Source organism: Gossypium raimondii, chromosome 1 (genome assembly GCF_025698545.1).
Source record: "Gossypium raimondii isolate GPD5lz chromosome 1, ASM2569854v1, whole genome shotgun sequence".
Taxonomy (NCBI): domain Eukaryota; kingdom Viridiplantae; phylum Streptophyta; class Magnoliopsida; order Malvales; family Malvaceae; genus Gossypium; species Gossypium raimondii.
In genome coordinates this window covers 8,328,524-8,397,104 of record NC_068565.1, presented here as the reverse complement: position 1 = coordinate 8,397,104, position 68,581 = coordinate 8,328,524, and the positions used below count along the sequence as shown (strand labels likewise).

Genomic DNA, 68,581 nt, shown 5'->3' with positions numbered 1-68,581 from the left:
ATTTCTTGTCATGACCTGTGAGGAGAAACAGAGACCTTTACCTTATTCTCTGCCTCCCTTAAAAGTTGGACTATTGCTACCTTAGCTTAGTGTTCATGTTTCCGGTCTAAGCTGAATGATGAGCTCTTTAGATTTTATTCTGTTATGATTTTGAAAGCTGATGATTAGGTAGTTTGATGTATGACAGATGAGCTTAAAAGGGCAGTCATAATGTATACATTTTAAGATCTTTGAACTCAATGTTAAATCACAATACTTGAGAACTGTCTGTAAGTCGTTTTGATGGAAAACATTTGCAGATAGTACAAAGTGTTAGTGATTTTAGGTTTCTTCCAGACCCCGGATTTGGCCGATAATCTGACCATCTATTACTAGTGTCTGTCCTTAGGAACCTTTTGCGCAGTTAGCATTAGAATTTATTGTTATTCCTCAGAGTTAAATGCAACTAGATGGAAAAAAGAAGACTAAAATTAATATTGCAAAGCCAAGTATTGTCTATAGTAACTGTTAAGTGCCTTCTCCTTTTCTCTTGTAGACCATGATGGATGCTGAAGAAAATTTTGCTTAATATTCTATAGTAATAATTTAATTTCAGCATATAGGAAGCTTTGACTGAGGTCATATCTAAGTAAGAAAATGTTGGTTCAAGTGAAATAATATATGCAATCGGGTATATATTTCTTCCTTGGATAACTGTATAGGGAGAAGGAATAGAGGCTTGTTTGCACAAGATGCTTGTCAACCAAGTTTGATTGGCCACCTGGAGTCGAGAAAATGATATTTATATCTAGTCAAAATGCATCCTACTTTTGTTGCTATTTTTAATTTTCTATACACAAATTATCATAGATTAATACGTTTTTTTTAAAATTGATTTGTTCCATTAAATTTATACAAAACATATCTTAATTAGTAGTGATTACTTAAAATATATTGCTTTTAACTTTCTCACATTTCATTTGACTTGTAAAATAAGCAAGCATCTGAAACTAACTCATATTGAATCAAATTAATACCTTTTTTTTTCTCTTTTTGAGAATTCGTCTAAGTTGATTGTCAACAGCAGTCAAATGAAGTCATCATTGTCCAAATCTATGTTGTTCTGACTAATGAAGTTGTAATTGTCCAAACCTTTGTTAGTAGCATTATAATGTAGGGAACTTGTGAAATCATGCAGCTAGTGAACATGCTTTAATAAACTTTTAATGCCTTCATTTCATACTAATCAATGTTCAAACTTTGAACATGCTTTAATAAACTAATCAATATTAGCCTAGATACTTTAACCGATTAAAATGCTAACGTTAATTTTAAACTTGATAATAATATTAAATTTTTTTTGTTTAATTGAATTCATTGTAATTTTATTTTATATAATTATTTGTAGATGTAGATGTAAATGAGATTAAATTTACAAAAAACAGTTATATATCATTTTATATAATTATTGTTTGGGTGATTGATAAAGAAACGAAATTAAAGTTGCAACGATATCATTTAATAGATACTTTTTTGCTTCGTGTGTTCTAAAGTTGTATTGTTTATTTTTATTTGATAATGTGTAATTTCAACTTTAATTCTTTGATATTGTGTTCTAATTTTAATATGTTGCAGTAATGGCTCGTCTGCCTTTAATTGCACAAAGTGTGAGGCGTAAAAGAATTGGTATTGCATTGACAATATGGTTGGAAATCTATAGAATTGTGATTTGGTTCTTATTTAGAATGGGTGCCAGCCTTAGCCTACATACTTATAGACCAAGGATTAGGTCATATACCTTAGATTTTTATGCAAAACGGGATTATGTGAAAAGGCTTGTATATGCTAGTGACGAGACCTGTGTTAAACAAGTTAGGATGAATAGAACTACCTTTTTTAAACTATGTGAGATGTTAGAATCGATAGGGGGATTGAAGTCATCAAGAAACATGCTTGTTGATGAGCAAGTAGTAATGTTTTTACATATCATCTCCCATCACCTGAAAAATCGAGTTATCAAGCATCACTTTAGAAGGTCCGGGGAAACTGTTAGCAGAGCATTTCATAGTGTTTTAAATGCTGTCATACACTTACAAGGTGTGTTATTTAAAAAGCCGGAGGCAATTACAGCCGATTCTTCTGACACAATGTGGAAATGGTTTAAGGAATTGGACTGAGTTTTATATATAGCTTGTACAACATTAGTTGATTTAGATTTAAATTAGTATTCTAATTCAAGGTTTTATATCATGTGATATAGAATTGCTTAGGTGCTCTTGATGGAACCCACATCAAGATTAGGGTCCCAACAGTTGATAAACCTAGATATCGAATGCGAAAAGGTGACATAGCAACAAATATGCTAGGTGTTTGTACACCTGATATGCAATTTGTTTATGTTCTTCCTGGTTGGGAAGGTTCAGTTGCTGATGGACGGGTTCTTCGAGATGCCATTAGTAGAAGACATGGACTAAAAGTTCCTCATGGTAAAGTGGATAGTTAGAGGACTTTGAATTATTCATTAAGATCAAACTTTTTTGTGCTGAATTAATCATTTTAAAAAAAATTATTTCATAGGTTGTTATTATCTAGTTGATGCTAGGTACACAAATTGTGAGGGATTTCTTGCACCTTTTAGAGGACAACAATATCATTTGAATGAGTGGCGTCAGGGTTATCAGCCAAGTTCTCCGCAAGAGTTTTTTAATATGAAACATGCCTCAGCACGTAATGTTATTGAAAGATGCTTTGGGTTATTAAAACTTAGATGGGGAATACTTAGGAGTCCATCATTCTATCCTGTAAAGGTGCACAATAGAATTATTATTGCATGTTGTTTGCTCCATAATTTTATTCGAACCCATATGAGTATTGATCCTATTGAAGCGGAAGTGGGAGAAGGATTGCCTAGTAATGTGGTGGATGACGATGAACCGAATATCGCAAATATTCATCCATCGGATGCTTTGGCTACTTGGAGGATGGAACTAGTCAACCAAATGTTCAATGAATGGCAAGCATCTAGAAATTAGTTAGGTTTAGGGACAAAATGAGTTTGAATATATTTTCTTATGTTATTTTATGTATCTAGTTTGTGAAACTTTTGTGGTGTTTGAATTGATTTTTGTATTGTACTAAACTTATTCAATTATAATTTAACTTCTTTTCATTCAGCATGTGTTATAATTTTAGAATTGAGCTTTTGATTCATGATATTGAACTTAATTATAATTTTATAAAGTGTTCACCTTTTGATTCATGATATTAATAGTAATTAATATAATGTGTTTTTTTTCTTAAGATAATTATGTCAGGTGTTCCGGAATCAAATGCTTCTTCTCAAGCTTCTCGAGGAACCAAAAGAAAATGGGTTCCAAAAGAAGATGCAGCATTGGTTTCCTGCATGGTGGACTTGCACAATGTTGGAACATTTAATGCTGATACCGGGTTCAAAGTCAGTTTTTTAAACGAGTTAAAAAAAATGCTACAAAAGGCTTTACCAAATGCAATGTTGAAGGCGAAACCTAATATTGAATCGAGGATTAGGTTACTAAAAAGGGAGTGGTCAATCATCTATGACATGCTTAATGGCCAAAACAATAGCGATTTTGGTTGGGACGAGCATAGGCAGCTCGTTGTTGCTAAAGATGCGGTTTGAGACTCCTATTTAAAGGTAAGAATTATTTCAAGTCTTTACTATCTTATTTTTACCAAACTTATAACTAATATGATTTCCTCATTTTTTTAGAGTCACAAAGAAGCCGCTCAATTCAAACATCGTACTTTCCTTTACTACAACCAGCTTACTGCCATATACGCAAGAGATCAAGCGACTGGGAAAGATGCTCAAACAGCTGCTGGTGTTCTTGAAGAACTAAATGTTGAGGTTGTACTACTACAGTTATGGATGAAGAGAGAAACTCATTCTATGACTGCGAAGCTGACGTCTCTTTGGATGACGTGGATGTTTCTGCTGCGGAGCCGCGACGAGATAGAGACCAAGGGGGTTTCTCATCTTCAAACAAGAGAAAGAAGAAATCTGATGCTCGTGATAATATGTCTTCTTCATTTAATGAGGCTGCCACTTTATTGGCCGAAAACATGCGGGCCATTGGCGATTAAATCAGTAGGAGTATTACCTCCGATGTGGTCGTTCAATGAAGTCCAAGAATTCGGATCATTCAAGAGAAAGCTAAAAATTTATATTCAACCTTATGGGAAACTGAAGGTTTAACCGACGATGAGCGGTATCGAGCTTTGAGTAAAATTCCAGATCATCTAACTCAAATGCTCGTTTTCTTTATTTTACCTTTTGCTGCGCGATTGGAATGGGTCAGAAGATTTCTTTCTGACCATTAAAAATCAATGTTCAAACTTTTTGATGTTGTAGAACTATATAACATATGGATTATGATGTAGAATTTCATTGTCATCTAATCTTTTCTTAATATAAGTTAATTATGTTTATACAGAATATAATTCTCAAGTTATATTATGATTTTAGTAAATTCATATAAGAACATTTATTATTAAGAATTATATGAAATTATATATCATTATTAAATTATATTTAATATTAATTATTTTAAATTATATAAATTCATATAAGAAAATTTGTTATCAATAATTTTATGAAACTATATATCATTATTAAATTATATTTAATATTAATTATTTTAAATTATATAAATTCATGTAAGAAAATTTATTATCAAGAATTTTATGAAATTATATATTATTATTAAATTATATTTAATAATAATTATTTTAAATTATACAAATTCATATAAGAAAATTTATTAGTTATAATTATTTTAAATTTTATTAAATCATATATTTTAATTAAAATATATTTAATAATAATTATGTTCAAATATGATTAAATTATTTATTATTGATATTAATAATCTTATTAAAATTTAAATAACAATAACAATAATCATTTACCCAAACAAATTTATGCTAAGGGTATTCTAGTCATTTTAGTTTTTTTCATTATGCTATTACACCTCTATTCCATTACATTCAACCAAACAATTGATTTGCTATTACGCCTCTATTCCAATACAGCGAACCAAACGTACTCTTAGTATTAACAAGTGCAATATGTATTTTGTTCTATGGATCAACTTTGTCTCATCCTGTTTTATTTTTCAGCAATTACGTTTTATATTAATTTGATTTTATATGATTGTTTAAATGCAAACTTTCGCTCAAAATCCACGACCACCATTGATGACTAACCATACATCTCAAAATAATTGAATTAGCCTAAAACATTTAATATCCCAAAATTTATAGATATTAAATGGAATTTGCTTTATTTTATTCTTTGATTACAAGTTAATGATACCTTGACCATATAGCAAGTGGTATTGGGGTGTAAAGTTTAGCTAATGATGTGATTGATTTTTGTATTTGCCAATTGCCATCACTTTGTTGACACTAATAGCCTAAATATGAGGCACAACATAAAAAGGAAGGGGAGTTTTTGTCAAAGGATAAATGTGATTATGAGAATGTTACAATTATTTCTTTTCTTGTCCCCACACCCTAATAAATTTATTGTTTAATGTTTCACTCTACATTGAAAATAATATCCCTAATAAATTTTAATATCATCAATTATAATATTTTAAATAGTAGTTTAACATGAAAACAGCACTAAATTACTAATGTGATAAAAAATTTACATGAATTTTCTAATTTCTAGTTATTTGACTACTTCCTACGTTTCAACTTAGATACACGACCAAGTCTTATGAAGCTTAATAATACTATTAATTTAAGTATAATACAAATATATCAAATTTTAATACTATTAACGATGACCTTAAAAATAATGAACAACTCATTAATCCAGTGCCTAATGACTTGTTAAGTTTTTAAAGTATAGGCACCAAATTCAAGCATTAAAAAAAAAAAAGGGAAAAAGTGTTTTCTTTAATAATAAACGAAATTTTAAAATACAACATTTTATTTTCAGTGGCGTTTATTTTAAGTTAAAAGTAAGGTTAATATTACTGATTAAGTTTTAGTTCGATTAGTATGAGCGTTATTGTCAATGCAGAATGACTTGAGTTTGAGTGTATTAAAGCGTATTATCCTCCTATCTATAGATTGAGAAGAAGCTATAGGTAGTTCTAGATATTGCAAGTAGTTTTAACTTTACAAATAGGGCACAATTATGATTTTGGGCTATTTGTTGTATTTTTTGTATTTGATTTGTATATACATGAAAGATTTGCAAGTGTCAAATTTTTTTTTTTATAAATGTCGTGATAAAACCTTTTCACTTTACATACTATTGTTAATGAAGCAACCTTTTGATCTACAAAACATTTTCTCTTACGATTTTGCTTCCTAAGATGATTTTTGTTAAGTATAATTTTATTATTAAAGATTATTATATTATGAAAAATGTAATAATAAATTTTATTTTTATACTTTTATTAATTATTTTTATTTTGGTAGATGTTATTGGTATGACGATTAATTCCAAACTAACTTTTTAATTAAAATAAGAAAAAATGAAAGTATGACATGAAAAAGAAATTATCATTTTCGAGTAATTAATTATTTTATATAGTTAATTTTAAAATTACTTTAATTTTATAAATTAATTTTATATTTATTTTATTCAATCACTAATCAATTTTTTTATTTCATTAGCTTTTAAAGAGTTATTTTATTTTTTAATTGTTTTCAAAATTGATTGATTTGTACTATAAATTAGATTAATCATCATTTAATTTATAAAATATATTCTTTTGAGATTATAAAATATATTATTTAATAAATTATAAATAAATATATAAAATTACATGTAACACGTACGATATTAAAAATTAATTTTCTTAAAAGTAAGTGAGTCAAATAAAAGTTTTCTTCCTTAATTACCTTTATTACTTTTATAAAATCTTCATGAGTGTTTTTTTTTTCAAACTTTTAATTATTTAAGTGAAAAGTGTTTTTTATAGAGCATACCTTCTAATTTGTACAAATTAGCAATGTGTATAATAAACTACTAATTTATTGAATTTTAAAGGGCATCATACAATATAACCTCTTTGCACCGGTTCTTATTACAAGAAATATTGTGCATATTGTCTCAAGATAACGATTTGGTTAGCGCCTTAATCTTTATCACCTATTCTATTTATCAAAGTCGTAATAGTTCGACAACAACAAAATAAACCTATAGGCCCATTGGGAAGATTTTATTATGCAGCATTCTCCAACGATTTGAGACAATATTTCCTTATGGTGAATGTAGTTGAAAGCTAGCTCAAAGCTATTTAAACTCGTTATCTAAATAAACTTCAAGAACACTAAAAGTTAGAAGAGAGCAATATCTAAATATCAAAATCAAGAGAATACATTTTAGTTCTTTTTTTTTTCCATTCTCTTATACATAGTCATTTAATGATTATCACTATATCTTTACATAAGTCTTCTTCATTCTTTTACAGGCTTAAATTTGTAAACGCAGACTTACTCGTTTCACTAATTGTAAATTTGAGGGTTTCTAGTTGAGCTACGAAAATTAAAGAGGGTTTAGTTGAGCATCGAAAGCTAGGAGAAAAGTTCTATTTTAGCCTTTACAAAATATAAGGATTGTAAAGGTTATAGCTTATCCTTGAAAGATAACATTTCATATTAGTGAATTGGGAAAATTCTTGGCAAGTGAGGTTAAGGTAATGGAGGTAGGCATTAGAGTCAAATCACTATAAATCGATTGTGCAAAACTTTTCTACCTTTTTTATTTTTTTGAAAAAAAATTTGAAATCTCAATTTATCCCCTCTTGGTATTTTTTTTAGTCTTACTATTGAATTAATTAATTAAATTTTTAAAAAAATATACTTGTTTCGAAGAATACTTAATTATTAAGTTAATTAAATATGTGACTTGATTTTTTATTTAAATCAAGAGAGGTAAGCTCATATAATTGAGGCTAATGTGCCACGACTTGTGTTATTTTCCCCATAAGAGCCACCGGCCATGGGACTAGGAAGTCTTATTTAGACTTAAATTGTTCCAAATTAATTATTTATTTTAAGTTAAAAGTAAGGTTAATATTGTCAATTGAGTTTTAGCTCGATTGGCATGGACATTGTTGTCAATATAATAGAACGTGAGTTTGAGTGCGCTAAAGCGCATTATCCTCCTATTTATGGGTTGGGGAAGGGCTTTGTGTAGTTCTAGGAAGTCTTGATTTTTGTCCTACGTTTGGTTTTTGAGCTAAAGTTCACTCTTGAAGTATATAAGAGTTCAAGGTATCTCCTAAAGCCCTCTTGCAATCTAAGCATCTCTTCTAGCCTCAGAATACATGTAGTTTATTTGATCAAATTTACTACCTTAGCTATCATGATAAAGATCCATTTTAGAAAAAAAAATTTACTGCGCTAACTCTAACATGTTTTGCAATACCCCTAACCCAAACTGGCGATAACCCCGGCCAAGTGGTGTTACAGTCAATCCCCGAAGGCATTTCCAATATACAATTGGTGGTTGGTGATAGTCTATGAGTTTACTAACCTTTGACTCTAAACGATTAACTTATAATGATACTTGATAACTTTGGGCCCACTATTCGAAATATCTACACTTGTTGAAACTATAAAGTATCAATACCTCTAAGAGAGGGTATTGAGACTTGGCAATATAGGTACTGAGACTTAGATGGCAAGTCTCGATACCAAGATCTCTTGTTTTTATACTGCCTTTCTTAGTCTTGATACTATTTTCTTAGGTTTGGAGACTCGGCCTATAAGTCTTGATACTTAAAACGTAGGTATTAGGACTTGGCAAGTATCAAGACCTGGGTCCCTTATTTTCCAAATTTTGGCTACTGACTTCTAAAGTCTCCATGCCATGGCCCTAAGTCTTGATACTTGGGTGCAAAAATATACAAGTTGGGTCAAATTTTGGTTTCTTTACTTTCAGGAAAACCCTATTATTGCTTGAAAAACACTGTAACTTATTTGACCATAGTTCCAAGGCCTAGATGCCAAAGAGCTCTACCAAAACAATTTTTGAATTCTACAAAGCTACTTATCAACCTACAATCTAAGCATGAAAAACTCATTACCTACCTCAACTTACATTCATTGAGCATAAGCCCATTTATCAAAACCTAACATATATAGAATGAAGACAACTATCCACTCCTACTTAAGATAGAAATATAAGACATATCGATATATATACAAGCCTCAAAATGCAAAAGAACTTAAATCTTAGGTCACTTATGTACATACCACTAAAATATAGATGGACCAAATGAACAAAAGTTTACATATGGTGGTTGTGACTTGTAGGAGGTGATGCAACTCTTCCTATAATCTTATCTTATCTTGACTAACTTGCGCACATATAACAACAGTATGTTGAGCTTTATAATGCTTAATGTGATTCCATGAATCGTAAGTAAGACATAAGAAGACTTTGCACCCTTGAAACATTTTAGTTATCTATAATTCAATATACACATGTAACTAAACAAGTTGCGCCCATCCTATCAAATGTATTTCTTTTCTTTGGTTATAAGTTAATTACTAAATAAGATTAATTCATAGCCTTAATCCCTTGTTTGACACTCACTTTTTTCATTTATAATTGACTCCATTCATTTAGCAAACTCATTAAACTCCTTAGTCCTTATACTACTATTAGCTTAATTAAACTTTAGACTTTTATTCATCAATGATTTATCAATTATTCAACTAAGCACATTAAGGTTGTTACATTAATACGATTCAACGATTTATTTGATAAGCATAACAAAGCACTTATATGCTTTACAATGCTACAATCATTTCACGATTCATAAGTGATATTCAACTCAATAATTATGATTGATAGCCCAATTTGGTTTTATGTATGAATCAATAATCACATTAATCATAATTCACAACTCATTATAAAAATATCCTTAACATTTGATTCATTAACAATTATCATTAATTATGTTTTAATACAATATTGTCCATATGTAAACACTAGAGAAGATCAAGGTCACATACACAGATTCAACTCACACATTATATATGTGCAAAATGTTAACAATGACCGATAATTATACTATGAGAGTGTAGAGTACTAAACGATATACCAACCGAACTCCAACATGCAAAGCACTAACGGTACTCCCATGCACTTTAAGCACCTCACAAACACAATTATAAATAAAGATGCAATACTACTATCCTATGACATGCCAATTACACCTAATGAGACTCACACTATAATTTACAAGAATATCTACAAAGCTAACTAAAATAACTAACCTACGTACAATTTAAACAAATTTTGCTTAATGTTCATTTCTGAAAATCGACCCAATTCAGCACACCACTATTTCGTTGTAGCACACAACTTAGTAAGAAAGGCTCCGATGGATTGATGCGTATTTGAATGGCAGACTACTAAGAGTGTTGGTATTTATTTAGCAAATGTGCTAATATTCTCCCTGCTTATTCCTTTCTTCTACTTCCCTAAATTTCATTACTTGGAATACATAGAGCATAATAGAATAAAAAAGATGACGACTGAACATACAATTTGGATGCCAATGCGTAATCATTAACACCGAACCCTAGCAAAAGGACATGTTTCTAGTGTTACAAAAATGAATTATATAACAATAATTGTTAAATTATCCCATCACAGTTGCACACTACACCAAAACAGGCTTTTAGCGGCGCCTTTAGCGGCGTTTGGACAAAAAACGCCACTAAAAATCAAGCAATAGCGACGCTTTTGGAAAAACGCCGCTAAAGGTCGATCATTAGCAGCGATTTTTAAAAAACGCCGCTAAAAATAAGCATTAGTGGCGTTTTTTGGAAAGCGCCGCAAAAAGCCTAAGCCCAATCTGAGTTTTTGGGGTCTTTAGCGGCATTTTCTGAAAAGCGCCGCTAATGCTCAGGTCTTTAGCGGCGTTTTTGAATAAGCGCCGCTAATGCTCAGGTCTTTAGCGACGTTTTTTAATAAGCGCCGCTAATTCTCAGGTCTTTAGCGGCGTTTTTAGTAAGCGCCGCTAATGCTCAGGTCTTTAGCGGCATTTTTCAATAAGCGCCGCTAATGCTTAGGTCTTTAGCGGCGTTTTTTAATAAGCGCCGCTAATTCTCAGGTCTTTAGCGGCGTTTTTTAGTAAGCGCCGCGAATGCTCAGGTCTTTAGCGGCGTTTTTTAATAAGCGCCGCTAATGCTCGTACCTTTAGCGGCGTTTTTGAGGAAGCGCCAAAAAACATTTTATCTATCTATTTGCTATGTAATTTGTTTATTTATATTAATTAAAATCTAATTTATTTTTAATTGAATATTTGTTAAAAATGGATAAATTTAAAATAATGACACGTCGAAATAATTTGAAATAAAAAACATAGAAAAATATTTGTTAAAATGAAGAAATTAAAATACTATTATTTAAAATAATTTTAAAATTTTTGGGTACATAATTGATTGATTTTTAATTTATATATTAAATAATTTCAAATATTATTGTAAAAGATACGATAGTATTAATTTTAAAATATTTAATTTAATTATCATTATAGTTTAGGGTATATATATATGGTTAATTTAGGATTTAGGGCCGGTTTAAGAGTTACAATTTTAAGGTTTATAGATTATGGAATTAGGGATTTTGATTTAAGGGTTGTGATTTAAGGTTTATTGGTTAGGGGTTAAGGGTTAGAGTTAGAGGTTAAAGGTTAGAAGTTTAGGGTTTATAGATTCGATGTTGGGTTAGAGTTTAGGGTTTAGACTAATTAATATATTTTAAATTATATAATATTAAATAATGTTTAGGGGTTAGGGATTTAGGGTTAGGGTTTAGGATTTAGATTAATTAGTGTTTTTTAATTTATATATTAAATAATGTTTAGGGGTTAGGGGTTAGTGATTCAGGGTCGAGTTAGGGTTTAAGATTTAGATTAATTAGTGTTTTTTAATTTATATAATAAATAATGTTTAGGGGTTAGGGGTTAGTGATTCAGGGTCGAGTTAGGATTTAGGATTTAGATTAATTAGTGTTTTTTTAATTTATATATTAAATAATGTTTAGGGTTTAGGGGTAGGGGTTTGGGGTTAAGGGTTAAGGGTTAAGAGTTAGTGATTTAAGGTTTAGAGATTAAGGTTTAAGCTCAGATTAATTAGTTTTATTAATTTATATATTAAATATGTTCTTAATAATAAAATAAATATATTTAAATTATGAGTATATATTACGCTTTATCGCCTTGAGTATGTGCTATACCAACCGGGTAAGTATTGACCGTCCGGCCGCGCGGTTTTGTTTCCCCAATTTTTCGTCAGTACCATACAAAATCTGGTTCAGCTTTCTTTATAGTAGAAAGGATCGTTCTAAAAATATTTATTGATGAACGACGGGATTTGGATTGTTGGAAGCTACAAGCCCCTTTCGGTTTTTTGGCAATGTTCCTAGGGCACCGATAGCACATGTCAAGAATCCTACAATTGGTGGAGGTTCAGTGATCATTTAAGATATTTCAAAGATGTATAGTTTATATTATTTAAGATATATATATATATATATATATATATATAGATCACTTTATGCATGTATATATATTGATTAATGGTTAAATTAGGGTATTAAGGTTTATTTGAGACTTGTTAAATGATACAATTAATTAATACTAAATTGTCTCGAAAAATATTTAACCTTAACAATTTGATATTTTTATATGAATATATATATAGGTAATTAATTATTTAATTTGGACAGGACCAAAATATAAGAAAAATATAAAAAAATATAAAAGGAAATAAAAAAACTAAAATTTATAATTTTATCAAAAACTTTTAAATATTACTTAAAACTTTAATAATTATTTACTAAAAATTTTAATGAAAATACAATAAATAAATAAAAAATAATGTGAAATTTAACGGCGTTTTTAGAAAAATTCCTTAGTGTCGTTTTTGCCAAAAACGCCGCTAAAGGTAGACATTACCGGCGTTTTTATAAAAAACGCCACAAAAATTTTCCAAGCTGTTTTGATACGACGTCGTTTCAGTTTATGGATAAAATTTAAAATTTGGAAAAACGGCGCCGTTTCAGTGGAAGAATAGAATCTGTTACTGGCGTTTTATTGAAAACGCCGCAAGGATATATAAGTGTTTGTAAAAACGGCGTCGGTTTAATTCAGGTAATTAATTTTGTATGTTTTTCAAAAACGCTACAACAGGCACTATAATTTATTAAAATGGCGCCGTTTCTTTACGTGCTTTAAAATATTAGTGGCGTTTTTGTCTAAAACGCCGCAAATGTGAATACAATAGAGGCGTTTGTTTTAAAAACGCCGCAAACGAGACTTAAAATTACCTTAAACGGTGCCGTTTCCTAAGAGGACATATTTACTTAATCCCTCCCCTCTGTCTCCTTTACCAAAATTTGAAGAAACTTAAGCAGAGTAACAGCAGCGATTCGACAGGGAAGAAAATAAAAAAAATAGCAAGAAAAAAAAAGGAGCCGACATCTCAGGAATCAACAGAAGTTTGGAATCGATCTTTACACCATTGTTGGGCAAAGCTGCGAGGTTTGTATCCTAGGTAAGCCATTTCTGTCGATGACCGATTAAAATTTTAGGGTTTTATTTATTTGGGATTCAGGGTTTCGATTAAACCGATTCTGTAAAATTTTAGGGTTTTGTTTATTTGGGATTCATGGTTTTGTTTATTTGGAATGAATCGATTGGGAATGGGCAATTTGAATGAAATTATTTTCAGCAGAAGGAATAAATTATTGATGGGTTCTAATATTTATTCATTTGAAATTTTTTGCGCATGTTAATTACAAATTTGTTGAATATTTTTTGAGTTGAAATCATTACAGATTTCATCTATTTAAGTTTAAAGCTGAAGCTTTTGAACTTAGATAATCCTGTCATTTATCCGGTTTGTTTGAATAATTTCAACTTCCAGTCATTTATCCGGTTTGTTTGAATAATTTCCAGTCATTTATCCGGTTTGTTTGAATAATTTCAACTTCCTGTCATGTATCATTACAAATTTGTTGAATATTTTTTGCGCATGGGAATTACTTTTTTTTACTCCCGATAAGTATTAGGTTTAATCCATTTCAGTTGAAATGAATTGAAGTTATGCTTAAATGTATTTGAGTTGTCAACTTATCAAGTCAGATTGGCTCGGCTTTAAATTTGGGTTAATATAGGTGAGGTAAATTTGGAATATTCCTAGTAACCAAGATGCAGAAGTCCTCCATTGGGAAATATCGGTTCCAACATCTGTATGTGCAATATACAAACGTGATGATGGGTCAGCCAACCCAGAAAGGCTAATTGATTGAAAGGCAAAATTAAAAAAGAACAAAACAGATTGCTAGCTGGATCTTTAAGTTGGTTATATTTTTTTGTATAGTTTAATTTTTTTGGTTATATTTTAGTTGTATAGTTTAATTATTATTTTTCATGTTTAGAAGGGAGTTTTATTTACCATTTTAGCTAAATTTGCACTTGACTTTGCAGCTTATTACATTATTTGATGTTTAAATTTAAGAATTGCTATTCCGCAAACGCAATTGTTTTAAACTATTAAAATTCGGAATATAATTCTTAAATAACTTTATATATTTGAGTAATTGAATAAATTATGGGCGAATCATTTAATCGGTTTAGCATTTATAAATTGAATTAAATATATCAAACTTTAGATTTAAAATTTTCATGCCAAATGACCTAACCTCCCTCAGATTTGATAGATTCTTCTCCAAAATTTTTTAACTATAAATTGATTCCTATAGTATGAAGTAGTTAATTAATTGAAATTAATGTTAGTGCCTATCATTTATGATGTTGTTAAATTTGACTTGAGAGACGTAGAAGCCACGTTTTCAGTCAAGTCTTGACCGAAATTATTGGAAATTTGGTTTCGTGTTTTGATCACCAAAAATATAGCATAATTAAAATATGTATATAGCTTAAATGAAATAAAATAAAAAAAATCTGGTCCTGCTCCTCCTTCAGCTCTCCCTCACTAAAACAACGTTGAATATATAGTTAGATGACAAAATTCATTGGTCATATGCAGTCAAATAATATAGAAATGCTTAATCCAGTGCATTTCATGGATGAAACATCTTATTTGTTTATATGACAAAATTCATTGGTCATATGCAGTCAATTTCTTCCTGCAAGCTTGCTGCCTCTTTCGCTGCATAAGTCGTCTATTCTTTGGCGTGGAAGGTAAATTTTCATTCTTCTGTTGTAATGTATCAGCGTCAGTTAATCATGTAGAAATAAGTTTGAAGATAAATAAGTTTGAAAATGATGAAAATACCTTAGTGGTAAACTTGTAGAAATAAGTTTGAAGATAAATAAGTTTGAAGATATAATTGAGTTACTTGAGTTTGAACTTAATTAAACTCGTTTACCACTTTTTGTATTAAAATAGTTAACTTACATAACTTAATTATTTAATATTATATATAACTTACATAACTTACAACTTACATAACTTACATTAATATTAAACATAAATTACATAACTTACATTAATATTATACATAAATTACATAACTTAATTAATTAAAATACCGAATTACATAACTTACATTAATATTATACATAAATTACATAACTTAATTAATTAATATTATACATAAATTACATAACTTGCATTAATATTATACATAAGTTACGTAACTTACATTAATGCAATACATAAATTACATAACTTAATTAATTAATATTATACATAACTTACATAACTTACTTTTTTTAATTATTCATAAATTACATAACTTACATTAATGCAATACATAAATTACATAACTTAATTAATTAATATTATACATAACTTACATAACTTACAACTTACATAACTTACTTTTTAAATTATTCATAAATTACTTAACTTACTTAATTTTCATAATAAATAACTTACATAACTTACATAATACATAAATTACATAGCTTAATTATACTTATTCCTAAATCCTAAACCCGTGCAATTTATTGTCAAGATTAGGCTTCAAGAAATAAGAAATGGACCGGTCTTGGATGAATTTGTCAAGGGTGTTTACGGTTATCGAAATGGAGTACAAACTTTTCTAAATTTTGCATTTCAATATGCAAGCCAAGAGAACATGATTCTTTGCCCGTAAGAAGTGTGTCAACATAAACCGGCATTATCGTGAAGTTGTATACGAGCATCTAATTGTTGATGGGTTTGTTCGTGGTTATAAACAATGGTTTTTCATGGAGAATGCCCGCCTAGTACTTCCTCTTCAAGGATGGATGTATCTTATGATAGTACTTGCTTACCATCACCGTTAGAGGGATGACATGGAAGGGATGTTGCGGAAGCATTTAATATTCACAATCATGGTTTACAATCGTTCCCACCGACTTTGTGCCATCCGATGATTGTAATCTCGGTGGAAATGCTTTTACCGAACCCTAAGAAGTGTACATCATGAAGATCCGAATGGAGAAGCGGAAAAGTTCTACGCTACTTAATGAGATGAACGAAGAACTATATGAGGGATCGAAATTTTCAAAAATGTCTTTCGCATTCGTCTTTTCCAGTTAAAATGTTTGGGAGGGTGGACCGAACTCATTGACAATGTTGTTAGAGTTTTGAGAGAAATGTTTCCGCTTGCAAAAATCCTCACCATGCAAAGATATGAAGAAAATGATAAAAGACTTAGGTCTTGGGTACAACAAAATCCATAGTTGCCCGAATGATTGCATGTTGTATTAGGGCGATCGGAGAAACCAACAGTGCTGTCATGTATGCGGCGAATCCCGTTGGATAAATAGAAACACAGAAGATGGGAACGACGATGAAAATGATGCACAGCCAAGAAAGAAGCCGGTCAAGATTTTCCGGTATTTTCCGCTGATACCAAGGCTTCAAAGGCTTTTCATGTCGTCGAAGACAGCGGAGTCAATGGCGTGGCACCATGAAGGACGAACCGATGATGGATTATTAAGGCATCCGACAGATTCTTTAGCTTGGAAATCATTTGACAATAAATTTCCAAGCTTTGCAAGTGATCCCAGGAGTGTGAGGCTTGGCCTAGCATCCGATGGATTTAATCCTTACAAGATCATGAGTACGCATCGATGCTTGGCCATGAGTGCTTGTTCCTTACAATCGCCTCGTGGATTTGCATGAAGCAATCTTCCTTATCTTATCTATGATTATCCCGGAGAGAAAGGGCCCGGAATGATATCGACATTTATTTACGACCACTTATTAAAGAGTTAAAACAATTATAAGTCGGTGTCGAGACATACGATGTCTTTGAGAAATGAGAACTTTAATTTACGTGCGCTTTGATGTGGACCATTAATGACTTCCCGCTTATGCCAATTTATCCGGTTGGAGTACCAAGGGTCGTTATCGTGCCCTTGTTGTCTTTACAAACATGTTCGCAATGGTTATACAATGGGAAGAAGTTCTCTTACATGGGGCATCGTCGGTGGTTACCGAAAAATCATAGATTTAGATTTCAGAGTTCGACATTTGACGGTACTGAAGAGTTCAGAGAAGCTCATTCGCAGACAAGTGGATCTGAAATCTTGTTAATGTTGGAAGATATGAATTTCAGTTATGGGAAGATGAATCAACCGCCAAACACACAAAGAAATAGAAGATCAAATGATGAAGCTGATGATAACTCCAATGAAGAGGATGATCCTAATGAGGCGGACTTGTGGAAAAAAAGAAGTATTTTTTTTGAGTTGCCTTATTAGGAGCACCACCTTTTACGACACAATCTTGATGTTATACATATTGAGAAAAATGTCTGCGAGAACATTGTCTGTACAATTTTGATTGTAGACGGAAAATCAAAAGACAATCTTCAGAGTCGACTTGATTTAGTTCAGATGGGAATTCGACCTGATCTTCATCCGAATCCACTTTCGAATGGTAAATATCGGTTGCCGCCTTCTATTTTCTCAATGTCGAAGACAGAGAAAGAAGTGTTCTACATGGTGTTGAAGGATATAAAGGTTCCAGATGCGTATGCATCAAATATATCTCGATGTGTTAGTGTTAAAGATCGAAGACTATATTCGCTAAAATCACATGACTATCACATCTTGATGCAAGATTTATCGCCATTGTTTCTACGATGTTGTATTTCGAAGAAGGTGACGTCTTGTATAATTGAACTATCCAATATAATGAAAGCCATTTGTGGCAAAATTTTGGATGTTCAAGAACTTCAGAAGGTACAGGATCGAGCCGCTTTAACTTTATGCAACATGGAGAAAATCTTCTCACATTCCTTCTTCACTATTATGGTTCACTTGATAATCCATCTCCCGCATGAAGCAATTCTTGGCGGACCCGTTTTCTATCAATAGATGTATCCCATAGAAAGGTGTTAATTACAATTTTTAAAATTTTCCTTCATTCACCTATATGCCTTTAGTTACAACTTTTGATAATGTTGTATATCGTGTTTAGGTTCCTATCCAAATTAAAGTCTTATTGGCGCAACAAACGTTATCCAGAAGGATCGATTGCTGAAGGCTACTTGGCAGAGGAATGTATGACCTTCTGTTCAAGATATTTGGAAGATGTTGAAACAAGGTTGAACAGACCAAATAGAAATGTTGGACTCACGGATCATAACTTTGCTGATAATTATTTGTTCCAAAGTTTTGGAGAACCAATCGGTAAAGTTGAAATTGCAGAATTAGATGATTTATCGTGGGTACAAGCACATCGATATGTTCTGTTTCACCACGAATCAATGGAACCTTTACGCAAGTAAGTTCTAGAAATTTGATAAATATTCATCATTTAAAAATTGTTTATAGTCTAACAAACTGAACATATTTTTAACATAGTGAGTACAAACAAATATTGAGATCTCGTTCGCGCTCCCGAAGAACACAACATCTAGATATCAACAAGTTGTTTACAGAATCTTTTCATGAATGGTTAAGCCAAACGGTATGTAATTGGAGCTTTCACCGACAAATAATAATATTTACTCAAAACATTTTTAATTACTCAGTTTACTTTCTATTCAATAGGTTTGGAGTGGGAAGAACGTCACCGACGAAGTTAAATGGCTTTCCCAAGGTCCAAATCGGGTGGTTAAAAGATGTAGTGTGTTCCTCATAAACAGATTCAGATTTCATACAAAATATCACGAGAGATTGAGGAGAACGCAAAATTGTGGAATAGTTGTTAATTCCTCAATTACAAGTTATGCTAGTGCTAGGGACAATAATCCTGTAGAGGGAAATGTGAAATATTTTGGACTTTTTACTGACATAATTGAGTTGGATTACTACGGCAAATGGAAAGTTGTCTTATTTCGAGGTGATTGGGCCGATGTTAATACTGCACATGGAATCAAGCAAGATCAATTTGGTTTCACAATGGTAAACTTCGCTTGATTGATTCACACAGGACAACAATTGATTGATGAGCTGTATGCATTTTCTTCTCAAGTCAAACAAGTTTTTTACTCAAAAGATCAAACTAATGAGGGTTGGTACGTTGTACTCCGTAACATCCCCAGAGACTTGTTTGACATGGGCAGTGGAAGTAGAGATGACATTGACGACAGAACACAAACTTTGCCATTTCGAGCGTAACTTAAACGAAAACATCCCTAGTACTAGTACACAATTTCAATGGGTCCGCCAGATACGGATGAAGATATTTACGAATTATAATGTAGTAACCTTTTACGATTATCTAATTATATTTACGAATGATGATATTTCAACTATTTTATATGTGATATTATTGTTGTAATTGTATATTATGTTTTCAACTAGTTTATTAGTATTGCAGATAAAATGCCTAGAAAAAAGTGCGATCGCACCGTATTGTTCAAGGTACTCCAAACTCGGCGGAAACAAACAGCACTGAACAACAGACTGCTATTGGATCTTCGAATGTTCCGGTTACACCTGAGGAACCTATAGAAGTTCAAAGTAATTTAACATTTAATTTACATGTGTGTTGAGTTCTTGTTTATTTTTTTTAAATTTCGTATATTACAATACTTTTATTTTTCAGATAAAACTGGTGGGACGCGGAGAGTTCGCGAACGTACGGTACTGAGCGATTTATACGAGCTAGATCCAGTCGAGCGTGTCCAAGTATCCAGTAATAGCTTTGGTCAGCTTGTTGGATCAGAAGCTTGCCTTTTAGCAGGATACATGGGCATTCTAGCACGGAATGCAAATATGTTGCCAATTAACTTCGAGTCATGGCATAAAGTGCCCGAGAGTAACAAGAACCAAGCTCTCGATAACATTAAGGTAACAAAACGTGTATGTCATTTATAATACTTGAGTTTAAGTTTCGTTTACATTTACTTTCTTAAGTTGTGTTTTTTGTAGGCGAGATTTGCTCTAGATGTCTCCGATGCTTATGTAAAGAAGGCATTGGGAAAAAGATGGAGAGACCATAAGAGCACTTTAAAGAAAGACTTTTTAAGACAAAAACAACACTCGACGAGAGATTACAAAATGTCCCGCCGGGAATGCTGAGGTACTAGTGGGAAGAGGTCATTAGATTTTGGACTTCGAAGAAAGGAGAGGTATGTGTAACTTATAAAATTTTGTAATTATTTTAGTGTATAGTATTTCCTAATTAACGTACTAATAATTTCATAATGTAGGATCGTGAACGAGTTGGAAAAAATAGTAGGCAGCAACAAAAATTCACTCACACAGCTGGGTTGAAAAGTTTTGCGTGTGTAGCTCATGCAGAGGTATTTTGAATTTTTTAATATTGGCAGATATTTATTACTTTCTATCAATTAATATTTTACTATTGTATTGTAGGAATCGTCGTCCGATCAAAAGTTGGACGCCTTCAACTTTTGACATTACACATAGGAAGAAAGATGGAAACCCTATGACTCTGAAGTGCGAGAAATTATGGTACGTTTGCTTAATACAATTTCACTTGTTTTAATTATTTATAGTGTTTATTTTCTAATGATTTATTTCATTTATTGTAATGCAAATATTTTTAAGTTATGTTGCATTGGGTTTTTAATATATATTATGCTCCTAACTATGTGATTTATTTTTAGGAAAATTAAAGGATAAAAAGGCGAGTATCTAAACGATTGCTTCCAAGTGATAGTTCTGTTCATATTGACGACATTGATAACCGAATTATCACTGAAGTTTTGGGTCCTGAAAGGTATGGTCGGGTTCGATTTCAAGGATCTTTTGTTAACCCATCCCAATATTTTGGATCTAGCTCGCAACAATATATGCCTTGAGTCGAGCCAAGTCAAGTTCGAGAGGTTAAGAGACCAGATGGCTTAGATGCAAGCGACAACAACTGAGCAAATTACACAACTTAAAGCGGAGGCAACATCGAGAGAAGCTGAGGTTCAAAAAAGATATGAAGAACTCCAGCTACAACTTAAAGCAGATGCAGCATCGAGAGAAGCTGAGGTTCAACGAAAGTATGAAGAAGTCCAAAGAAGACTTAAAACAGATCTGGCAGAAGAGAAGCAGAGAAGAAGCGAGAGAAGTATAGGGTGCGGAGGGAAGCAGAGGCTAAAGCGAGGGAAGCAGAGGGTCAGCGAGGAAGCAGCGGCGTCAAAAGTTCGATGAACTCCAGAGTAGCTTCAGAGTATGATGAAGATGTTTCAAGATCATAATTACCGCCTTAGACTATCGTGTAAATATACTTGATTTTGAATTTTAATTATAATTTTAACTTTTAACATTTTGTAAGAATAATACTAATTTTATTTTATTTATTGATATTTATTATATTATTTGTTTAAAATATAGATTTATTACTTTTAATTGGTTTAGATATGATTTCTTGATTTGTTTTTACTGGAGGGTGAAAATATAAAAATTTATTTTACAAATCGCCAAATTTAGTGGCGTTTTAGTAAAAGCGCCGCTAAAGATAAGGGTCTTCATGGCGTATGGAAAAAGCGCCCTTAAAGATCATGGTCTTTCGCGGCGTTTGTGGGGAAAGCGCCGCTAAAGATTAGGTTCTTTAGTGGCGTTTGTGGTCGAAGCACCGCTATAGATCAGGGTCTTTTACGGCGTTTTAGGGAAAAGCGCCGCTAAAGACCCTAATTTTTAGCGGCGCTTGTTGCAAAAAACGCCGCTAAAGACCCTGATCTTTAGCGGCGCTTCAGAGCAACACCTTTAGCGGCACAGTCATTAGCGGCTTCTGTTGCGGCGCTTTTCAAAGCGCCGCTAAAAGTATTTACGGCGCTAAAAAGCGCCGCTAAAGGCCTAAAAAAGCGCCACTAAAAGCCTGTTTTGGTGTAGTGGCATCTCCTCGCAATCTCTACACTTTATAAGAGATTGTAATAATCTAATTACATTTGATTTTCTTTTTGCATTTTTTTATGCTTAAAAAGGGCTAACTAAAAGAACCCCAAAATTATATATATATATATCTCTACGTGAGAATCAAGAAAGCGTGGGATAAAAGAAAGATAAAACCTCAAAAAAAAAATCTAACACATTTCAATTCAACAATTTCTCATCAAAACTTCTTTGATTAGGAAATTAATTTCAACCGTGTAAGAAACTTTTTTCATCTACTCGCGCTTCTACCTAATTCCTACACTCGCCTCTCATCAATAAGTAGACAGTTATAAAAGCAAGTCAAATCCTTTATATACTCACAACCATATATACCTGACCATGATCCGGTCCGGCCTAAAGATCCATCTAAAAAATAAGAGAGTTTGAATAAAAATATAAGTTCAAAAAATGAGCTTAAAAAAAGAGAGACCCATTTTTTAAATAGGTTGAGCCTTGGATAAGTTTTTTTTGTCTGAGCCCAACCTGACTCAAATTTACAAAAAAAAAATTGTTGTTGTGTTTTGCTATTGTTTCTACTGTTTTGCTTCTGTGTTTTGTTGTTGTTATGCTGTTATTTTGGTATTATATTGTTACTATTTTGTTGTTGTTTGAATATTATATAATTATTATTTTATTGTTAATTTTGCTATTATTTTAGAAGCATTTTCTTATTAGTTACACCTATTTTAGTGCTATTTAAGTATAAATACTTTTTTCAATTTATTTTCAATTTATTAGAAAATATTTATTTTAATGTTTTGAGTGTATTTGATGTATTATATTTTTTATATTTGTTTTTATATAAAAATAATATTATAAAAAAGTAATACGGGTGAGTCAGATTAGACCTGTCCATGGGCCGGGCGGCTCGGCCCTGCCCGACGGCCCACCGAAATATGGGAGGGTTCGAGTAAAAATATAGGCCCGAAATATGGGCTTGGGCAAAAAAAACGAGGCCCGTTTAAAAAATGGGCCGGGCTCGGGCTCAACTTTTTTGGCCCGAGCCCGGCCCGGCCCTGCCCGAATATACTTTAATTTTTATTTTTATTTTTATTTTTTAATTTTAAAATACTTTAAAAATATTTTTATTTTTATTTTTTTAATTTTAAAATATTTTTTTGTGTTTATTAAAAATTGGGCCGGGCCGAGCGGGCTTATTATTTTTTCCCGAGCTAGGCCTGGGCAAAATTTAGGCTCATATTTTGGGCCGAGCCTGGGCCTAAAAGTCGGGCCGAAATTTTTTTCTGGGCCCAGCCAATGGACAGGTCTAAGTCAGATCAAGCTCGAGTTTTAGTAGTTTTATTCGGGTCGGGCCAAACCTAGACCTGAAAAACAGGCCTAAAATTCTGTTGAGGCTAAGCTAGAACCCAAAATGATCACCTCTACTTGCAGATGCTCTTGAACTTGGAGGGAATTTTTCTTTTTCTAATTTTCTTAAATTTTCAATTAAGAAAATTAAAAAAAATTAAACAAAGAAAATTTGATTTATTTTCATTAAAGAAATAAAAAGAAGAGAAAGATCATGTTTATCCTTAATGGTGTTTTTTTTTTTTGGTTGAATTGAAGATATAATGCAGCCTTTTAGAATATATTAAAATTCTTTAAAAAATTAAAACTATATAACTTTAATCGTTTTATTAAACGGTTTTGATAAACGGTTTTATGCATTAAATTATACAAAAATTTCCCAAAAATATTTCCAAAGAAAATAAAATAAAATTAGAAACTAAAGATTTTAAATAAATAATAAAAAGAATAAATATTTTTTTATGTATTTTGAAATGTTACAGTTTATTAATTGCATAAAAAGTAAAAATAAAAATAAAAGCATCGTTTCTCTTTTTTTAAATAATTAACTATTTCATATTTTTATTTAAAAATAATATGATATTTATTAACAACACGTTTATTAAATAAAATAAAATTTTATTTTCAAAACAAAATACAAAAACACTTTTGATACTTTTTTGAATAAAATAAAAATTCTTATATTTATACTAAGATTAGAGATTTGATATATTTTAAAGCTGATTTTGCAGATGTAAACCAGCGTTAAATTTTCAATTAAAATTAATTTATTTTTAATAGTTTTTAATTTTATAAAGCATTTTTAATAGAGATAATTAGCCATTTTTTATTTTTATATATTCTTATTTTATTTTAAAAATAAGTTTTAATATTTTATATAAAAACTAAAAATAATTTTAATATATTTTTTAATTTTCCAAGATAATGAAAATGAAAACTCCATTGTTTTCCAAATCAAATACACCAAAAGGATATATTAAAAAATAGGTAAACTATCAAAATAATCACTTTTGTTTTTCTCAGATTATATTTTAGTCATTTATATTTGAAATGTTACGTTTTAGTCATTTATGTTAACGTGTTGTAACATTTTAGTCACTGAGCAGTTAACGGTGTAACGGTAAGCTGATCTGACACGTTAAATCATCATTCAAACAAAAAGTTTAAGTTAGATTATACAATTGATCCCTATATTTTTTCGTTTTAAGTAATTTTTTTCTTTTATGTTCTTTTAATTTTATTTATTTATTTATTTTCCATTTTCTTCTACTTCTCTATCTATTTTTCTCCTTTCTCCATCTCTTTTAAAAAATTAAATTACTCAAAATGAAAAAAATATAAGGACTAATTATATAATTTAACCTAAAATTTTTTTGTTAAAATGATAATTTAACATGCCACGTCAGTTTACTGTTACACCGTTAACGACAATTAACGCTCAGTGACTAAAATGTTACAAAACAATAACGTAACTGACTGAAATATAACATTTTGAACATAAATAACTAAAATACAACCTGAGATAAATAAAAATAACTATTTTAATAGTTTTGAAATCCTGATAGCGAAAGAAAAAGAAAAAGAAAAAAACCCTTTGAATTGAATTTTAAGAGTTAAAAAAGAAACAAAGGGAAAAAAAATGGCAACTTCATCTCTTCAGTATCCAACCTTCTTCCTTTCTCTCTCAAAACTCTGTCATATTTCAATCTTTCATTGGATCGTTTCCTAAATTTTCGTTCAAAATCCCCTCAAAACCACTCTCTTCTGATCAATTTTTTTTTCTATGTTCTTAATTTCCCATTTCTATTTGTTAAAAAATTAATTCGATTTCCAAACCCAAAAAAAAGTTATTTCTTTTATTTTTGTGAATTTAAAAAGAAAAAATTCTTTTCGTTTTACGCCAGTTAATACCTTTTCGAAAATTTTAATTTGTACAATTCTTTTAGAATATAAAAGTTTTGAGTTTTCAGAGAAACAACAGAGAATCAAAATCAAAGCCGGGTCTTTTTGTCTTGTTTAGTTTCAGACTTTGTTTTATCTTGTTTTGTTTGTCCCTTGTTTTTCATAAAGAAGATTGCTTTTATTTGCTTCAAATGGAGATATTTGTACCCTGAAAATTTATTCAATTAAAAGTCTGTTTCTTTCTTTCTGGGTTTTCATCCATTCTTCATAATTTCTCATTTTTCCCCAAAAACCCAGCTATTTAAAAGAAAGTAATAAGGAACAACCTTTGGGGTTAGTAAAAAGGAGAAGTTGGTGTATTGTTTTGATTTTCGGGTTTGTTTAATTAGGTGTTGGGGATTATGAGGAACAGTGGAGATGGACAAGGGCAGTCTAGAACACAAAGCGGAGGTGTCGTTTCCAGGTCTGCTCGGAGTTCGTTCCGTGCCATTTCCAGCTACTTAAGGATCGTTTCTTCCGGTGCTTCCACCGTCGCACGGTCGGCGGTTTCTGTGGCATCCTCGATTGTGGATAGGGAAGATGATTCTGGCTATGATCAGGTAAGAAATAAAAGAAGGGTCTTTTGTTTTTCGTTCTAATTTTAATCTCTAAATATATATTCTCTTTAATTTCCTTGTTATAGAGTTGGAAAAATTGTTTACTTCAAAAATTGTTTACTTCAATTTATTCTAAATGTGTATGCTGACTGTTGTTTTATGTAAATTAAATGCGACAAGCTATACTTCCTTTGCGCAGTTAAATGCATGTAGAAGATATACTTATAGGTTTGTCTTTCTTAATTGTAATTTGAAGTTAAGAGCATAAAATATGACTAGTAATACATTCCTCTGTCAAATGTGTTTATGATGTAAAGGTTCATTGGGCTGGCTTTGACAAGTTAGAAGGAGAGGGAGATGTCATTCGACAAGTTCTTCTTCTTGGTTATCTGTCTGGTTTCCAGGTTTGGGATGTTGAAGAAGCAGATAATGTCCGTGACCTGGTTTCCAAATGTGATGGCCCTGTTTCATTTATGCAAATGCTACCAAAACCGGCTCCAGCAATGAGACCGGATGACAAGTTTGCAGACAGCCGTCCCCTTTTGGTAGTTTCTGCTGATGGGTCGCTCTCCAGGGATGCTCACATACAAGATGGTGCTTATAATGGAAGCATACCAAACAACCATGATTCTGGGAATGGTAGTGTTGTGCCTACCATTGTCCGGTTTTATTCCTTGAGATCTCAATCTTATGTACATTTGCTAAAGTTTAGATCAGCTGTTTATTCTGTAAGGTGCAGTTCTCGAATTGTTGCTGTAGGTCAAGCAGCTCAGGTATGTTACCTTATGCATGTTTTTGAGCACATTATGTTTAGTCAGAGTTTGAGAACATATTTTTATGGCTTGCAGATACATTGTTTTGGTGCCGCAAAATTAGAGAGGGAATATACCATTCTTACAAATCCTATAGTCTCAGGCTTCCCTGGTTCTGGAGGTATAGGCTATGGACCTCTGGCTGTTGGTCCTAGGTGGCTGGCTTACAGTGGAAGTCCAGTTCCAGGTTCGGATTGTGGACGTGTCAGTCCACAACATCTTACACCTTCCGCAAGTTTTCCTGGTTTTTCTTCAAATGGGAGCCTTGTTGCACACTATGCAAAAGAATCAAGCAAGCAACTTGCTTCTGGCATTGTAACCTTAGGAGACATGGGATATAAGAAACTGTCAAGATACCTGCCTGATTCATACAATTATCTACAATCTGGAGGTCCTGGCTGGAAAGGCAATGGAGCTGTTAATGGTCATTTAGTGGATGTTGATAATGTTGGAATGGTACGTATAATTCACCCCAAGTTTGATTCGAAACTAGTATTTTTCAGCCCCTCCCCTTTTTTTAGTTGTCTTTTGCACATTTGGTCCCATTTGTAGTCTTTATTTTTAATCTGCAAGTTGCTAATACTCTGTGAAGTTAGACTTGTAGAAAATATTTTGTTCAATATCTTATGTATTAGTATATATGTTTTAGTCTAAGGCTTGCATTTCCTCTAATTAAGCTCAAATGACTTTTCCATGGTGCTCTCTTATGTGCTAATTATATCTGCAAAAAGGCTACAAGCAAAACCAGTTTTTACACTTCACTTTATATTTTTCCCTGGGCTTATCAGGTAATTGTTAGAGATATTGCCAGTAAAGTTGTAATCGCTCAGTTTAGGGCACACAAGCATCCTATTTCAGCATTATGCTTTGATCCCAGTGGGACCCTTCTTGTGACAGCTTCAGTTCAGGGTCACAGTATCAATGTGTTCAAGATTATGCCTGGGCTTCAAGGAAGCTCTTCTGCATGTAATGCACCAGCATCTTACGCACATCTATACCGGCTGCAGCGTGGTATTACAAATGCTGTAAGACTAGCATTAATGTTGAGTATAAGTCGTATCTGTTGTTGGCAATTGGAGTTTTTCTTAATTTTTTTTACTTTCTTTTGAGATTTCAGGTAATACAGGATATTAGTTTCAGTGATGATAGCAACTGGATTATGATTAGTTCTTCGAGAGGGACAAGCCATCTCTTTGCTATCAATCCAATGGGAGGATCTGTAAGTTCCCAGTCTGGCGATGCTGATTTTGCCCATAAGAATAGCAGTTTGGGTGTTATGACTAAGCCACAAGTTCCATGGCTGCCTAATTTAGGAGTACAAACACCTACTCAAACAAGTCTTTGTGCATCTGGACCCCCTGTGACACTTTCTGTTGTTAGCAGAATAAAGAATGGGAACAATGGCTGGAGAGGCACTGTAAGTGGTGCTGCAGCAGCTGCAACTGGCAGGACGAGTCCCCTTTCAGGGGCCATTGCTTCCTCTTTTCATAACTGCAAGAGCAATAAATTTTTGTTTTCTGAAAGCAGCTCTTCAAAGGCAAAATACCACCTTCTGGTTTTCTCTCCTTCTGGATGTTTGATACAGTATGCTTTACGGCTAGCAGCTGAACATGATTCAACAGCTGTTGTTACTGGATTAAACACAACACATGAGTCAACTGCAGATTCTGATGGAAGGTTGGTAGTCGATGCAATTCAGAAATGGAATATATGTCAGAAACACACGCGAAGGGAGCGAGAAGATAATGTAGACATATATGGTGAGAACGGGACTACAGATAACGGTAAAGTATATCCTGAAGAAGTGAAAGAGGGAAGTACATACCTTGACCCCTCCTATACTGTAAAGAAAGCAAATGCAAACGCCGAGGAAAAACATAATTTGTATATTTCAGAAGCTGAACTGCAGATGCATGAAGCTCGGATGCCACTGTGGGCAAAACCAGAGGTATTAAAGCTGATTAGGAATTTCTTTGATGTTTGTTTGTGGAGATATGCCCATGTGTAAAGGTGCCAGGTAACTTACTTGGTATAGTTCTTTGGTGGCTATCTCAAGGACTTGTTATTGCTTCTCACCTTCACTACTAATGCCGTTTATATCTGTGCATACTTGGGTGTTGAAGAGGTTATTGTGAGAAATAGAAAGGGAGGGGGATTTTCCTGTTCTGTAACTCCAGCTAATGCATATTAAATACTGCATTTTTGTAAACATATTTAACTTTCTTCTTGTTCTTTTTCTTTCCAGATATACTTTCAGTCAATGGTGATGGATGGCATCAAAATGGCTGAAGGAAATGCTTTTGGTGGGGAAATAGAAATTGAAAACTTCTCAGCCCAAACGATTGAAGCACGGTCTAAAAACTTGGTTCCGGTTTTTGACTATGTTCAAACTCCTAAGTTCCAGCAGACAAGGTGTGCTGAATGCAATTTATGTCTATGTACTGATTCCCATGATGCTTGTCAAATCTTTTGTTTCCTGCACTGCTCTCATGTCCAGATGTTTGAGCTTTTTGGTTCATAGCATCATTTTCTGATAATGCATTTATTTAACATCTACGTGAGGAATATTTAATTAATTCCTTAATGTGTATCATGCTTTTGGTTTCTTTAGCCCTTGTTTTTCTATGCTTTATTACCAAATGACATTTCTTACAACTGTTCAATTTGCTTTTGTTGACATTTATGTATAAGTCATCAAGTCTCATCCTCTGACTACAGTATTCCAACTGTATATAGCAATAACAATGGATGCCTGTTGCATCAGAGGTCTGAGCTGCCTGAAGATGGCCGGCTTTCATGTAGAAGCACCTCTGGTTCTCTTGACTTCATGACTGAAAATGGTGCTGCGGTTGCTGAACTTCACACTGGCATCAAAGAAACTGGTTTGAATGGTACTAATATGCCTCTATAGGAGCCAGGGGCTTTGTAAATAACAGTTGTAGCCTTGACACCGAAACACAGCTTGAGATTGTAATATAGAGAGAGCTTAAGAATGGAAGCTCAAATCAAGTTTGTAAATAGTATCAGTGAACTGAAGGCCCCAAAATGGACAATCATTTTGGAGATGAAGGCAATGAACTTGTTTAAAGGTAATCTCTTTATTTCCAGCTTAAATCATCTGTTGTATGTTAGTAATTATGTTTAGGGAGTTCCTTAGGCTTTAACATTGTGTAAACTGAGATGGAGCAGTTCTTAGGGGTTCCTTAGGCTAAATGTTGATTAGTTATACCTATCCTTTCCTAGTTTCTTGTTATGCTTCTAGTGTTGACTTGATAAGAAGCTCTGTCTCTATTATGATTATGAACTGAATTTGACATTTCTGTCTAATTTCAGGTATGCATATATCCTTTTGATTCTACACAGAGGCTGGTAATTACTCTGGGTTGTAAAGAGAACAAGGGGTAAAGCTGAATTGTGGATACTATGTTGTTAGGTTTCTTATATGTTAAATTTGTAAATAACAGAATGAAATCCCCAATATTTAGTGGTGATATGTAATGTAAGTGATAGCATTACTTTATAGCCCCAAACCCATTTCTGTTCTATTAATTTAAAATGTTTATTTGTTACCATTCGGAGTTGTATTTATATGAAGAACGAGATTATAGCAACATCATAAATACAAGTTTCTTTCACTTTGTTTCCCTATTTTCTTCTTTTTCCAGCAGTAAATAGTAATTGTTGTACATTTTATTGTTTCAGCAACTTGTTTTCGCTGTATAGCTTAGCAAAAGAGAGAATACTACTTTGTTTGATAGAGTGGAAAGAAAATTAGAATGATGGAAAATTGAAGGGGTGAGAAAATAAAATGATGGAAAATATATATATATATATTCATAGATGTGCTTGATAGGAAAGATGAAAAAAAAACTTTTTCCTTTTATTATTTGGTAGAGTTGTAAAAAAATTGAAAAATGCATAATTTGTATTAAGAAGTATTTCTCTCAATTTTTCTCTTATCATTTCAATTTAAAAGAATTGATTTTTATGATTTTTATGAAATAAGATAGAAAATGGTCAACCTTTCTTAATTTCTTTCCTCTCACCATTGTTTTCTATAAAACATACTCGAAACTAATTTTCTTTTTACTTTTCTACTCTCTCCTCACATTCCTTTATTTTTTACCTACGCAAGTACACCTGAATCATTTTTAAGTAGAGCCATGTTTGGCCATCCACCTGAAATGTTGCACCAAAATGATGTAAATGTTGCACCAAAATGATGTTCTTACATATTAACCAATGGCTGCAGAAACAAGGAATTGAGTGCCTTTGAATCTGATATATTGGTTTGGTTTTTTACTTTTAACTAGCATCGATTTTGATTCATGCTTCGCGTTGCTAATATTTTTGGGCTAAAATATAGAGTTAAAAAACAATTATTTTAAAGATTTAATATTCTCTGTATATTTGGAATTTAATTTTATATTTTTATTGTTAAAATTATTTTATTAAAATTATTGGTATCACATACTAAATTAAAAAAAAACTTAGTAGCCACACACAAAATTTTAAAGGGTTAAGAATTCTTAAAATTAACGTCAACATTTTAATTAGGAAGAAATATTTAGACTAATTAATGACAAAATAAGTGTTGAGGCATCAAAGTAGGTAAAAGAATTAAAGTATAAAGATTAAATTTAAGTGTAGTATAGAGACCAAAATTAAAGTTTGATAATTTTTATATAATCTAAAAAGGTAACATAGGGACCAAAACTGAAAATTGATCATTTTATATAATCTAAAAATATGAAAGGATCCAAATTGAAATTTAACTATATGTTAATAACGCCAGAAAAGAAAAGTAAAGAAAAAGAAGAAAAAGCCGCTTAGTAGTGTAGATGGCTCCATGGATATTGAAGCTCTCGACCTCAAATGCTGGAGTTCAAGTTTTGACAATGACATTTTTTACCTTAAAATTGTAATGTAATGTATCAAAAACAAAAGAAACTCAAATCTTGTCTAGTTTTTAAACATAGTAATGATATCTAGTAATGTGTAAGCATTGCACTATAACATTCCATTTCATAGTATGAGATTATGAGGCAATCTTAAACCCTGAACATGATATTGAGAACTACACCATCAATTTTTGTCTTGGAAAACAAATTATTCTAACATCCAACATTTATGTCCATTGATTCTATTTTCCCAAATCAAACCTCCATGAATATTAGTATTTGATAAAAGCTACCTCCAAAACAAGCCTACAACTTTCAATGCATCTCTTTGTTTGAGTTACATTTAAGTTGGACCAAACAACTTTCTTTTTTTTTTTTTTTCGCTTGGCCTGATAGAGTCAACTATGGTAACTAATAAGCTATTAGAAGTCTATTGGAAGTTAATTTGTCAATTTTAATTAGTTAATTTACGATTGTTATTTGTAATTAGTTACCAACATTTATTTATTTTACTCCATTTATAAACTCATGTATTTTCGATATAAACAAAGAATAACAAGAATCAAAGTTTTTCCTCTCTTCAACACTTCCTTTTCCTTCATTTCTTTTCAACCAAATGATTTCTTCAATGTTAAATAAGACTTTCTAATATGGTATCGAGCACGCATATCAAATGATATAGATGATCGTGTTATGTAAACAAAACGTTTTTCAAAATTGCAAATAACAATTGCAGGACAATAATGTTATTAGATTATGTTATAACTTTACAAATAAACAAATCAATATTTAATTGGATCAAACAAACTTTCCTTTGTAAAAAAAAGGTATATCTTATTGTAAAAAGTTGTAGATTAAAGTTTTATATCTTGAAGGGACTTAGTCAGTTCTTGCTAAGTTTGTAATCAATGAGTCTTGTCAAAGAACCAAAAATCTTGAGAGAATTGCATATGATAATGAAGATAATTCATCGACATCCTAGTTGTTATTTGTTGTTAGTTCAGACATATTACCTAATTTGGTGATATGTGATATTGCCTGAGCAATTTGGGATGCAATTCATAATCTCTATTCTTACAAATCAACCACTAAGATTATTTGCACAAAAAAACCCACGAAGATTATGAATATTAGGTGTAAGCATAGCTAGTTAGTATATGAATCAACCTACTTGGAGGTGGGTGCATTGAAGAGAACATATAGGTATTTGAAGGGTACTTGTAACTATGGCATCTTATTTCGACTAGTAAAGAGTATGAGCCTAGTTGCTTACTCATATGCTGTAACACCCCGAAATTGGGGTTAGAAGTTTTTAAGTTTGTAGGGTGAGTCATGTGGATTTCGTTAGACATTTATGTTTTTTTTTTTTTTTGTGTTTGAGAGATAAGAATGAGTTTGTTGGTCTAGTGGTAAAGAGGCAATTTACCTTGGGTCTTGTGTTTGAACCCTCATGTCTGTAAAATGAGATTTTTTGTTTTAATTTTTAGATCCATTTTAAAAAAAATATGAATGAGTCAAAGTTGTTAATTTTATTTTAATTAGATTTTATTTGCTTTAATGTTGAATTTTGAAAAAAAACAAAAAGGGAAAATAATGCCAAAATTGTTTCAACATTTTTCCCCTACTCACTTTCTTTCTTTCATGTTTCTATCTCTCTGACGTCTATCCTCTTCTTCAAATTTTTCATTTTGATTTTTTTAAGTGGTTTTCCTTCTTTCTTCGTTCTCATTTGGATCGTCAAGTTCTTTTCTTGAGACTTTTATATTTTGGTTGATTGCTATCTGTTAGGAGGTTCGGTTGCCTTTCGTTTTTCGTTCAATTAAGTGTTGAATTGAGTAAGTTTGGTTGTTTGAGTTTTGATCATTTGCTTTCGAAGATTTCCATGCTATTGTGATCGAAAACTTTCTTAGTTTTTGATGTTTTTGTGTAACTGAGATTCAGATCAACGTAACGATGGGTATTGATCATTTGTGGGTGCTTGGAATCGCGTAATCAGGTGTGTTTCTGAAACTAACGTAGTTAGGGATCAAATCGTTGATGAATTTTACGAATTTCAGTTGATTTTGGTGTGTTTTTGGGGCCACACGAGTGGTCCACATAGTCATGTGCCATTGTAGAAATAAGTTTATTTTCGAGTCACACGGTCTGGGGTGAGCCACACGGGCTGACAATATTGTCGTGTGACCTTTGTTTGGGGATTTTGTCAATCGTGCATGGGCATGTGTTTCAGCCACACGACCGTGTATCTCAGCCACACGGGCATGTGTTTTAGTCACACGATCGTGTCTTCCTTACTTCCTAAATGTGTTAATTTTGTCACACGGCACAGTGAGTTACACGGTCTAGCCACACGGTATAGTAAGTTACACGTCTAGCCACACGGCAATGCAACTCAGTCACACAGGTGTGTGTTACAGTCACACGGCCATGTATCCCTGTCACATGGTCTGGATCCTTTCACACAGTTGTGTGACCCTGTTTTTCAATTTTTATTACTGCTTTGGGCCATTTTGGTGGCCAATGTGACCTCCGAAATCTGGTCGAAACTTCTGGGCCAGATTTTAAGGTGTTATAAATGCTATCTGGGGAAGTAGTTAAGAGGACAAGCAACGAACATAAGGTATGTTGTTTTCTTAGGAGGTAATCCTCCTTGAGCTCCAAGATGCAACTTGGAGTTGCCTTATCCAAAGCATAATACAATAGTGTTGCTAGCATAGTTTCAAAATTGATATGGCTTAAGTCCTTATTTGATGAACTTGTTGAATTGTCATGTATACCAATAATATGACGTGATAATAAAAGTGTCATTGCTATGTCTGGTATTACTATTGTAATAGGGCCCAATTGACCCAAGTTCAAACAAATTAACAGCCCAACAAATACAGGCCCGCATAGGCCCAATAGACCAAAAACAAAAACAAAAAGAAAAGAACCCTAGTCCAGCAACTAAAACCCTAAGCAGCCTTGCATATGCGCCGCTCCCACAGCCCCCAACTGCCGCAAGTCTCGGCCTCCACGAGCACGTTTCGGCCTCCCCACATCGCTCCACGCATGACACCTGCAACCAAAACAAACTCAAAGAGTCCAACAACGAGAAACAAGCAAAATATTTTATTTTCCTTTCGGCCTATAAAAGGCCATTTAATTTGTAAATAAGGGGGATCGAAAAAATACACAAACAGAAATAGGAAGAAATACTGAGTTTGCAAAGAATATTTCTTTTTTCTTGAAGGTGAATCGTTTTTATTTTTTATTTTTTTCATCTATTCTTTTGATTTTTTTTTGTTTTGTAAAATAATAATACAAAAAGAACGAAGGAAACTTACCCGAGAGCGTCGCGCCGTCGCCATCTCCGTCGCGATCGGAGCTTTGGCGAGGAGGCCGACGAACGGCGGTGCAATGATGCTAGGGACGAAACCCTAGCAGAGCAAAGGGAGTTTTTTTTATTTTTTTTCTTTCTCTTTACAATCTGATGAAAGTGTTTTTTTTAAAAGAAAAAAAATCTGTTTTAAGTAATGAAGTAAAACGGCGCCGTTTCGTCTAAGCCTTGACCCGCGCGGTGACCCGACCCGAAGGGGAGGATCCGCGCGTTTGGCTTCAAAGGGAAAATTGCACAGTTGGCCCCTCCCTCTTGCAACACGTTTCAATTAAGTCCTGTCTTTTTTTAAAAAATTGGGACGCAGATTTTAGTTTTGCTACAATTAGATACTTCATGTGTGGCATTTGGGAGGAAGGAATAATTTCCTTTTAGTCCTCATTGTTGCTCGCACATTCAATTGATACCTTTTATTATTTTGAATTACCCTGTTTTTCGTCATTTGATCGATTTAATCCGTTTTTTAAGATTGTTTTTTATTTTGTGTAATTATTTGTTTTTATTGTCATTATATTACATTGTTTGCTATCATTAATACTACTGTACTTATTATGCATACACGCATATTTTCATATATATATAATATATGTACACATTTTCAATATGTATATTTTAAGTTTTTATAAAGTTGCATATTTTACGCACACATACTTATTTTATATTTTTTTATTTTACTGTCCTTTTCTATATATACTATATACTTTATATATATACATAGGCGTTTTATAACATGTGCATGTTTAACATATTCGCGCATCCGTTTCCAAAAATCATTATAAATATTTTTATTATATATGTTATACATATATGTGTATTTAAATATATGTGAATATAAATTTGCATGATTCACTTACGTCTTTATTTTTGTAAATATCTACACAAATATACCTTTTTCTTTTGTACATTTTTATTTTCACATATATATATGCATGTGTTTTATTAGTTTTGATTGATACACTCCATTCCATTTTTTTATCCTTGTATAGGCATATTAAATATATGTGTACACATATTTGCAAGTTACTTGAATAGTGTATTTGTATGTATATATTTGCAAATATTTATTTATGCCGTAAATTAGAGGATTCGTATCATATTACATATTAACCTTTTAACATACTCTTTTGAAAATATACTTTGGTTTTAATCATTCATCAAAGTTATTATTTTATTTAAAGGTTTTTGAATAAAAGCATTATTGGAAGTTTGGGATTCTCGAGGGAAATTGAGCCCTAACGTATTGGGTTCTGATTTTCTTTGTCAATCCTAAATGACCGATAATATTTTTATTTTATTTTATTCAAAATGCATAAAAATCATTTTCGGGAACTTAACTTGTTGTGCCCTAACGTATTGGGTGTGGCATGTTACTTTCTCGAAATGAAGATTTTTCGTATAAAATAAAAGTGATATTCAAGTTTGGAGATTATGAGGAATTGTACCCTAACGTATTGGGACTCGATTTCTTTACATGACTTGAACAATTGATTATCCTTTTGCAAATTTCATCATTCAAGCTTATTTTAAAATCTTTTTTTAACTTTCGACACTAAGATATTAAATAGTCAATTTGGTACCAATTTTTGGGCGTTACGAGGGTGCTAACCCTTCCTCGTGCGTAACTGACTCCCGAACCTATTTTCAAAATTCGCAGACCAAAATAATTTTGAGGTGGGCCGGTCACACCTTAATAAAGAATCGGTGGCGACTCCAGTTTTATTTTTAAAAGTCGACAACTAAATTTTTGTTTTCAAAAAAACGGTTTCGACAACTATGTTGCAGACCAAATGAAAATATGTAGAGCTCCAAATGCACTTTGTTAGAGAACATGTTGCTGATAATAAACTGGAAGTCAATCATAATCCTACAATTGAGCAAGTAGTAGGCATCTTAACAAAACCTTTAACAGTTGGATTGTTTACTTATTTTAGGAAGAAGCTTAGGGTGTATTCTGTCACTGATTTAGCTAAAGCAAAATGAGTAGTATCTTAAGGACCAAAAGGATAGTGGTGGAGCCAGAGATTTTTTTTGGAGGGGCGGGAATTAAATTGCATATTTTTACGATAGTAAAAATACAATTTCATCATTTTAATAGCATATATTTTTATAATTTTTAAAGGGTTAATTCAAATTTTTATCATTTGGGGGGTTAAAATGTAATTTTACTATTACTAATTTAACATTTTATAAATTATAAAAGGCCTAATTTAAAAATTTACCATTTTAGGAGGAGGCACGACCCCCTTGGGTCTCTACTACACTCCGGCAGTGCAAAAGGAAATAATAGAGCTTAATAGCTATTAAAGGTTTGTTGACAATTAATTTATGAATTGAGTACAATTAGTCTTAATAAATTACTTTACAATTGTTATTGGCAATTAGTTAACAACAATTAATATTTTTACTGGGTCTATAAAATCATGTATCATGGATACAAACAAGAATTAGAGTTCCTCTTTGCAACATTTTCTTTCTTGATTCAACATCTTTTTTTTTATCTTATTCCATTACAGAAATAGCAATAGAAAATTATTCTCCATCTAAATATTTATATAAAATTTTTCATGTTACATATTGAAATATGTATATGTTGTTAATGTATTAAATTGTAGTAATTATTCCATGTTTATAAACATTATAACTAGATAAATGTTGGTGTTATTAGATTTAAATTATTAAGTTATAATAAATTTAAAAATGAAAAAATATAAGTAAAATATTTAGTAATTCTATTATGGTATAATTTAAATTTGTTTGAATGTGATTAATTAGAACCCATCATAATGAGAAAAATAATCAAAATATTAAATTACATGAAAATAATATAAAAAGATATTAAAATCCATCCAAAAACTTATTATCGTGTGATAGTTTTCATAAAATAATATAACATTGACAAACACACAGAGTTATATGATTCAAAAGTAGCAGTGTACATTTTACCATTTCATAAATTCATAAGAAAGGATAATGATAAAAGGAAGGAAAAGAAGGATGATATATTTGTATTATCTTTTAACATAAGTGTAACTCTTTTATATTTTGTTTTACAGAGTGATCCAAATTAGAGAATGATTTGTGCTTAAATTTATTTCGTGAGTTGATTTAAATAAAAAAAATCATATATTCTTAAATTCTTTATATATTTATAAGTAAATAAAATAAGTTTGATATTTATAATAACTCTAAATTCATATTTATAATTAAATAATTAACTTTCTTTCCTTCCTCATGAAATTCTGCCTACACAAGTTGAATAAAAGTTGAAAGTGTGGTGAAATCCTATGAATGTTTTACAAGATAAATAGGTGGTGTTTGACCAGCTGATGTAAATTTATAGCATTCTTCTTATGATATTAGGTGATGTTATAGTTTTCATGCATCATAATAACAAAGTTTTGTTACAAGGAAACAACGTTTTCCTATCATCACCTCATTATCTTAAGTTAATACCATACTAATTAGTAAACTTCACTTAATTAATTCTCACATTTCCATAATTAATAATATACACACCTTCAAGCCAATTCATTTTGAAAATCTTACTATTTTTATCTCCTAAAATACATTAAATACCAAACTATTAAAACATTGAAATCCTGACTAAACTAAAACTCAGTCAAGATTTTGGCCAGTGAATGTTTTAATCTACAAAAAAATAAAAAAAAAATGAAGTAGATGTTGCTGAGTTTTCATTCCAACAACCAAACTCCCTTTGATTCATACCCCCAGGTGTTAGAGAATGTCATTTTCCTTTCAGAAATTCTGTACTGTCAAAAAAAAGAAAGCTTAAATATGTTGTCAATCCTTGTACGTTTGGTCAAATTTGAAATTTAATCATTGCATCTTAAATTTTAAATTTAAGTTGATTAATTTTATTTTAATTATTAACATTAACAGTATTTTCCGTCAAGGTTCGCATTTTGATTAAATTATTTTGACAAAATGAACAAACTAAATCAGAAAATAAAATAATTTTAATTTTAAGTTTTAAAATATAAAATTAATCTAAAATTTTATCAAAATATCATAACTCTTTATTGAATATTAACAATCATATCAAACATTAATAAATTATCTCTTCTTAAATTTATATTAGCCTGATAATGAGCAACTCTATTTCCCAATTGGCGTAGAAAGAGCAATGATGCCATGCCCTGCACATTATTCACCTAAAATAGAATAATCTAATGTATTTTGATTTATTTAGGTCAAATTTTATTATTATCCGCTGTGAATTTAGTTTTATACTTAATTTCATTATTTTTAGTTATTACACTTTTTCAAAATTTGAAAATTTAATATTGACCCAAACAGTAGCAATTAATTCATTAAGTTAAATTATGCTATTTTTAGAATCTTTATATCGAAAACATATGATCACATATGTAATGCCATGTGAAGTTGTTATTTCCACAAAATACCCAAAAAGTCACACTATTTTAGTTAATTAATTCAATGACCACCGTTTGAGAAATGAATGAAATTTCAAAATTCAAAAAGTGTAAAAATTAAAATGGTCAAAATGGAGAATACAAACTAAATCCATAACTTACACATAGTAGGGGACTAATAGGATAATTTGGCATAACGAATTTAACCGTGTTATTACTAAAATTTTAAAATTCGAAAAGTGTAAGAATTAAAATCATCAAATTATAATACAAGAACTAAATTCATATCTTACTAATAAAACAGGGACTAATAGTAGAAATTGACCATTTATTTATGGATGTAACCAGTAATAACGTAAACCTTCATGTGCAGGCAAAGCTAAGTAACACCAAACAAAAGAAATTTTTTTTTTCTTTTAATTTTTTTTCTTTGAAGTTTCTATTTTTGATGATCTCTCAACTCCCCTGCTTGAAAACCAAGCCAAACCTCCAAACTTCAACAAGAACAAAGTCCCATGTCTTTTTCTCTTTTAACAACCCCCCCTTCTTCTTAAACTTACTACTCCCATGGCTTTGTGTATATTATATATTTAGCCTCTATGTTAAGCAAGGTTAGGTAACTGACAGCTACAATTTAAAACACACCCCTTTCAAATGCTTCCTTTTTTTACACCATTTCCTTACTTGCCTCTTTTCATCCCTCCTCCTTCTTCACCTCCGTCTCCATACCATTTCCCTAATCAACTGTTAGAGGATCATCCCACAGGCTTCTTTTTGTTTGGTGTTTTGGTTCTTTGGGTTTTTTTTTTTTAACACAAGATATTAAACCATGCAGCTTCATATCTCGCCAAGTTTGAGACATGTAACAGTACTTCCAGGGAAAGGTGTTAGAGAATTCATCAAAGTGAAGGTTGGTTCCAGAAAGGTTTCTTATCGGATGCTTTTCTACTCACTTCTCTTCTTCACATTCCTTCTCCGCTTTGTCTTTGTTTTGTCAACTATTGATAGCATTGATGGAGATCATCCCAAGTGTTCCACCATTGGTAAGCTTTCCCTTGTCTTCCATTAAAATTCAAGTTCCAATGTTGCAGATATCAGATAAATAAACAAAAAAAACCTGGAAAAATTTTCATATAGGATAATGTTATTAGTAACATGAATTTTTTACTTAAATATATATATATATATGTACAATATATCACTAAACTTGAAAACAATATTCTTTTAAAGCAACTCCTATGTATGAGTTTTTTAACATAAAATTTGTTATCTGATGTGCTTCGAAAATGCGGAAGCCGGCATTGTGATTTCTATGATTATCCATAGCCAGAGAGAGAGAGAAAGAAAAAAAAATTGAGAGATGTAGATGGAGAATCTTAGTTGACAATATACAAAGTGATATAGCTGCATTTAAAAAATTAGTGCCCTTGATTTGCCATCATATTTATTTAGGATATCTTTGTGTATGATATATATATATATATATTATATATCAATGTATGTATGCATGCCTATGCTCACTTCCTATAGATCACCATTAAGCATGTGAAAGTACTTTAGATATTATTTCTTCCTGTAGATGGTCGGTTAATTAACAGTTTTGTTTTCGCCACCTAATCCTAATTAGCAAGAAAAAACAAATACATAAATACTTCATACAAGTATAGTAAAGCAATAATAATGACAAGATATTTGGTTTTTTTTTAATTAATTACTGATTTTTTATTTGTTTATGGTAGGTTGCTTGGGAAAAAGAATAGGACCAAGGATCTTGGGAAGAAGGATAGAATCAAATGTAAATTCCTACTCTCATTCTAGTTATTAACAACTTATTTTCATTAAAATATTTGCTTTTCTTTTCGAATAATTGTTATTCTTATTGTCGTTCTTTGCTTAAGTAATGAGGTTGAGGTTTATTGCAATAGGTCCCAGAGGTGATATACCGAATCCTAGAAGAACCAGTAAGCAAAGATGAAGTACTAGGAAAAACTGATGTTCCTCAGACATTACAAGAGTTTATGTCTGAAATGAAACAAAGCAGATCAGATGCAAAAGCCTTTGCTCTAAGGCTTAGAGAAATGGTATTATTCACTTGAATGCATATGTTGTAGTTAATTAACGAAGATATCATTGGAGCTAATGTACAAATTTGGCATTTGTTTTTCAGATAGTTCTACTTGAACAAAGAACCAGAACAGCCAAAATCCAAGAATATTTGTATCGCCATGTAGCATCGAGCAGCATACCGAAACAGCTTCATTGCTTAGCACTAAAGCTAGCCAATGAACACTCCAACAATGCAGCCGCTCGCCTCCAACTCCCTTCAGCCGAACTCGTCCCGGCCCTTGTCGATAACTCTTACTTCCACTTTGTCCTTGCCTCAGATAATGTGCTTGCAGCCTCGGTCGTCGCGGCATCCCTTGTTAAAAACGCGTTACGCCCCGAAAAATTCGTGCTCCACATTATAACAGATAGGAAAACTTACTCCCCTATGCAGGCCTGGTTCTCATTGCATCCTTTAGACCCTGCTATAATTGAGGTCAAGGCTTTGCATCAATTCGATTGGCTTTCAAAAGGGAAGGTTCCTGTTTTGGAAGCAATGGAAAAAGATCAAAGAGTAAGGTCACAGTTCAGAGGGGGATCATCTGCAATCGTAGCGAATAACACTGAGAAGCCTCAAGTTATCGCCGCGAAACTACAAGCACTCAGTCCTAAGTACAACTCCTTGATGAATCACATTCGGATACATTTACCAGAGGTAATAAATGAACTACTTTTGTTAGTTTAAGTAGATGGAAAGGGAAGATATAGTGACAAGTAGTAAATGGCCGTTACTCAGCTCCGTTTTCTTTGCAGTTGTTTCCGAGCCTTAACAAGGTAGTCTTCCTAGACGATGACATCGTGATTCAAACCGATCTTTCACCTCTGTGGGACATCGATATGAATGGAAAAGTTAATGGAGCAGTGGAGACATGTAGGGGTGAAGACTCGTTCGTCATGTCGAAGCGGTTCAAAAGCTATCTCAACTTCACCCATCCTTTGATCGCAAAGAATTTTGACCCTAACGAATGTGCATGGGCATATGGCATGAACATTTTCGATCTCGAGGCCTGGAGGAAGACAAATATTAGCCTCACATACTATCACTGGCTTGAAGAGGTAATATACATACATATATACACTTTGATTTTAGTATATATCAGATAAATATGGGGATTAATTTCAATGGTACCTGCAGAATTTCAAATCAGACCTCAGTTTGTGGCAACTAGGAACGTTACCCCCTGGTTTAATAGCATTCTATGGGCATGTTCATGTGATTGATCCATTTTGGCACATGTTGGGATTGGGGTACCAAGATAATACAACATTAGCTGATGCTGAGACAGCTGGGGTCATCCATTTTAATGGCAGAGCAAAGCCTTGGCTCGACATAGCCTTCCCTCAACTCCGACCTTTGTGGGCTAAGTACATCGATTTCTCGGATAAGTTCATAAAGGGATGTCATATTAGAGCTTCTTAACAAAGACATTTTGAGAGTATATAGTGAGTGACGATAATGATGATAAAAATATACATGTTTGTATATGAGAAAGAAGATAAGTGGGAGAGAGTTCTTTGCAAATTCAAGGCCTTACAATACAGATTCTGAAAATCATAACACCAACAGGCTTCTGCTCTTTTTATATTTTTTTTCTCAAACTGTTCTTCCCTTATGATGATCTCTCTTTTTCTCTAATTTCATACTGTATTAAGATAAAATATTAAAGCTTGCAAATATACCTGGTATTAACCAACTAAACATGAAATTAGATAATGAAAACTGTGATATTTATTAATAAAAGAAAAATCATAATAAGAAAGGCTGAGGTTTGTGATTTTACATGGGAACCACAAAACCTGTAATGTAAGTCAATACTGAATTATTAATTATCAATTGAATAAGCAAAGCTGCATTTTGGATATTCATAAGTGGGTGGTGAGCTATAACATCAAGTTGAAGGATTCAACCATCGAACACCAACTAGTATAACAGGTTGCTGCCTTTTTGAGCTACAAGGCAAGTTTACCTGCTTGATATGTCCATTTCACTATATATATGTATGTCAGCATTGGAGATCTGCAATTTTTAATTGATATTTAGCAACGACTTTATTGTCAATATTCCAAATCCTTTTTTATTCACCAAAAAACTGAAATAAATTTGTTAATCAAATTGAAAAAATATTCTCATTGTCCACTTTGCCAATGACACCATTCTTTTCATATTTCTACTCCCTATGTCCATTTCTGACAGCAAACCTCCATATCCAGGGAATTGAAGGGATAGGAAAATTCTTATACCAAAATACACACAAAAGAAATAATTAATCTCAATGAATGTAGAAAAAGTATATGAGAAAATCAAAATCAGAGAAGCACATATTCAATAAAACTAGTAGTAGTAAGTAGACAGCAAGCTACTCATTCATGGGAAAGCTCAATAGATAAGCCCTGTAAAACTTGGAAAATTTTCAACTAAACTTACTTTTTTCCTGTAACATTAGAGACCAAATCCCTCAAGAACTTGGCAGATTTTGTAATGGGAGAATTAATAGCCATCAAATTATACAACACATTCTCAACTTCCTCAATGCCTGGTCTTGATTTGAACCTTGAAACTACCTTCAATTCACCATCTTCTTCAACGAGGACTGACCATTGCTCTCCACTCAAAACCCCATCTGTCACACACTTGAAAACCATTCCTTTCCTTTTACTCAAAACACCCCTGACTTCTAAGCCCATAAATGAATAGATCACTTCAAAAGATCCTACAAATCCTTTCAAATCACCAAAGTCATTCTCTTCCTCAGAACCCCATTTAGGATTGAAAATCACCAATGGCTTTGGATACAAGCTGTCAGCTATTGCTTTGATAAGAGCAAGCTGCGATGGCTCAGGGGCCAAAAAGACAGCTACATCTGAAGGACTAAAAATTCTATTATTTTTGCTAACTGAAGGTAAGTCAATATGTTCAATATGGCTCAACGAGGAGGATGATTCAAAAGCTTGAATTCCAGCTTCTTTTAAACGAACGTCAGGCCAAAGAACTAAAATCTCAACTAAAGAACCTTTCCTTTTGAGTGACATATCTTTAAAGATGTCTAGAGCTAGTTGAGCTAGAGATGATGGAGAATCATCAACGAGTGGGATTTCAACTTGAAACCTGGGTTGTTTTAGCTTCTTGAGCTTGCCTACTAGCTTGGGATTGTTGAGAGGCTTCTCCAAGCAGGTGGAAAGGCATGTTTTGGCTTGGAGAATGGCTTCTTCTCTGGATGAGGGAGGTGTAGAAGGGGAAATAAGTGATGCATGTAGTGTTAGAGTGGGGAACTTGTGGTTGTAGGAGGCATTTGGGTTGATGAAAGAGAGATGGGAATGATAGTTTGGGTGCGTGGGAGAGAATGGTATCTGGGTTTTAGAGGTTTGAAGATGAAGTTTGAGAAAATTGGATGCCATATCTGTAGGTGTATTGAATTTTGATACTTTGAGCAGAGGTAGTTGAAAGATGTGTAAAAAGATAAGGTATGATGGGCATTTTGCAGCCTTACAAGAAAAAGGAAAATCAAACATTATCAAGAAGTGGGATTTCAGAACTGAAAATAATAATAGTAATAAACGGTATCTTTAATTAAAATATTAATTAGGTCTTTTTTTTATTTATTTCCTGAATAATAATTAAGTTTTTAATTATTAACATAAAATTTGCATTAAATATTAACATTTTTTTTGTTTATTTATTTCCCTATTTAACTCTTTTATTAAAAAGATGGGTATTAATAAATAAGAATTAATATTTGTAAAACAAAAAAATTGACTGTTGTTAAATTAGATATTAATATGCTCTTAATAGAAGCAAAGTAAAATCAATTATAAAAATTGAGCACAAAACAAATTGTTTTGCAGACATGAGTACCTAGCCTTAACCTAGAACACAGAGAAACAAAGGTTGCCAGATTAACTTATTAGAAATTTACATGTGATTACCAGCACCAAATCGTAGGAGTACAATGACAGTCACCCAACAAAGCCAGTTAGAAAAACTTCAGCGAAATCTAAACAGCCCAGAACATTAACTTATACCCTTGTTTGCATCAAAATGCAACCCCAATCATTGTTGGTTGCCAACTTAGGCAACCGGAGGGCGGAGGACATGGTCCTGTGAAGTATCCACTGCTGCAGGCGGCATGAACTGCCACATTGCAACTCCAGGATAGCCAATGAGAGGTACCAACTTGTTCCCAGGAGCTTGACCCGGAGCCGCAGCAAATGCAGCAGGGATTGCTGGTGGTGCGGGCGGCATGAAGCTAGGTTGTGCATTCATTGCTTTGAGTTGCTGCTCCAGCCTTTCTTTCTCTGCCTTCAGCCTTTGCTTTTCGTCACGAAGCTCATTCTTTTCAGACTAAAAAGAGAAAGTCCAGTTTAATATGATGCAGTGGATATAATTGATACTTCTTTAATTATTTTAACAACACCAGCAGTTTCCAAATATAAAATTGCATGCTAAAGATTCCGACTTTCTTTTATGCAAAAAAGACACTTAAAGCAGCCTCACCTTCAACTCTTTAATCCTTTCCTGTAGACTAGTATTTGAATCCTTCAATTTCTGGGCTTCACCTCGTAACTGGGTCACCATTCGGACAGCATCAATCAAAATAGCAGACTTATCAGTTTTGGGAGGCCTTCCAGGTTCCAAAATAGAACCCAACTCCATAAACCTGTTATTACGCAATTTTGAAACATTGACGCTTGGAAGGGGAAAAAAGCAAAGCAAAGAAAAGGAAAAAGAAGAGAGATGCAAGTACTTGTCATTTAGCCTATCTCTACGCAACTTCTCCCTACATGCTTTGGAGCTAGATGCATTGCATGATTCGGATCTAACCCTGCAACAGAAATGGAATAAGAGATGAGATTCCTCTGATATTAAACTCGTGTCAGGTCAGTTTGCTTTTGTAATTGAAACAATTGTAGATTCAGAGTCAATTATGTCAATAATATAACAGAAGGACATGAATTGCTGCATACTTGACGAACTATATTGTATCGCAGAAGGTTAAAAGCTAAGATAAATGAAAATGCTGTATCTCCTCAAAAGTAAATGCCCCTTTTTCATGGTTACACAAATGCCCCTATGTATTTTTACTTTTTGTCTACTCAATATCTCATGGCCTAAAACGTTTGGAATATTTTTATATTATTCCTTTAGTAAAGATATTCTAAGCCCCAAAGAAGTGTCCACTGATTAAATGTTTTTCCAAAACACAGATATGAGGGAATAAGTGAGGAAGTGGAACGGGTGATATATATTTTAATTCTTTTTAGAAGATCATAAAGAGCTTGAAAAGACAGAACAGAAGATTACCTCTTCTTTGAACCAGATTCCTTTAGACCGTCTGAATCTCCAAATGAGCCATCAATTTCCACACTAGGAACATATCATAACCGACAATAAAGAAAAATTACAAGATAGGAGAAAGAAACGCAGCAAAATATCCAAGTCAAAAGGTACAAGATCCGCAACCCCCCCCCCCCCCCGGGTGCCCCCTCTAGCTTGCCAATAGTATTGAAGTATGACATTTCAGCCAAGGTTAAATGAAAACAAACAAAGAATTGGAAGATCTAAAACTGGAATGAAAGTTATAAATGTGCCAAAATTAAAATCCCAAAACACATAAAGATAATAATGGCGACATCTGCTTACATTATAAGCCATTTCAGAACCAAGGTTTCTCGGTGTGGTGGACAAAGCACAAAACACAGGAGCACATGGGAGTGAGGACCATTGAACAAAGACCTCAATTAGGCTCCCACTGACCTATTCCAAAATGTTAGTCAAGACACACTCCTACCCTCCCAATGGATCAGAATTCCAATTCCATAAATATCTCAAAGACTCGAGAAGCACAGAATAAAATCCCATATTCAGTAAAAAGAATAAGCCTAATGAAGTGCACATCAACACTGCTATTGCACAGTAACATGCTGCAAAGGAACAAGCCTACAGCAACCTCAGCCCTCAACAGCTCCAGTTTGCAACAAATTTTGTTTCCAGATTTTTTTCTCTTCTGTTTTTTTTTTTTTTTTTGGGGGGGGGGGTAAGGATTTTTACAAAACATGGTTACTCAACCAATTCTACTTCCAAATTCCAATAATAACATTGCTTTGGTTTCAAAGAGATGTTTGACCACAAAACCCGGTACATGAAAAATTGTATTTAAGGTTTAAAACACAAAATCCTTTCAGACCATGCAGTTGATAGAATGTATGATACATGAGAACATGAATAAAAAATGGACACAAAATCACATCTCTCAACATAGGAGCATTCAATAAATGCGATTTCAAGTATTACAACATACAAACAAACAGCACAGTCTTGAGCAAATGCAAGACTTAACAAGCTACTTGAAACATAGTGCCTCCTTGTCTAGTTCAGAGAATCTAAACCGTTGGCTAAGATGAAGCATAGATGAAATTTATCAATCCTCAGCACTAGATTTTCAGAAAAAATAAAATAAACTAATAACCTTTTTAAATAACAATCTAACAATAAAAATCCTTAAAAGAACTAAGTTCACGAATCTAAGATAAAAACCCAAACATTTTACATAATTTAATCTTAAAAAAGATATACTGCCCACACACAAAAATCTCATAACTTCTCCAAGAAAACAGGTGCAAAATCGAAACTTTAAGAAAATTTCCATGAAACCCAATCATATGAAAACAAAATCAAATCCCCATACGGTTAAAATAATCCCACAAGGCCAAACAATCAAATAAATAAATCTCAAAACCCTAATCGAGAATAAGAAAAAATAGGGAGAAAAGGCAGAGATTTCCCAGGAGGATACCTGACAACATTAGAAGGGGCGTCGATTGGCTGCGTAGACCAAGCAAAACCGGCATAAGGATCATCAGGGACAGGGATATCGTCGATCAAGGTAGCATAATCGAAGTGAGACCAATAATTGGAGTTTTCAGGGGACACCATTCTCCGCCGACTTTGATCTTGGCCGGAAAGATTGAAGTGTTAGGTTAGAAATTCCGGCTTTGAAGAAGGGTTTGTGAAGAGAGAAAATGAAGAAATGGGTGTGGGGGGAAGAATGGTGGAAAATGTTTGGGAATGGAGGTAGGTGGCAGGCAGACAGGCCTGTTCAATTGGAATATTTTATTTGGGCTTCAAAAGCTCAGTTGGGGGCAACTTAGCTCAAATTTTGATGGCAGCATGTATTTCATGTTTATTGCTCAATCGTTTTTCTGAGAAGTGTGTTTATTGTTCAATCATATCAATGTCTTGTATTTAAGATTTGTCTTTTCTTTCATGTAAACTTAAATCAATGTTTACTTATAAATTTATTTAAAATGTTTGTTTGGGGTTATTTATTAAAATTATGTGTTTTATATTTATTCGTTTAAGTTAAATGAACATGTGTAAAATGGTCAAATATAAATATTAATAATTATAATCATACAAATTATAATAATTTTATTAATATATACTAATGAAATAATAAATGAGCTTTAAATGAGCTTTAAATGAACTTATTTATGAACTAAACCAGCTTTGTTTGTATTTAATCAGAGAAGGGAAATAGGTAATAGGATTAGTATAATAGATTTTGAATCTAACTTTGAGACCACATCATATCTTTGATTCAAATGATAGTCTTAACTAAAATCAAAACATAGACAGGATAAAGATTAAAAACCATACTATTGTTTGAATTGGCTAAACTCTTCCTCTCTCTTTTTCCATAATCTTAATGGTGGCAATCAGTGGGGCGAGCCACCTCTTTTATTATTTATATTGGTTCTTTTTTGTGGGAGAGGGGACCTCGAGAAGTTTACTGGTTTTGGGTCCTCCAGCTATTTGTACCATACCAACAATATTATCGACAAAACTAAGCTCATTTGTATAGGTTATGTAATAAATTGAGTGTTACCGGTTTTCTTCATTCAATTTGTTCCCCAAACAAAAACAATCAGCAAAAGTTTAAATTAAGAATATTAAAAAAAAAAAAACTGGCATAATTTGTGAATTTGATTATTATTATTTTTAGTTAAATTTGTTCATTAACCTTTTAATAATAATTAAATTTCTTTTTTTTAAATAAAAATTCTTTAATATGTTAGTGTGGCAGTCCATATTTACTTCTCAACAAATAATTTTAAAACCATAAAATATTCAAAAAATAAAAATTCAAAATTCAAGAAGAAATATAAAAGTTCATAAAATTTAATAAATTAGCATGGAGTATATGTGGATTGTCGTATGAGCTTTCATGTTTTAAAATATAACATTTTAGTTAGTATTTTCATTAAAAAAACAATTCGACTTTTTTTTAAATGTTAATAATCACTTTTTTAAAACTTTGAGTGTTAAATTTAACTAAAAAATAAAATGACAAAAGATGTAAATATTGAGGACTAAATTTGATATTATGTCAAAAATATTCTCTAACATTTATACTTTTCAATATTTTTACAATTTTCTAGTTTATTTATAATTTTAAAATGGATGAATAGTTAAATTGAAAATTTTGAAATTAAATGCATGTTTAATCATTAATGTTGATTTTATGTACTTTTAAATAATTTAATATAACAAATATGAGACATTTCTCAAACTATTGCACATGAAGAAACATACAAATTTACTTCCTTTTATTCCTCCAAACATATAATCAAAATACATCTTCAACTAGTTGAGATACAAAGAGAAACAAATACAACCCAGATTCAAGGATGGGTTGCCATCATGCCATGCCCACGTAAAAAATTGTAATTAGACCACTAGGTTCAAGTGTAGATTCATGTCACTCTCGTTTGACCTTCACTCTACATGGTGGTGCATAGTTTCATAAGATGCTTGACATGTGCTGTTTTTTCTTTGGACCCAAAAGCACGGTTGTCAATTGGTAACTTTTAGTGACCTTATTTATAAACTATCTAGGAAACGTGAATTTCGTGTTTCTTGTACTATCACCTGTCTTCTTTTTTACTTTGAGGGTTATTTATTCAATTTCGATAGTAATGTTTTTACTTTTATTTTGTAAAATTATAAATATAAAATCATAAATTAATTTTTTATATTTTAAATAATTTAATTAGAATTGGAGAGTAGGTTAAATTTATATTCAAGATCTTTCAATACAATAGTTATATGACAAGTGGGTCCTTTTATCAGATAATTCCGCCTTCGAGCTCGAGATTTTAGTCTTTTCTTAGTAGTTCCCTCATTTACTGTGACTTGACTAATGACTAAACTCGCTTCATTGAAACCCCTATTGTGATGATCATTTGTTGCTGCAGAATAAACCAATTTTAAAATGGGATACATGCTCAATATGTCATGAGTTCTAGTATCATAAGTGTTTCTTCGTAGGAACGTCCACGAATATGATCAATTATTCTTCGTGCTTTGTGAGCAGACATACGTATATGTTGACCTAAAGCATATACTTCGTCTGATATATAATAATAATTCTGTTTCTATTTAAAATTAATAATGCGGTGAAATTTTATTAGTGAATTATTCTCTTATGTAAAAACAATAAATTTAAATAAAAAAGAACGAATTAATCAACAAATCAACATGTAACTAAATAAAGTTAGTACTTTAAGGTTGGACAAAACTGACGCTTGAATAATTATTCTTTTATTATGATTATGACATTCATTAAAATGATTTAAAACATCTATTATGTCAGTTTCCTATTTTTATATTTAAAAGCAAAGTTGTTTTCATAAGGCAAATATATAAAAAAATTGTCAAGTTATTTCACATGAAGAAACAAACTAATTATTTAATTACTTGCTTTTATGTCCTCAAACATAATCAAAATACAAATACAAATCTTCAATTTTCAACCCTTAGAATTACAAGACAAACAAACCCAAACCCACAAAAGAAGAAATTGAAAGGATTAAACCAAAAAAAAAAAAAACCACTTTTAAATAGAAATTTTAGAAGAACGAAACTGAGGAGTAAAAGCATCAACCATTTTCTTGATTTCATCAGGATTGGCACCAACAAGCTTGTCAATCTGAGTTCCTTGCCTCATCAACAAAAATGTTGGCATTGCTGTGATTTCCATCTTGGATGCTGCCTCCTATTTAACATCCGAATATTTCACACATCCTTATTTAAGGTTTTCATATAAATTTTATCTATAATATATAAAAATATGTGATGTTTGATATGTGAGAATTGTATTATAAGGACATATATTTTTCTATAATACTTACAATTTTTAACACTAGATTATGGTACACTTGACTTCCACTATTTGGTTCATTGGTTAAAGGTGTTCACTTTATATATATATATATATATATATATATATGTGGGCAAAAACAATTCTAACTAAAACGTCATTTAATTTTTATAGATTTTTGATTGAAATGGTAAAATTGAGAATTTGAAAATCTTGATATCTTAGATTCAAGCTTTTTATAGGTTTTCTTTTTATAAATTTATTTTGGGTTCAATTATTTTTGTTGATTTTAGGTAAAAAAAAACAAAATATCTCCATAATAATATTTTTCTAACTCATCAATTATTATTCAATTAACCCTAGCCACTAAGTCATTGAAAGAGGTAACGATAGCATAGATTAATAGTAATTTATATTTCCTAAATTCTTTAATTTTAATGCATTTTAGTACAACCTTACATCCTATACGTATTCAAATGCAAGCAAAAGTGAGAATCCTCACGCTTATCTATATGCAAATTGAGAGCAAAATAGATAGTAAGAACGATATCAAAAGTAGTTTAGGTTTGCCTGGAAACTTGTCAACTGTTTGTTAATTTTTTTTCATCGAAGTTGCTAAAATAAACCAATAAAACAGGTTTTACCGTAATAGACTAAAAAAAAAAATCAAAATGATATCATTTTCTTATTAACCAATTTATTAGTTGGTTATTTTTAAGGTTACTATATATGTGTGTATGATTGGAAAAAATGAGATAGTAGAAAAGGGCAACAATACCTTAACATCGTCCACATCCACAGAAAGAAACAAAATATCTTGGTAGCACAAGGCCAGTTCTTCAAAAAAAGGATTCATGGCCACTGAAGGCACGCACCAAGCTGCTGTAAAATGTACCATAACCTGCAAACCAAATAAGCATGCCAATTTCATAGCTTCAAATTATCAGTTTTGGACGGATAAGCATGCAAACATATATATAGGTTTCAGACATAAAGAAGCAAAAAAATTTGTAATCTCTTCTTTTATCTTCAAAATATGTGGAGAGGGAAAAAGAAGGCATACAGGGCAGGCTTGATTGTTAGCCTGTGTGATGAAGAAATCCCAAGTGTGTTGTGAATTTATTTTCACAACTCTCGATTTCGGCTTCTTACTTTGCCTATCCATCCTCCCTCCTTTCTTTCTCTACTGGGATCAATTATATGTTTTCAAATTTATAGAGGGATTTCTCTGATTTTTTATTATGTATTTGTTACTTTGAATATGATGGATATGTTTTGGACCCACTTTTGGGTTGCTACTCACTCTTTCATGCCTGGATTTGGATTTAGCTCCCTTTCCATCTTTATCCAATTTTATATTTATTCTACCATATCTTTTATTTTTATATATAATTGAGGAAGGAACAAAAAAAGGTGAGTGTATTTTGAGTGTCTCTCCCAAGTTCAAGACTTAACATTTAGCAACTGGTAGGCGATGTCTTGTCTTCTGTTCAATGTTCATTGTTTTTGATCTTTGCTTTTAGACCTCAAAAACTTAATAAATTTATTTATCAGCTGAAAACATAAAATGTTAGTCATTGGTGTAATAGTATTATATTTTTTAATCAATATTGGGAGAGTGATGAATAATTGAATATGATAGTGATTGAGCTAATGTAAATAGAGTATTCAATTTAGACTCGTGACATTAACTCGATTATAAAATTAATCAAGGAAAATAATATCTATTTTTCTTTCACTTTTCTCTCTTTTCTTTTCTCTAGCTATAACAAAAAAAATCTGCCTAATTAATTTTTCCATTAATTTTCACATCTCTTTATTCTAAATATCTCATTGATTATAAAAAAATTACAACTCAATTTGTTTTTATTCATGCTTATAAATAATAATAATAATAATAATAAATAACCATTTATATATATTTTTAATTTAATTAATTTTAATACTTTTTATTATTTTAAAACTCATCTAGTGAGTGTGATAGAATCCTAGATTTCTAGTGTGTGTGTATACGTAATTACACAAATTAATTATTTTCGCTGAAAACAGTGACAAATTAAATTTATTTTCCTGGAATGTTGATCTCAATTGTTTAAAAGGTTGTAATACTTGCATGTGAATGTCAGACACTACACGTCGAAAATATTGTATTTAAGCATTTTTTAAGGATTATTAAATTGTAATTTGGATTTTCATTTGTAAGCCTGTTAACGTGTTGAGTAACCTATAATCCTTGGAGTTGTTTTTTGGTTGAATTTAGAGTATTTATCATTACTAATAGTGATTATTTTTTTATCGTAAATATTCTTTAAAAGATAAATGATTAATCATGAAATGTCTTTCATTCTCATAATTAAAAATCGACCTTATAATTTTATAATATTTCAAACTTAATTATTTCATAAGAAAGAAATTAAATAAGGTTATGAGATAATTCAAAACAGCAGACATTTTTAATGATTAAAACCAGAAGATATTGCAAACATTAATTTTATTAAAATTCTTTTGGTTTGCTTTTTATTTTTCAAGTTTATCATTTTCTTAAAATTTCTAATCAAAAGAAAGGTACAAGAATTTCAGATCAGTTTCGTATGTTTGAAGGCCTTTCCCTTTGAAAGTCAAAGTTTTAATTTAGCTTTCCTTTTAACTTTACCTATATTTTCCGATCGAGTTTTAATTCGATTGACATTAATATTATTGTCAGTACAGGAGGATGTGGGTTTGAGTACACTAAAACGTATTATCATCTTATTTAAGGGTTGAGAGAAACTGTAGATAATTCTAGTGAAGCAGATATGATAAGGACTTAAATGAAATTAATGTTCAAAAGAAATTACCTACATTTTTTTCACATATTTTTCATATCTTTCTCATTCTTTATATAATTGTATTTTGGGTATCTTAGACACTTTGGTATATAATAATTATATTAGATTTTGTTTAAACTTAAAGTCGAATCAAATCAAATACCTTTCAACTCTATTTTTTATTTGCAAATAAAAATTTCAAACTCAAGCATTTCTTAAGCATCAAACTTTTAATCACTCAATTCAACCATCATTTGAATAAAAAAATTTACAAATAAGTTTAGAATAATATCACTCCGAGAAATGACAATATCTTAAACTTATTAGTAAAACTTTTAAATGATAATAACGTTGTGTTAAATGAAATATTGTATTATTAATTATTTTCATATTAAGATTATATTACTATATGTATATCTAACAACTTTAAAACTACCTTTAACCAATTTCATACGGATATTTTCATCCAATCTGAGTTTATAAAATTGTCAACTAATGAACTAAACGTCATTTACTTTCTAACTACTTTTGAGGAGTACAAATTCTTAATTTTAATGATGAAACTTAATATATATAATTTTTTAAAATTGTGCAATTACTAAAATAAGTCTAAACAACACAAAGTAAATCCGTTGAATAATTTTCTGTGTGTTACATTAAAAGAAGTATTTAGGTATTTATATATATTATAATTTTTTAATTTACTAGTATAATATTCGATTCTCACAACCGAACTCCCTAAAATATATGCTAACTGAAATTACCAACTCAATTATATTTAAATAAAAAATTAAAAATTATTTGGTGAGTTTTTATCTGTTTCTTTTGCACAAAAGTCAAAAGGCTAGGAGGGGTTAGCCCAATAATTTTTTTCTTTTTTGAATTAACCCTTAGCAAATCCACATCATGGATTAAGAATTTTATCTTAGATTGTTATTTAAGTAGCTTTCTCGATTCCCCATAAGCTTTTTAACTCTTTTTTCTCCTTTTTCAACAGCAATAGCATAAAATACACATGCAATATAGGGAGTAGCAGCTCGGCCTACATCTTTATCTATGTAGTGTTAAGAGAGTCATGGAAAATATGCTACTTGTCCCCAAAAAAATCTGTGGGACATTGAAGAGCATTTCTTTTAATTTCGATTAAATTTATTTGCTTTCACATTTTTTTTTTATGAATTGGTGATTAACTGCATCAGTAAAATCATTAAATTTTTATTTTACTAAGTCATTTTTTAGAAAAAAAAAATGTTTATCAAAATTTTAAGATTATTATTATTTTGTATCAACTTTTCTATTACAATAAATCAAATACACTTATACTCACCTTCGCACAATCTTTTAGAGTTAAATACCAACTCTATGATCAATATAAACATATTGCTCACACTTGTAAAATCTTTTATCTAAACTAACAATAATCCCAAATAAAACGTGTCGCATTTAATACCAAGTCACACTTGCAATTATACCTTCTCAATTCAAACTCATTTACATAACATCTTCAATGTAAGTGTTGACACCATTTTTTTTGATAAAAAACGGGGTCAACCTGGATTTTGAAAATAAAACGAAAATGAGAGTCGCCACTAATCTTTTTTGATGATGTGTGATCGGGTCACCTCGTAAAATGATTATTTTAATAAATGGTTTAGATTTATTAAAACAATGCTTTTGGTCCATGGCATTCAGAAAAACAGGTTCGGGAGTCGGTTACGTACGAGGAAGGATTAGCACCCTCGTAACGCCCAAAATTGGTACCTAGTTGATTACTTAATGTCTTGGTATCGAAAATTAAAAAACTCGAAAAGAATTTAAAAATACGATTTCTCTTTATTTAATGTACATTTAAAAAATCGTTTGAGTAAATTTGAAAATGAGTTAAAGACCAACTTATTCCAAAATAACGAAATGTTACACCCCGTAAGTTAGGACGCGGCATTTGAAATTTTAGAGAATAAACTTGACTTTAATTTTTTATTGAAATAAATTTTAAGGGGACATTTCACCATTTAAACTTAATGAAAAAATCAAAACCCCATAAGTTAGGGTACAATTTCTCGAATCACCCGAAAAGCGAAATGTTACCTTATAACGAAATTTCTTTGATTTTGAAGCTTTAAAAGGGTACTTTGCTATTTAGGTTTAACGAGAAAGTCGAAGCCCTGTAAGTTAGGGTACGATTCCTCGAATTACCAAAACGCAAAATATGTCTTATTTAAAAAATATATTCTTGAATAGTTGCGAGTATAACACTTAAAGGCACACATTTACTCTGTTTGGGAATAAAATAAAGTGGATTATATCAAACAAAAATCGTTGGAACATCCACGATGCAATGACATGAAATAAAATATAGTAGCGCGCACGGAACAACAGTATACGAATACAATATTTATGCAAGTGAATGTCAATGATATGTAAGCGAATAAACGAACTAAAGTACACACAATAGCAATAGTCTCACAATATTTTTCATTCAAATACAATCATTGATAAATAAAGACCCATTAATTAGACAACAATTTAAAAAATGTAAAGCAAAATAAAATCAAATGAAAAGTAAAAACAATGTTAAAATGATAGTGATGAGTTTAAAATAGATATTGCCAAACAAGAAATTTAGGGTTAATAATATATAAAACAATTTTAAAATATATATACGTATAAGACAAGTGACATAAGAAAAGAAAAATCTTTGAAAAGAAAAACAAATGAAGCATTTTAAAAATAAATAAGTTGTGTTTAAAAGGTATATAAAACCATTTTAAAATAATAAAATAAATTTAACTAAATAATACATAAAATGATTTCAAAATAAAAGGCAATTCAAAGAAAATAGTATAAAACAGTTTATAATAGTTAATATATATATATATATATATATATATATATAATGTATCTTACCATAAAATGAAATAAACAATAATAAAAGCAAATCAATGTATCATATAAAAATTTAGAATGTCATATAGAAAAGGAAGTTTAAAACGTTATATATAAACAAAACTGTTTAATATTATAAATAAAACGTAAAGAAAAAATAAAAGTAAAACTGTTATGTCGAAACTTTTATTATTTTTGGAAAAAAACAAAAATTAGTTATCGATGAAAATTTGGAGTCGCCACCAATCTTTTATTAAGGGGTGATTGGATCACCTAAAACGACTTTGGTCTATGAGTTTTTAGAAAAATGGGTTCGGGAGTCAGTTACGTCCGAGGAAGGATTAGCACCCCTCATAACGTCCAAAAAATTGGTACCAAATTGATTAATCAGTGTCTTAATGTCGAGAATTAAAAAAGTTTCAATCCATGATTAAATCAAGTTATTTATTAAGACTTTCTCATTTAGGAGAAGAAATGTCACACACAATGCGTTAGGACACGACATCTCGTATCCCCAAAAATGAGTTTGTCCTAAAGACTTGTGTAATAAAATTTAAGAAAATATTTAATTGTTTAAAATTTATGAAGAAATTGCGGCCCAATACGTTAGGGACACGATTTCTTAAAATCCCAAACATTGAATATTTCTTTTATTTTTTTATAAAAAATCTTTGCCTCGAGAAGTCAACACGTCACATCCAATGCATTAGGACACAACATATTGAATTTTCAATAACAAGCTTTTCATTTTATTTTTGATTAAGGAGCAATTCTCGATTGTTGGATTTAACGAAGAAAATTGGAACCCAATACGTTAGGGCTCAATTTCCTTGAAAATCCTAAATACGAGTATTATCTCTATTTTGAAAATTTTCTATTTTTAAATTTAAGTAAAAAGATGATGTAATGTTATATTGAACGCTCAGTATAAATGTCTCAATAACAAATAACAATAATAAATACAACAATAGCATAGAAATAATATAAACAAATAAATAAACGAAACTAATAAACATAAAAAAAAACAATGACAATGCAAGAATATCAAATAAATGAGCAAAATATAAAAAAATACTAAAACATAAATCAACAAACAAATGAATGAAATAAAAAATGCATAATATATACATTGGAATTATAAAGAATAAGATGACATACATATGAATTTACATATAAAACTTTGGATTATAAAGTTTATATAACAAAATATATAATGCATTTATGCAAAAAAAGAAACATATAAACATATATATATATATATATAAATTATGAAATATGTGTTTAACAAAATATATGTATTTGAGCATTTTAAAAAAAATATGTATGTATACAAAATTAAAATAATAAAGAATATGTATATGCGTATAAAATATAAATGTATATATGTAAAAATAAAAGTTATGCAAATAGAATAATAATAAAATATGTGCAGATATTTATAAAAGTTGTTTTTTTTAAATGTATGTATATTATTATAAAAAATAATGTGTATGTATATATATATATAAATAATAATAATAATAACAATAATAAGAATAACTTAATAACAAATAGAGATTAAATCGAAACTAAACAAAATTTTAAGGCCAAAATTAAAAATAAAAAAAACTAAATCAAAATGAGCGAGAAAGGAGGAGGGCCAAACGCGCAAATTCCCCATTTGGGGCCAGAACGCGCGGACCTTGCTTGCGGGTCGGGTCAACGCGCGGATCTGGCCCTTTCAAAACGGCGCCGTTTCGTCAGGCTATTTAAGCCACAATCAATTCACAAAATTTCATTTTTTCATTTTTTACAAAAAAAAAAAACTTAAAAAACCTCTCAATCTCTCCCTTCTCCTCCGGGCACTGGCCCCCAGTCCGATCATTGGCCGGTCATCGGCCACCGCACCGGCCACTGGCCTCCGGCGATGGCACCGCCGTCTGCGGTGGCGAGAAAAAGGGAAAATAACCCTTTTGGCTCCCTCGACCCTTCCAAGCCCAAATATGGGTTCGAAATCTCCGGAAAACCAGCAGAAAACGCGAAAAGAACCCGAAACCTTTCAGTTTTCGGCCACCGATCCTCGAGGGTGGCTCCCTCGACCCTCCCATGGCGAGACAGACCCGAACACAGGTGTTTTCACACCCTTTTTTTGTCTTTTATTTTATTCTATTTTATTTACTTGTAATAAAATACGAAAAGAAACTAAAAAGAGAAACGGTGGTTCGAAAAGAGTTTCAACCTTTGGATTTTCCAATTGCTCCTTGCTCTTTTTGGTATTATGTATTTGTGTTGTGAAATATTCGCTCTTCTTTTTATTGATTTTTCTTTTTTTTAGTACAGTATTTCAATGGTCCTTTTATAACCTTAATAAAAAAAAATAAAGAAACAAATCTGCTTAATATCTATTTGATTCGCAATCTTGATTTTCTTGCCATTTTTGTGGTTTATTTGCTGTGTTTCCTTTCTTTGGTGCAGGTGAAGATCGTGCGGGGCTACGGCGCGAACATAGAAGGATCCCTAGGGTTTCCTCTGTGCTGGAAACGTTGGGCTCCTGTCCTATTTTGGGGTTTGGGCCTTATAGGCCCGTTATAGTTTGGGCTTTTTAGACCCGGGCCAAAATAGGGTATTATAGCTGCCCCTCTTTGCTCGTTATCTGGTAACAGGAACGGAGCAAAGACTTTAAAAATGCCCAATTTTGCCCGGTCGTGCTGGACCTTGGTATTCTTCTTTTTCAAGTAGCCTCATTCCTTCCTACTACATCTTCAGAGGTATAGGAACTAATGCTTCAATCTACTCCACTGCAATGCCAGGGAGATAAGATTTGTATGTTGTAGTTTCTCAAGAGAACAAAATTTTCTATCTTTAATCTGCTCCACTGCAACTTCAGGGAGATAAGTCTTATAGTTTCATCTTGATCTGCTGCAACTTAAAAATGAGTTTGATGCGATCTGCTCTACTGTAATTTCAGAGAGATAAGATCCATCACTCTAATCCACTCCACTAAAACTTTAAGGAGGTAGGATTTGTTTATTCAGTCTACCCCATTACAATTTCAGGGGGATAAGACTTGCTTTCTTGGTATGCTCCACTGCAACTTCAGGGAGATAACACTAGATGTGATCTGCTCTCTGCAACTTCAGAGAGATAAGATTAGTGGTTTGAATTCACTCCACTATAACTTCAGGGAGATAGGATTATTGGCTTCAATCTGCTCCACTGTAACTTCAGGGAGATAAGATTCGTCATCTTCAGTCTTTTAAATTGCAATGCTGGGGAAACAAGATTTGCCGTCGTAACTTCAATCTGTTCCACTACACTGCCAGGGGAGTAATATTCACCGTCGTGGTTTCAATCTGCTCCACTGTAATGCCAAAGAGATAGGATTAGCTACCTACAGCTTCAATCTGCTCTACTTCAGTTAATCCAAGCCTTAACATCAGGGAGATAAGAATCGCCGTTGTGGCTTCAATCTTTTCCATTGCAACGTCAAGGCGATAAGACTGATGTCTTTGATCTGCTTCACTGCCAGTACAAGAAGGCAAGATCTACTATTTTCAACCTACTCCACTGTTGCTCAGGGAGATAAGATTCATAATCTTCAACCTATTCCACTGCTGACCAGGGAGATAGGACTTACAATCTTCAACCTATTCCACTGCTGTCTAGGGAGATAGGGCTGGGGTCATCGATCTACTTCGCTGTCGGTGTTGGAAGACAAGATCTGCTATTTTTAACCTGCTTCGCTGCAACCTAGGGAGGCAAGGTTAGTGTCTTCGATCTGCTTCGCTGTCGGTGCAGGAAGGCAAGATCTGCTATTTTTAACCTGCTCTGCTGCAGTCTAAGGAGACAAGGCTGGTATCTTCGATCTGCTTCGCTGTCGGTGCAGGAAGGCAAGATCTGCTATTTTTAACTTGCTCCGCTGCAACCCAGAGAGGCAAGGCTGGTGTCTTCGATCTGCTTCGCTGTCGGTGCAGGAAGGTAAGATCTGCTATTTTTAACCTGCTCCGCTGCAACCCAGGGAGGTAAGGCTAGTGTCTTCGATCTGCTTCGCTGTCGGTACAGGATGGCAAGATCTGCTATTTTTAACCTGCTCCACTACAACCCAGGGAAGCAAGACTGGTTTCTTCGATCTTCTTCGCTGTCGATTGAGGAAGGCAAGATCTGTAATTTTTAACTTGCTCTGCTGTAACCCAGGAAAGCAAGGCTGGTGTCTTTGATCTACTTCGCTATCGGTGCAGGAAGGCAAGATCTGCTATTTTTAACCTGCTCCGCTGCAACCTAGGGAGGCAAGGATGATATCTTCGATCTGCTTCGCTGTCGGTGCAGGACGGCAAGATCTGCTATTTTAACCTGCTCCGCTGTAACCCAGAGAGGCAAGGCTGGTGTCTTCGATCTACTTCACTGCTTGCACAGAAGGCAAGATCTGCTATTTTAACTCGCTCACCGCAACCTGTGGAGGTAAGGCTAGTGTCTTCGATCTACTTCGCCGTTGGTGCAGGAAGGCAAGGTCTGCTATTTTTAACCTGCTCAGCTACAACCCAGGGAGGCAAGGCTGGTATCTTTGATCTGTTTCGCTATCGGTGCAGGAAGGTAAGATTTGTTATCTTCACTAATCTGCTCTCTAGGGAACATGACCTGTATAATGAACCTAATTATGCCTAATAATTAGGATGACATAAAATAAATCAAATGCTCCTAACTAGACATGTGTGAATGGTGTTTGCACGAATGCATAATTTTTTAATAATTTTTTTTCCGAGAATGATCCCACTTAGGTTGTTATTGCTCGAAGTTTATTAAGGCTTTAACACTGATGTGCTACAACGCCTTCTTGCTTGGTTGGCTTTTCTGAAGAAACATTTAGTCAGGTTGCCCCCCACTATAAACCTCAAAGTTCAATCCATTAGGGCGCAAAATTTGTACCATCATTCTCCCACTGTAACCCAAAGGTAGGAATATATGCTTTTTCTCGATCCTGTCCTATCACAATTCAAGGATACAATATCTAAATCTTTCTGGTCTCTTACACCATTCCCAGGGTATCGTACCAAAGGTTCATGCATAAATGAAGGCTTTCTTCTCCGAGGAAACCTCTTCCTACTGTCTGGTGATCATTGCTTACTTGTTTATTTATGTTTTGTCATTTTGTTCAATCAATGTTTTTAACAACAAAATCCAAAGAGAAAGTCCTAATTTAGACTCTTCTTTTTCAGATTTCCAACCTTTAAACATGGTGCGTTCTAAACAATAGTCCTGTTTCAGGTTCCTGTATTATTTAGAAACTTCTAGAGTAATATGCCAAATTTCCCTTGTGAAAGTTTTATTAGTCCATTAATCATTATTCCAATGCAACATGCTTGCAAAAATGGTATAACAATGGATGAGAATACAATTGGTTCTGAGTATAGCTCGAAAGGAATAGATTATCAAAAAATAGTAAATAAGGATAACAAAGAAATTGATTGGGAATGTGTATCTTGGAAAAGAATGAAGTATTCCAAAAATAGCAAATTCAATATAAAAATTAGATGCCCCAAATATCGCAGCTTGAAGTTCTCTATACAAACTTTCTGAGTTTGATATGTGTTTAGGAGATCTACAGTACTCTGTCGATGTCTCAAGATGTTGTCTACCCTTTCCTGTTGATTCAAGATCATCATATGCCCCAATCTGATCAAAATTTGAACTGCTTTGATCACCTCATGCCGCATTCTGATTAATATTTGAGTCACCTTTTTCGGGTTTTCAACTCAAATCCCCTTTGGTCTCAAGGCGCCCTTTGCGGGTTTTCACCTTGGCCTCTCTATTTTCTTTCTTCTTTTCTGTCTCTCTATTTTTTTATATTTTGAAATATTTTTGATTGAATCTGAACTCATAGGATTAGGCATGTCCTTGTTATCCTTTTTGATCAAAATCGACGCTTTTCCAAATAAGGCCTTCCACATAAGGTCCTTCCCAGCTTGGGATGCAGTTCTTTTTGTATGGGAATGATCTTCTTCAATACCAGGTCCCTCTTAAGGAATTCTCTAGGACGGACCTTTTTTGTGAACTTGCATCATTTGCTTTTGACGCATTTGACCATGATGAACAACTTTGAACATTCCTCTTCAATCGGAATTGGATTCAAAAACTCAAAAAGAATTTTGTCTTCAATAGGCAAAACCACGATGGGCCCAAGAAAAAGGCATTGCCCCTACAGAGTTTTTTTTGGTTTATCTTTTTTTGAGCGATATGGCATTAATCGTGAACAGACTGCAAACTTTTGATATTATGCTGTTGTTCAAATATAGTACATTGTCAGATATGATCCTTTTGGCGTTCCATACTGACATATGATTTTTCATGAATTTGCTAACTGTCGACTTTGTGACATTGGCATATGAAGCAGCTTTCATTCATTTAGTAAAGTAACTGACGATCACAAAGATGAATCAATGATCGTCAGACTCTTTTGGCTAGATCGACCAAATGACCTTCATGCCCCATATAAGGAGAAGTCATGTATCCCAATGATTCTTTGTAGGGTAAGATCCGTTTCTCGACTTGTTCTACCATTCTTAACAAGTCCGAAAATAGGCTACAATCTATGTCATCTTCAAAGTCATGAAATCCCTCTAAACACATGCCTCGCTCAAAAGGAAATTCTAAGCCTGTAGCAGCATCACTCATGTTATTGATATCTGGAGACCTAATATAAAAGAATATACAAAAGAATGTATTTATGAATAACTATTTGTACAATATAATTATGAATGAAAGAATGATGCGGAAGAAAATCCAAAAGAATGAAAGAATAATTATTTCAAAAAGAATGAAAAAATATTAGCTCAAAAATGAATGCTAAGATGTATTTTATTAGAATAATGACGTTCAGACATGAGCCTATTTCACAAAGGAATTTCTATCATTTTTAGGCTAAAAATAACAAAAATGTTCTGAACATTACTCTAAATAAGCTCTAAAAATTACATGGATTTCTTCCGCAGTTCAATTACTTAGAATACTCCTAGATTTATAAGGGCGGATATCTAACAAGGTTCCCCTTTCATTTGTGTCTCCCTATATGTCATTGATGTGAACATTTCCCAACATTTCCTCATATATTGCATTCACCCCATTGTCAATCATGATTGGGTATCGAATTTTCTGTATTAAATGAGCCATCCAACTTGACAATACCCATGTTGATGAATTTTTCAACTAGCTTTTTGAAGGTAATACAAATTCTCTATTGAGTGTTCCGTAATTCCTACATGATAATCGCATTGTGCACTTGCGTCGTACCATTTGGGATACGGAGGCTGTGGAGGCTTCACATGTAAAGGAGAAACAACATGCGCATCGAATAAGCTTTGATACTGCTCATTGTATGACATTGGAATTGGTGTGAATTGGAGTTTTTCAGTACCTTGCTTCACACATGATTATTGTCTTGATGAACCCTGCTGATTAGCAATCGATTTGCTGTATGTATTCACGTTGTTCACCTCATTTTTTTTCTTTTAAGGCTTACCTTCTATTATTTCCTCCAGCATCAATCTTTCCGCTCCTTATGGCGCTTTCAATGATTTCACCAGTCATTATTATGTCAGAAAATCTTTTTGTGGCACTCCCTAACATATGTGTGACGAACGGAGCTTTCAATGTATTTTATGAATAGCATTGTCATTTCCCTTTCCAGGAGCGGTAGCTGAACTTGGACGGCGACCTCCCTCCACCTCTGTGCATATTACCTAAAACTTTCACCGGGTTTCTTTTCCATGTTTTGTAGAGTGATTCTATCAGGTACCATGTTAGTTACATGATTGTACTACTTTATGAATGCCTGTGCTAAATCTTTCCATGAATTAATCTTGACACAACTCAATTGATTGTACCACTTGGACACTGCCCCTGTGAGGCTATCCTGGAAACAATGTATCAGCAACTGGCCATTACTAACATACCCAATCATCCGCCTAGAAAACATAGTAATATGGGCTTCGGGACTACTAGTTCCATTATACTTTTCAAACTCGGGCATTTTAAATTTGTGAGGGAGTACTAAATCCAGAACCAAGCTTAATTCTTTAGCATCAATCCCACAGTGGCTCTCAGCACTTTCCATTTCTCTAAATTTCCCTTTCAGCCATTTATACTTTTCTTCTAGCTGTTTTGGCAGTTCATCCTTCATTTTCTCTTTTTCAGCTGTTTCATCAAAGTCAGAGATAGTAGGATTAACAAGGTTGTTTCTGGGGTTAGAGTCTGATCCTGCTTGAAAATTCATTGGTGCTACAGCACCGGCCTGAAACTGCTGGGGCTTGATGGTGACAGAAGATTTGCGCAGATATACTTCAACATGCTGAGGGGTAAAGCCTGGGGGATAAACAGGTTCCTCATTGTCTCCTTCTTCAGCATTAAGCACAAAGCTTTTTCCTTCATCAATTCCTCCAATCAGCAACTGAGTCAACTTAGCCATCATATTCCCCTGAGATTCCATCGTTTTGTCTAATATATTTTGCTGAATCTTCTTAAGCTGCTCCTTCATTTGTTGCTGGAGCTGATCTTGCATTTCTTTTTAGAATTGTTCTAGCCTTTCCATCCTTTGGTCCATGTCTTTTATTTTTGATCGAGTACCATAGCAGTGTTTGGTAGGTTGGTTGGTTTCCAGGTTAACTGAGGAATGATTTTAATCGATTAAGCCCTTTTAGTGGACTTTAATATGTATGATGTCATGTAATGCGAATGCATGCAATGAATGCATAAAGAGACGTTGATTCTGATTCAATTCCATTTAGAAAACTTTACTAGAAAACAAATCTCTTTACATAAAATAGATATTTATACGGCATTGCCCTCATAGGTAGAACCATTCGATCTTCTTCTTCATTCGAGCGCTAAGATAAATCTCACGAACTCTTCAAAAAGGACGTATCTTCTATCTCCTTTTTGCTTGACCCGGGTCGCAACTCGTTGCTTACTCATCCGCATGATGCTCGTTGGCTTCTCTTTAAGAAAGTTCAGTGGCTCTTGGATAATCTTTGTCATCTTGAATCCTTGGGCAACGGAACCATAGTCATGTAGTCCTCCATTAAACTATCATTCTTCTCTTATCATGTTTTCTTGGACCATATTCGAACAGCCATATTGTCATCCACTTTATCAAGAAACTTATTTTCTTATGACAAGCTCTCTATTTAACAACTGAACGTGAATCAACACCTCTTTTTATGATGAAAATGCAATGCAATCGCAACCAAAAAGAAAACAGGTTAGTACAAAGCTAAAGCAAGAATAAATAGAAAACATAATCGGGTGACCATTAGGGGTTTGACATAGCTCTACCTAGGGCAAGTTCCTAAGGTTCATTATATGAGGTTCGGTTTCTAGGGCAAAGGTACCCGAACCAGCAAATTCCTCGATCTTCACCCATTATAGGCTCATATAGATCAAGTTCGATTCAGGGGAACACATTTTCCCTATGACTATACGGAGATGATAATCTCACGAAAGCATAGGTACCGATGTATTCCGAAAGCGATCCACTATCCTATACGGAGGTGGAAACCTCACGAAGAAATAGTTTCTCACTCCCACTTAAAAGGGTTAAATCATTTAACTCATGTAATGTGTAATGCAAAGATCAATTAAGTAAGAAAATAATGAATGCAAAAGGATCTCATTAATTTTTTTTAAAAAAATATTTTCTCGACCATAAGACAAAAATTAATCAACTTTGTGGCTCGACTCTCTTATTTTTTTAAAAAGTCCCTAGCGGAGTCGCCAAGCTGTCGAAACCATTTTTATTTTTGGAAAAAAACAAAAATTAGTTGTCGATGAAAATTTGGAGTCGCCACCAATCTTTTATTAAGGTGTGATTGGATCACCTAAAACGACTTTGGTTTACGAGTTTTTAGAAAAACGGGTTCGGGAGTTAGTTACGTCCTAGGAAGGATAGCACCCTCGTAACGCCCAAAAAATTGGTACCAAATTGATTAATCAATGTCTTAATGTCGAGAATTAAAAAATTTTCAATCATTGATTAAATCAAGTTATTTATTAAGACTCTCTCATTTAGGAGAAGAAATGTCACACCCAATGCGTTAGGGCACGACATCTCGTATCCTCAAAAATGAGTTTGTCCTAAAGACTTGTGTAATAAAATTTAAGAAAATATTTAATTGTTTAAAATTTATGAAGAAATTGCGGCCTAAAACGTTAGGGCTCGATTTCTTAAAATCCCAAACATTGAATATTTTCTTTATTATTTTTTATAAAAACTCTTTGCCTCGAGAAGTCAACACGTCACATCCAATGCATTAGGACACAACATATTGAATTTCTGATAACAAGCTTTTCATTTTATTTTTGATTAAGGAGCAATTCTCGATTGTTGGATTTAACGAAGAAAATTGGAACCCAATACGTTAGGGCTCAATTTCCTTGAAAATCCTAAATACGAGTATTATCTCTATTTTAAAAATTTTCTATTTTTAAATTTGAGTAAAAAAATGATGTAATGTTATATTGAACGCATGTATAAATGTCGCAATAACAAATAACAATAATAAATACAACAATGGCATAGAAATAATATAAACAAACAAATAAACGAAACTAATAAACATAAAAAAAAATAAACAATGACAATGCAAGAATATCAAATAAATGAGCAAATTATAAAAAAATACTAAAACATAAATCAACAAACAAATGAATGAAATAAAAAATGCATAATATATACATTGGAATTATGAAGAATAAGATGGCATACATATGAATTTACATATAAAACTTTGGATTATAAAGTTTATATAACAAAATATATAATGCATTTATACAAATAAAGAAACATATAAAGATATATAAATAAATTATGAAATATGTGTTTAACAAAATATATGTATTTGAGCATTTAAAAAAATAAATATGTATGTATACAAAATTAAAATAATAAAGAATATGTATATGCGTATAAAATATAAATATATATATGTAAAAATAAAAGTTATGCAAATAGAATAATAATAAAATATGTGCGTATTTATAAAAGTTGTTTTTTTAAATGTATGTA

General features: G+C 32.2%; 5 protein-coding genes across 7 annotated transcripts; 2 read left to right on the top strand and 3 right to left on the bottom strand.

Moving 5' to 3' along the window:
* Nucleotides 1-25,245: 25,245 nt before the first annotated feature.
* Nucleotides 25,246-30,571, top strand: LOC105780181 (autophagy-related protein 18f). 3 transcript variants are annotated; one of them, XM_052631210.1, is made up of 8 exons: nt 25,246-26,116; nt 26,431-26,886; nt 26,962-27,381; nt 27,714-27,950; nt 28,043-28,873; nt 29,171-29,337; nt 29,690-30,014; nt 30,259-30,571. In XM_052631210.1, exons 1-7 carry the CDS (start codon nt 25,919-25,921, stop codon nt 29,754-29,756), a joined length of 2,376 nt encoding a protein of 791 aa, XP_052487170.1. In that variant the 5' UTR covers nt 25,246-25,918; the 3' UTR covers nt 29,757-30,014; nt 30,259-30,571. The 3 variants fall into 3 exon arrangements, with proteins under 3 accessions (XP_052487170.1, XP_052487166.1, XP_052487169.1); XM_052631206.1 differs by having other exon boundaries at nt 29,644-30,014; XM_052631209.1 differs by having other exon boundaries at nt 25,248-26,116; nt 29,662-30,014.
* Nucleotides 30,572-40,237: 9,666 nt separating this feature from the next.
* LOC105780156 (probable galacturonosyltransferase 12) lies at nt 40,238-43,284 on the top strand. Its single transcript, XM_012604321.2, has 6 exons — nt 40,238-40,639; nt 41,336-41,391; nt 41,522-41,677; nt 41,764-42,354; nt 42,453-42,755; nt 42,835-43,284. The coding sequence occupies exons 1-6, from the start codon at nt 40,426-40,428 to the stop codon at nt 43,117-43,119; spliced, it is 1,605 nt and encodes a 534-aa protein (XP_012459775.1). The 5' UTR covers nt 40,238-40,425; the 3' UTR covers nt 43,120-43,284.
* Nucleotides 43,285-43,945: 661 nt separating this feature from the next.
* On the bottom strand, nt 43,946-45,201 carry LOC105780163 (uncharacterized). Its single transcript, XM_012604333.2, has one exon. The coding sequence runs from the start codon at nt 45,093-45,095 to the stop codon at nt 44,121-44,123; it is 975 nt and encodes a 324-aa protein (XP_012459787.1). The 5' UTR covers nt 45,096-45,201; the 3' UTR covers nt 43,946-44,120.
* Nucleotides 45,202-45,488: 287 nt separating this feature from the next.
* On the bottom strand, nt 45,489-48,845 carry LOC105780171 (transcription factor ILR3). The gene is made up of 5 exons (XM_012604345.2): nt 48,491-48,845; nt 46,999-47,061; nt 46,442-46,519; nt 46,192-46,354; nt 45,489-46,038 (listed from the first exon to the last, which is right to left on the bottom strand). The coding sequence occupies exons 1-5, from the start codon at nt 48,628-48,630 to the stop codon at nt 45,766-45,768; spliced, it is 717 nt and encodes a 238-aa protein (XP_012459799.1). The 5' UTR covers nt 48,631-48,845; the 3' UTR covers nt 45,489-45,765.
* Nucleotides 48,846-51,425: 2,580 nt separating this feature from the next.
* Nucleotides 51,426-53,086, bottom strand: LOC105780155 (thioredoxin-like protein CXXS1). The gene is made up of 3 exons (XM_012604307.2): nt 52,920-53,086; nt 52,635-52,757; nt 51,426-51,751 (listed from the first exon to the last, which is right to left on the bottom strand). The coding sequence occupies exons 1-3, from the start codon at nt 53,019-53,021 to the stop codon at nt 51,593-51,595; spliced, it is 384 nt and encodes a 127-aa protein (XP_012459761.1). The 5' UTR covers nt 53,022-53,086; the 3' UTR covers nt 51,426-51,592.
* Between the last annotated feature and the right edge of the window lie 15,495 nt (nt 53,087-68,581).

Excerpts from the sequence above, each read along its gene's own strand:
- LOC105780181 (XM_052631206.1), top strand. The coding sequence starts at position 25,919 with ATGAGGAACAGTGGAGATGGACAAGGGCAGTCTAGAACACAAAGCGGA. Across the intron at positions 27,382-27,713 it reads ATGTTGATAATGTTGGAATG|GTAATTGTTAGAGATATTGC; the intron begins GTACGTATAATT and ends TGGGCTTATCAG. Across the intron at positions 27,951-28,042 it reads AGCGTGGTATTACAAATGCT|GTAATACAGGATATTAGTTT; the intron begins GTAAGACTAGCA and ends TTGAGATTTCAG.
- LOC105780156 (XM_012604321.2), top strand. The coding sequence starts at position 40,426 with ATGCAGCTTCATATCTCGCCAAGTTTGAGACATGTAACAGTACTTCCA. Across the intron at positions 41,392-41,521 it reads GAAGAAGGATAGAATCAAAT|GTCCCAGAGGTGATATACCG; the intron begins GTAAATTCCTAC and ends TTATTGCAATAG. Across the intron at positions 42,756-42,834 it reads ACTATCACTGGCTTGAAGAG|AATTTCAAATCAGACCTCAG; the intron begins GTAATATACATA and ends TGGTACCTGCAG.
- LOC105780163 (XM_012604333.2), bottom strand. The coding sequence starts at position 45,095 with ATGGCATCCAATTTTCTCAAACTTCATCTTCAAACCTCTAAAACCCAG.
- LOC105780171 (XM_012604345.2), bottom strand. The coding sequence starts at position 48,630 with ATGGTGTCCCCTGAAAACTCCAATTATTGGTCTCACTTCGATTATGCT. Across the intron at positions 46,520-46,998 it reads GAATCTGGTTCAAAGAAGAG|GGTTAGATCCGAATCATGCA; the intron begins GTAATCTTCTGT and ends TTTCTGTTGCAG. Across the intron at positions 46,039-46,191 it reads AAAGGATTAAAGAGTTGAAG|TCTGAAAAGAATGAGCTTCG; the intron begins GTGAGGCTGCTT and ends TTCTCTTTTTAG.
- LOC105780155 (XM_012604307.2), bottom strand. The coding sequence starts at position 53,021 with ATGGATAGGCAAAGTAAGAAGCCGAAATCGAGAGTTGTGAAAATAAAT. Across the intron at positions 52,758-52,919 it reads CTAACAATCAAGCCTGCCCT|GTTATGGTACATTTTACAGC; the intron begins GTATGCCTTCTT and ends TTTGGTTTGCAG. Across the intron at positions 51,752-52,634 it reads TGGATGTGGACGATGTTAAG|GAGGCAGCATCCAAGATGGA; the intron begins GTATTGTTGCCC and ends GATGTTAAATAG.